Source organism: Ylistrum balloti, unplaced genomic scaffold (genome assembly GCF_031769215.1).
Source record: "Ylistrum balloti isolate Yb309-2 unplaced genomic scaffold, AGI_CSIRO_Ybal_v1 Utg369804, whole genome shotgun sequence".
In the NCBI taxonomy this organism is placed as follows: domain Eukaryota; kingdom Metazoa; phylum Mollusca; class Bivalvia; order Pectinida; family Pectinidae; genus Ylistrum; species Ylistrum balloti.
Genome location: NW_026781980.1, coordinates 51,902 through 123,990, shown reverse-complemented (window position 1 = coordinate 123,990; position 72,089 = coordinate 51,902). Strand labels below are relative to the sequence as shown.

At 37.5% G+C, this 72,089-nt stretch overlaps 2 protein-coding genes across 2 annotated transcripts in view; one reads left to right on the top strand and one right to left on the bottom strand.

Annotated features, from left to right (window-relative positions):
• LOC132544629 (cyclin-dependent kinase-like 5) overlaps positions 1-14,882 on the bottom strand; it is a 50,542-nt gene extending 35,660 nt beyond the window's left edge. Inside the window, exons 1-2 of the mRNA XM_060208247.1 lie at positions 14,846-14,882; positions 8,476-8,510 (exon numbers count right to left, since the gene is read on the bottom strand). Of these exons, the coding sequence (XP_060064230.1) occupies positions 8,476-8,510; positions 14,846-14,882 (72 nt within the window). The remainder of the gene's footprint in view (positions 1-8,475; positions 8,511-14,845) is intronic.
• Positions 14,883-23,732: 8,850 nt separating this feature from the next.
• On the top strand, positions 23,733-56,676 carry LOC132544625 (centriole and centriolar satellite protein OFD1-like). Its single transcript, XM_060208244.1, has 29 exons — positions 23,733-23,881; positions 25,125-25,331; positions 25,604-25,672; positions 25,988-26,018; positions 27,458-27,565; positions 29,462-29,604; positions 35,565-35,654; positions 36,855-36,938; positions 37,238-37,344; positions 37,655-37,774; positions 39,990-40,063; positions 41,408-41,499; positions 41,950-42,027; positions 42,512-42,579; positions 43,073-43,116; positions 43,323-43,474; positions 43,720-43,831; positions 44,133-44,181; positions 44,824-45,136; positions 45,553-45,667; positions 46,219-46,326; positions 46,453-46,540; positions 46,785-46,918; positions 48,691-48,870; positions 49,683-49,819; positions 50,401-50,535; positions 54,351-54,404; positions 54,621-54,670; positions 55,205-56,676. Exons 1-29 carry the CDS (start codon positions 23,786-23,788, stop codon positions 55,236-55,238), a joined length of 3,072 nt encoding a protein of 1,023 aa, XP_060064227.1. The 5' UTR covers positions 23,733-23,785; the 3' UTR covers positions 55,239-56,676.
• Positions 56,677-72,089: the final 15,413 nt, after the last annotated feature.

Sequence of the window (72,089 nt, the reverse complement as noted above, 5' to 3'; positions counted from 1 at the left end):
ACTTTCAGACCCAGTCTAAGTCTGGAAATCTCAGTGAATTATAAAACACTTTCAGACCCAGTCTAAGTCTGGAAATCTCAGTGAATTATAAAACACTTTCAGACCCAGTCTAAGTCTGGAAATCTCAGTGAATTATAAAACACTTTCAGACCCAGTCTAAGTCTGGAAATCTCAGTGAATTATAAAACACTTTCAGACCCAGTCTAAGTCTGGAAATCTCAGTGAATTATAAAACACTTTCAGACCTAGTCTAAGTCTGGAAATCTCAGTGAATTATAAAACACTTTCAGACCCAGTCTAAGTCTGGAAATCTCAGTGAATTATAAAACACTTTCAGACCCAGTCTAAGTCTGGAAATCTCAGTGAATTATAAAACACTTTCAGACCCAGTCTAAGTCTGGAAATCTCAGTGAATTATAAAACACTTTCAGACCCAGTCTGGAAATCTCAGTGAATTATAAAACACTTTCAGACCCAGTCTAAGTCTGGAAATCTCAGTGAATTATAAAACACTTTCAGACCCAGTCTAAGTCTGGAAATCTCAGTGAATTATAAAACACTTTCAGATCCAGTCTAAGTCTGGAAATCTCAGTGAATTATAAAACACTTTCAGACCTAGTCTAAATCTGGAAATCTCAGTGAATTATAAAACACTTTCAGACCCAGTCTAAGTCTGGAAATCTCAGTGAATTATAAAACACTTTCAGACCTAGTCTAAGTCTGGAAATCTCAGTGAATTATAAAACACTTTCAGACCCAGTCTAAGTCTGGAAATCTAAGTGAATTATAAAACACTTTCAGATCCAGTCTAAGTCTGGAAATCTCAGTGAATTATAAAACACTTTCAGACCTAGTCTAAGTCTGGAAATCTCAGTGAATTATAAAACACTTTCAGACCTAGTCTAAGTCTGGAAATCTCAATGAATTACTAAACACTTTCAGACCTAGTCTAAATCTGGAAATCTCAGTGAATTATAAAACACTTTCACATCTAGTCTTAAAGTCTGGAAATCTAAGTGAATTATAAAACACTTTCAGACCCAGTCTAAGTCTGGAAATCTCAGTGAATTATAAAACACTTTCAGACCCAGTCTAAGTCTGGAAATCTCAGTGAATTATAAAAGACTTTCAGACCAAGTCAAAGTTTGGAATTCTCAGTGAATTATAAAATGCTTTCAGATTCGTTCTAAGTCTGGAAATTGCAGTGAATTATAAAATACTTTCAGATCCAGTCTATGTCTGGAAATCTCAGTGAATTATGAAACACTTCCAGACTGAAAAACAATCCTGTAATAATTTGAAATCATCACTGGGTCTGCTGTACAATAAAAACTCATGGAGCAACAGAAAGTTATTACTAGCTTTGATCTAATATTGAATTTTCTATAAATTGTAAAACACAAACGATAAGACTGATGAAGCAAGCCACTGAGGTATATATGATAAAACTATTAAACAGATAAGGAAGTGAACATTACAATTAATGCTCCCAGCCACCAATGGTATTCCTGGAAATCTGTCACTGCTGACCTGATCTCACAGACAGAGAACGTTGGTGAGAAGTTTACTTTTATGACAATGATTATAAAACACACATTTTTAAGGTTATTTTTCCTGTTTTTTCCCCCAATGGCTTTCTCCATAAAAATGCTGCTAATAAAAATAGGTATCACTAGAATATTCATCTCCAACACTACAAATGTAGACATGTATACATCAGGTTGTATTACAGGTTCCTTAACAGTCCCCATGGAAACTACCACATCTGGCTGGTTATTTTCACCCAGAACTCAGTCTAAAGTAAAAGTTCACCACAATTCTTGGAAAAAGGAGTACATTTTATTCATTTGTCGAATGCATTTAGAATCAAAATATATTCCAGTTTGCCTGATTGCTACTGGAGGTACTGCCTGATTGCTACTGGAGGTACTGCCTGATTATGTCTTAAGGAACTGCCGGATTATGTCTGGAGGTACAGCCTGATTATGTCTTGAGGAACTGCCGGATTATGTCTTGAAGTACTGCCTGATTATGACAGGAGGTACTGCCTGATTGCTACTGGAGGTACAGCCTGATTATGACAGGAGGTACTGCCGGATTATGTCTGGAGGTACTGCCTGATTATGTCTTGAGGTACTGCCTGATTATGACAGGAGGTACTGCCTGATTGCTACTGGAGGTACAGCCTGATTATGACAGGAGGTACTGCCGGATTATGTCTGGAGGTACTGCCTGATTATGTCTTGAGGTACTGCCTGATTGCTACTGGAGGTACTGCCTGATTATGTCTGGAGGTACTGCCTGATTATGTCTTGAGGTACTGCTTGATTATGACAGGAGGTACTGCCTGATTATGACAGGAGGTACTGCCTGATTATGTCTTGAGGTACAGCCTGATTATGACAGGAGGTACTGCCTGATTGCTACTGGAGGTACTGCCTGATTATGTCTGGAGGTACTGCCTGATTGCTACTGAAGGTACTGCCTGAATATAAATATACCATTCTCAACACACTGGTATGTAACAAACAGATCCTTTGTAGTGCTAAGTCTATCAAAAGAAATTTTATAACAGCACCTGTTTGTTAACTTTAGCACGCATTAGGGTATCACAGATAGGCTTTCAAATGCCTATGCATTTATAAATACTTGTTTTTATAAAAACTATTCAAATGAATGGTCAACCCCAATATTAAACTTCACTAACTAGTGTCGGACTTAAGAATCCTGTCACACTGTGTACTCTGGCTGTTCTCCAGCTATCATGTACAGACCCGCGCACAGGGTATTAATCTTACAAGCTTTTCCTGTCATTAGAGCTAATCCAATTTCACCGACTTTTACAGCAGATTAGGCACGACCTCTATCAGAGCAGTCTCACCATTAAATCTGTATACAGGCATCCAATAATCTGATCTCATAAAAAATGTAAAATGATTTAAAATTTACAAATAACATTGTGAGTAAACGACAGATAGGAATCTAATATAGGCATCCCATCCAAAAGGGTGATTTCAGGCTGACAAATGATATAATATTTATTATCACGTACATGTTGGGGGTTTTCTGTGCATGATTTGCAACTGAATGTGTGTAAAAATTGGCCTCATTCACAATGGCAAAATGTATATATATTTTTAAAAAATACAAAAAATAAAAGAAATAATAAATAAAATTACCAAAAATAAGATATGAACTAGTTTAACAACTTGTGAATATTCTAACAGGTGCCATGTCATGTCTGATTTGTTGACAGTCAGTCCTGGGTTACAATGGTTGTGTATTTGCTTTATGTTCTACAGAGAAAGTTGACCTATGTAAGTATACATTATGATTAAATTTTGATATCTTATATTAATTACCTACATTTTCTATATAATAATATACAGTATTCACTGAGGGAATACCTATGCAGGGTGAACATGCATGCAAGTTTAGTGGGTTACACTATACTGGTAGTATGTGTTTCCTTCCTCACCGATACAACTTCATGGTATTATCTGTGTGTAGATAATCAGTGCCTATGATTGGTATTAAAATACAAAAAAGTTACCTTTCCAGTAAATACGATCAATCAGTTTAAAATCGTTTACAAGAAAAAAACACATGAATTAGCAGTGATATCATATGAACATAATTATAGACTGTGATTATAGTAGAAGGACAGGTAAACCTAATACACCTGTTGTACCTGTCGATTGACAAGTTACTTATCTACAACAATCAATACATTCATACTAACGGTAACCTAATTTGTGAACATAGAATTATGTACCTGTTTCTAGCAGCTTGTAGTAGTAATATACACAGTCTAGAATTGATACCTATCATAACACATTGGTTACAAAGCACTACGGAAATGACTTCATGGAAAATCTGTGTAAAAAAATTCAACCTTAACACAAAACAGTATTGAGGGCAAAAAATATATATTGAACCTTGCTGACCCCTATTTAGGTAAATGCAGACCTTATTCACTGGTTTGTGATGGAATATTTTTGCCTCATTTTGTAATGAAAGTTGGTGATTTTTTTAGAAGTTAATTCCAAATTTTGGCAATCTGTCTGAAATATGAAATAATTTCAATAGGGAATGGAAACCATTATCAGCCCCAAAAAGCCCTTAAGTGATCTAACTGAAGTAAGTGTTCCCGTCAGTATTCACAATCTTCCTACAATAAACAGCTTGTAACAAGACTGCTGACTCAGTCATAACCAGATGAATAGTTGTGTAAACTGTTATACATTGTCCACGGACGTGGATTTTATGATAACTTGAATAGAAAATCAGGGCCAGGGATTCTATGATAACTGTAACTAAAGGGAGAGTTGTATAAAAAGTTAGGGACTCCATGATAGACTGGGCAGTATATATCAGATACCAAGTTGAGGTGACTAATTTGACAAACCTATAACCATAATGTTAACTCAATGATATCATTCATAGCAAGTTAAAATTCTGATAAAACTACTTTACATACTAACAGTGGAACAACAGGCCTTTTAAAATGTCAACATACAGAAGGTGATAATGGGAAAACAGGGGTCGGTTTTAACTTGTCAGGCGATAGAGACCTATGTTTACATAATTCCTGGGTCCACATGTCCATGACTGGTTCAGACACATTGTTTTCATTCTTCTACTTAATACCTCTAACACTTCTTTTACAGCAAGACAGATTTCAAACATACAGCTGATTTTCAACCCTTTTCTAAATACAATTTCTAACACTGAACATGAGAAGGCAATTCAAGATAATCATATCATCATATTATAGTCAGCAATTACCAAACATATGACACAAAAACAATAATCCTATATTTCTCAGTGACACTGAGATCAGTCCTTCATGACTGTTAACAGATAGATATAAACAGTATCACAATCATAAAACATTTTTCTTTTCCATCTCATATTTACTTGTCCCACAATGATATAAACCTTTATCACAAGCATTTAATCTGTAACGAACAAAGGTGATGGGTGACCAAGATCTACTTTACGAGAGGATCTTGACATGTGGTACAAGTGCACAACAAATAGACAGGTTGCCCTGATCAAACAACGATATCAGTCAGTGATAAACTTGCACTTCTAATTGTCCTCGTATCTAAGTAAATAGAAGGTTTTGAAAAGACACTCAAAACAGGTGATAATTCTTACATGTCAATTGTTATAATAACACAATCAGGTGAAAGTAAACGAAAAACAGGAAACATTAGTTACATTATGATATCACCACTGTGTGATGGTACAGGATGGTTATAACTAGACAAGTTACACAGGAAACATTAGTTACATTATGATATCATCACTGTGTGATGGTACAGGATGGTTATAACTAGACAAGTTACACAGGAAACATTAGTTACATTATGATACTGTCTCTGTATGATGGTACAGGATGGTTATAACTAGACAAGTTACACAGGAAACATTAGTTACATTATGATACTGTCTCTGTATGATGGTACAGGATGGTTATAACTAGACAAGTTACACAGGAAACATTAGTTACATTATGATATCATCACTGTATGATGGTACAGGATGGTTATAACTAGACAAGTTACACAGGAAACATTAGTTACATTATGATATCACCACTGTGTGATGGTACAGGATGGTTATAACTAGACAAGTTACACAGGAAACATTAGTTACATTATGATATCATCACTGTGTGATGGTACAGGATGGTTATAACTAGACAAGTTACACAGGAAACATTAGTTACATTATGATATCATCACTGTATGATGGTACAGGATGGTTATAACTAGACAAGTTACACAGGAAACATTAGTTACATTATGATATCATCACTGTGTGATGGTACAGGATGGTTATAACTAGACAAGTTACACAGGAAACATTAGTTACATTATGATATCATCACTGTGTGATGGTACAGGATGGTTATAACTAGACAAGTTACACAGGAAACATTAGTTACATTATGATATCATCACTGTATGATGGTACAGGATGGTTATAACTAGACAAGTTACACAGGAAACATTAGTTACATTATGATATCATCACTGTATGATGGTACAGGATGGTTATAACTAGACAAGTTACACAGGAAACATTAGTTACATTATGATACTGTCTCTGTATGATGGTACAGGATGGTTATAACTAGACAAGTTACACAGGAAACATTAGTTACATTATGATACTGTCTCTGTATGATGGTACAGGATGGTTATAACTAGACAAGTTACACAGGAAACATTAGTTACATTATGATACTGTCTCTGTATGATGGTACAGGATGGTTATAACTAGACAAGTTACACAGGAAACATTAGTTACATTATGATACTGTCTCTGTATGATGGTACAGGATGGTTATAACTAGACAAGTTACACAGGAAACATTAGTTACATTATGATACTGTCTCCGTATGATGGTACAGGATGGTTATAACTAGACAAGTTACACAGGAAACATTAGTTACATTATGATACTGTCTCTGTATGATGGTACAGGATGGTTATAACTAGACAAGTTACACAGGAAACATTAGTTACATTATGATATCATCACTGTATGATGGTACAGGATGGTTATAACTAGACAAGTTACACAGGAAACATTAGTTACAATATGATATCATCACTGTGGACCTTAAGGCAATGTGACATGGATTTTATGGTCCGCTGGGAAATAGGTAGAAATAAAGTGTCTATTCACTTCCTGGTGTAAAGAATATCATATGATAACACAGCCCTCTTTCTGGGGGGCTCTATATGGCCAAAATATCCATTCCCAATTTCGTTCATTTTGAAATACATTATATAGCCTATTCCCAAAATATATAGTCTACTCCAGCTCCTTAACGTTTCCTTCTAACTGATTTCCTCCCAAATGAGATAAAAAGGCCCTTTCCCTAATTAGTGCATGATCAGGAAGAAAAACATTCCACACATCAGGTCTAATGATGACGTCATGTATTAGTCCCGTTACACTCCTACTACATGTTTAGTAATATATAATTAACAATTAGATTGGTGTCTGATATGCTCTCTGTACCGATGTATAATGTCAACACACGCTTCCTGTCCGACAAACAAACCTGTAAAAACCACGAGCTAACATGCACTATGGAATCTTAATTGTCTTGAATAATTAATAGCTGTATTCTAACATCTATCAATCTTAAGATGTAAGTGCATCCATTGCTAGCAAGTCTTGTAAAATCAATGTTGTGTATGATCAAAGCTTGCGTTAGCCATTTTCACTGACTTTACAAGGCTGAGAAGACAACATCTTACAAGGCTGAACTGATACAACATGTTAAGGCTGAGGAGACACATAATGTTTAAATGCTGAGGAAACATAACATGGTTCAATGCTGAGGAGACACAACAAGTAACTCGGCTGAGAAGACACAACATCGTACAAGGTTGAGGACACACAACATGGTACAAGAATGAGGAAACACATCATGGTACAAGGCTGTGGAGACACATCATGGTACAAGGCTTATATATTTATTGTCATTTTCTTATTTCCTAGTTACAACATTATGGTTTTGATTACAGAGATCACTGGGTTTTAAAACAAGTTATAAATAAAATTGTCAAATACAAAATCTTGGAAGAAACTTCATTGTTTGGAGTAATTTTGTTAAGGTTTAAATATTAGTCACTGATGTTAGTAAGAATAGCATAGAGAACCACAAAAGTCAGAAATAGAACCAGAAAGTTCACTTAGAGAACCACAAAAGTCAGAAATAGAACCAGAAAGTTCACTTAGAGAACCACAAAAGTCAGAAACAGAACCAGAAAGTTCACTTAGAGAACCACAAATGTCAGAAACAGAACCAGAAAGTTCACTTAGAGAACCACAAAAGTCAGAAACAGAACCAGAAAGTTCACTTAGAGAACCACAAAAGTCAGAAACAGAACCAGAAAGTTCACTTAGAGAACCACAAATGTCAGAAACAGAACCAGAAAGTTCACGTAGAGAACCATAAAAGTCAGAAACAGAACCAGAAAGTTCACGTAGAGAACCATAAAAGTCAGAAACAGAACCAGAAAGTTCACTTAGAGAACCACAAATGTCAGAAACAGAACCAGAAAGTTCACTTAGAGAACCATAAAAGTCAGAAACAGAACCAGAAAGTTCACTTAGAGAACCACAAATGTCAGAAACAGAACCAGAAAGTTCACTTAGAGAACCACAAATGTCAGAAACAGAACCAGAAAGTTCACTTAGAGAACCACAAATGTTAGCTATAGAACCACAAAGGTCGTGTGCAGAACCACAAAGGTCATGTGCAGTACCACAAATCTCATGTGCAGTACCACAAATCTCATGTACAGTACCACAAGGGTCACCTACAGAACCTCAATGGTCACCTATTGAACCACAAAGGTCACCTATAGAACCACAAAGGTCACCTACAGAACCATATAGGTCATGTGCAGAACCATATATACGTAGTCATAGGAATTACTTACTTTGTGCCGGCATTTTAGAACCACACCATAGGCCCCTACAAAATATAAATATACAAACTGATTAATATAGACTGTAGACCTCTGTAAAATACAAATACTTATATAGGTGTTATAGACCACAGGCCCCTACAAAATCCAAATACACAAACTGATTAATATAGACTGTAGACCTCTGTAAAATACAAATACTTATATAGGTGTTATAGACCACAGGCCCCTACAAAATCCAAATACACAAACTGATTAATATAGACTGTAGACCTCTGTAAAATACAAATACTTATATAGGTGTTATAGACCACAGGCCCCTACAAAATATAAATATACAAACTGATTAATATAGACTGTAGACCTCTGTAAAATACAAATACTTATATAGGTGTTATAGACCACAGGCCCCTACAAAATCCAAATACACAAACTGATTAATATACCAATAAACTTTCATTTACCTAAATTTACAAATTAAAAGTTTTCAAGTTGAACTCAAAGATTTATCAACAAAAGAAATCCTGATCTTGTTGGAAATAGTATTTATGTACTGTAACACACTATATTGATTTTCAGACGTGACAGTTACCACTTAACTTACATCATAACGTGTTATAACAAAGTTTCAGTGTATTTGTCATACAGGATTTTAAAAAAAAGTATTTAATTCAAGTCAATTTATCCATGAATATCTGAAAAAAAAATGCATAATTCATATAGTCTAAATAATAATAAATAAAAACACCATCCACACATTCTTAAAAAAATTACAATATGAAATGTTTTAGGCACATGTGTGTACAAGGTCGTTGTATGTTTCGTGACAGTTAATTTTCAGTTTTCTATTGTGTTCAAGTTCAAAGTTTTCCCCAAACAAATTAGTAGCTACGTATTTCAAATGACTGCATTTCAACAAATGATTTTTAAAGCCTATCAGGTTTTGATGTAAGCTTATTCTTATCAGGAAATTATTTGGAAAACTGATTACTCTTAGATGATTTAAATGCCTTGAAATGCACCTGCATTCTTACCTTAACCACTTGTTATGTTAAATTGTCTAGAAATCTCTCTACAAAGAATCAGAAATTAAACCAGAGGACTCTGATAACTTCCTACCAACTCAGTGAAACAGGAGTCCCTCCCTTGTTATTTAGAAAGAGCATCAGACTATCCAAATATCCAGGTTTAGTGTTGACTTCGGTCCCTAGCAGAACTAAATCACAATCAATTATATATTCATATGTATGACAATTACACCTGTATAATGAACTTGTCCCATATAACTGAAATGGACATCTCACCAGGCTGTGAAATTGACGTCCCTAGTGACAGTCACCAACAAGTCATGTTGATTTCTTGATTGTTCAATAACTGTCTGCTCTTCAATAGCTATTGTTTACACTAACAAACATAACTGATGGTACACCCAAAGGCTCTTGTATGTTGTGCATTGAACCTCAATTACATACACTGCAGTTCAATGACTTGAACACACAATACCAACTTGGTACAAAACAATGCAATTGAATGTACATTATTGGGACCAGATCCGAGGATCACATTATCATAAAAATGAAAATATTGTTTCATTAATTGTGCATAACTATAACTTAATGTACTATTAATTCTGTTTAAAGATTCTGTTTAAAAGGATTTCAAACATTATTGGTAAATCAGAATATCAAAGGATATTAACATCAAATTGATTTCAATATCACCAAACAAGTGACATGACTGTCAGAAAGGTATTTGGAACAAAGTGGTGACTTAGCAGGGGGGCCCACAACATTTACATGGTAATACCTTTGCACATGAAGAGGAATTCCATGGCCTGCTTGTGTGGGGACGAGTGCTGGGAGACAGACATATAACTAACAAATATAATCCTTTCTGTGAAATGACAGAAATATTCATCAGAAATGATATAATGTAGTGATAATACTTCCTGTTTGATCCTACCATGGTCATCACTCAACAGTCAATAGACATTGGACTGGAATTATATATATCTTCTTCTTATACAGACAAATCACTCTCCCTAACCAGCCAAATCACCTCACTCTATCCAGACAAACATCTCTCCCTAACCCAGACAAACCACCTCACTCTGTCCAGACAAACCACCTCTCCCTAACCCAGACAAACCACCTCACGCTATCCAGACAAACACCTCTCCCTAACCCAGACAAATCACCTCTCTCTATCCAGACAAACACCTCTCCCTAACCCAGACAAACCACCTCACTCTGTCCAGACAAACCACCTCACTCTGTCCAGACAAATCACCTCTCCCTAACCCAGACAAACCACCTCACTCTATCCAGACAAACACTTCTCCCTAACCCAGACAAACCACCTCACTCTATCCAGACAAACACCTCTCCCTAACCCAGACAAATCACCTCACTCTATCCAGACAAACACTTCTCCCTAACCCAGACAAACCACCTCACTCTGTCCAGACAAATCACCTCTCCCTAACCCAGACAAACCACCTCACTCTATCCAGACAAACACCTCTCCCTAACCCAGACAAACCACCTCACTCTGTCCAGACAAACCACCTCACTCTGTCCAGACAAATCACCTCACTCTATCCAGACAAACACTTCTCCCTAACCCAGACAAACCACCTCACTCTGTCCAGACAAACCACCTCACTCTATCCAGACAAACACTTCTCCCTAACCCAGACAAATCACCTCTCTCTAACCCAGACAAACACCTCTCCCTAACCCAGACAAACCACCTCACTCTATCCAGACAAATCACCTCTCCCTAACCCAGACAAACTACCTCACTCTGTCCAGACAAATCACCTCTCCCTAACCCAGACAAACCACCTCACTCTGTCCAGACAAACCACCTCTCCCTAACCCAGACAAACCACCTCACTCTGTCCAGACAAACCACCTCACTCTATCCAGACAAACCACCTCACTCTGTCCAGACAAATCACCTCACTCTATCCAGACAAACACTTCTCTCTAACCCAGACAAACACCTCTCCCTAACCCAGACAAACCACCTCACTCTGTCCAGACAAACCACCTCACTCTGTCCAGACAAACTACCTCATTCTGTCCAGACAAACTACCTCATTCTGTCCAGACAAATCACCTCTCCCTAACCCAGACAAACCACCTCACTCTGTCCAGACAAACCACCTCTCCCTAACCCAGACAAACCACCTCACTCTGTCCAGACAAACCACCTCACTCTATCCAGACAAATCACCTCTCCCTAACCCAGACAAACCACCTCTCCCTAACCCAGACAAACCACCTCTCCCTAACCCAGACAAACTACCTCTCCCTAACCCAGACAAACCACCTCTCCCTAACCCAGACAAACTACCTCTCCCTAACCCAGACAAACCACCTCTCCCTAACCCAGACAAACCACCTCACTCTGTCCAGACAAACCACCTCACTCTATCCAGACAAACCACTTCTCCCTAACCCAGACAAATCACCTCACTCTATCCAGACAAATCACCTCACTCTATCCAGACAAACCACCTCACTCTGTCCAGACAAACCACCTCTCCCTAACCCAGACAAACCACCTCACTCTATCCAGACAAATCACCTCACTCTATCCAGACAAACCACCTCTCCCTAACCCAGACAAACCACCTCACTCTGTCCAGACAAACCACCTCACTCTGTCCAGACAAACACTTCTCCCTAACCCAGACAAATCACCTCTCCCTAACCCAGACAAACACCTCTCCCTAACCCAGACAAACCACCTCACTCTGTCCAGACAAACACTTCTCTCTAACCCAGACAAACCACCTCACTCTATCCAGACAAACCACTTCTCCCTAACCCAGACAAACCACCTCACTCTAACCAGACAAACCACCTCACTCTAACCAGACAAACCACCTCACTCTGTCCAGACAAACCACCTCACTCTATCCAGACAAATCACCTCTCCCTAACCCAGACAAACCACCTCACTCTGTCCAGACAAACCACCTCACTCTATCCAGACAAACCACCTCACTCTATCCAGACAAACCACCTCACTCTATCCAGACAAATCACCTCTCCCTAACCCAGACAAACCACCTCACTCTGTCCAGACAAACCACTAACCCAGACAAATCACCTCTCCCTAACCCAGACAAACCACCTCACTCTATCCAGACAAATCACCTCTCCCTAACCCAGACAAACTACCTCATTCTGTCCAGACAAACTACCTCATTCTGTCCAGACAAATCACCTCTCCCTAACCCAGACAAACACTACTATGTGATGGGGAAGGACTGGTTTACTATGTGATGGGCAAGGACTGAATCACTATGTGATGGGCAAGGACTGGTTTACTATGTGATGGGCAAGGACTGAATCACTATGTGATGGGCAAGGACTGAATCACTATGTGATGGGGAAGGACTGAATCACTATGTGATGGGGAAGGACTGGTTTACTATGTGATGGGCAAGGACTGAATCACTATGTGATGGGCAAGGACTGAATCACTATGTGATGGGGAAGGACTGGTTTACAATGTGATGAGGAAGGACTGAATCACTATGTGATGGGGAAGGACTGGTTTACAATGTGATGAGGAAGGACTGGTTTACTTTGTGATGGGGAAGGACTGGTTTACTATGTGATGGGGAAGGACTGAATCACTATGTGATGGGGAAGGACTGGTTTACTATGTGATGAGGAAGGACTGGTTTACTATGTGATGGGGAAGGACTGAATCACTATGTGATGGGGAAGGACAGGTTTACTATGTGATGGGGAAGGACTGAATCAATATGTGATGGAGAAGGACTGGTTTACTATGTGAGGAGGATAGATTTAATTTACTAGTATTTCATGGAACAGGGGCCAACTCATCATCCTGCCAGGAGATTTAAGATAAAGTTTAAAATGTTACATCATATTTTGTGTGATAGAAATATATCTGACGTTCTCAGTTTTAACTGATTTTCATTTCCTTTTGGTAGTTACAGCAATAAGCCATGCGTGAATTGGATCTATACATGTTTATGTAAACATTGAATTTATGATTAAAGTTTGAAAAGTTGTGAGAGCATGTCTACTAGTTTTTTGAAGAGCACATCCCTCCTGTTACCAAGTAAATTCAGCTCAATGCAGACAGTTATTTATATCTTTATTTCACCAGGAATGAAACGCACATAACTTTAAACCTGAATGCTAGATCAGGTTTTGTTTACATAAAATTACTTATCTCTAATGCCGATGAGTGTGATACATAATAAATAATTACACTTTCAATCACTGAAGATCAATATCTCAAGTCTTCAGTATATATATATCTTAGAATTTCAGAATAGATATCTCAAGCATTTAATATTGATATCTTAGGTTATTATTGTGGATATCTCATACCTTTAATGTGGATATCTAAAACTTTTAGTGTGAATATTTCAAACCTTTAGTGCAGATATCTCAAGCCTTTCATGTAGATATTTCAAGTCTTTAGTATAGATATCTCAAGTCTCTAGTGTAGATATCTCAAGCATTTAATATAGTTATCACAAAAATTTAGTGTAGATATCACAAGACTTTAGTGTAGATATCGGAAGCATTTAGTTTAGATATCTGAAGCCATTGGTTGTCAATAATCTTGTTGTATTCACTCACACCAAATGCCTAATTGATTTTGACAGAACTTAATACAGCTGTTTGTAGGCAATTACTGGAAGTAGTGGTGAAATTCTTTATGTAAATGATAGACATTAATCAATGTAATAACACAGTATATCGGTCTAACTGGTTAAAGCTGTCTCTTGTTGATAAAGACTTCTTAATTCCTAACCAATCACCTTGTGACTGGGTATCAGTAGACACTTCGAAATCACAAATCAATACAGGTTTCTTGTTGTAGTATTATTTTACATCAGAACTTCAAACTACAAAGACCAGGAGGTCTACACAGAATAAAAATGTGACATTAGGTTACAATTGATCCACAATTTAATAATCGAAATATCTGTGTTACTATTGTGCAGTAATTTTTATTGACAGCCAGTAGTAGGCATCTGTATCAGAATGTAACATTGGGATTACAAACCATAGTCATGAAAAATCTGTTCTGTATCAGCTGTGCTGTAGATATCACCAGTAATTCAAACAGACTGTAATTTTCCCTCACTAACCAAAGCCTTTAAGTTCTGGCAAACAAGAGCCCATCTCCAGAATGACAACAAAAATGTAGCCAATTTAAAAATAAATAAACATAAACCGCCATTCTTCTACATTCTTGTAAGAGTCTCCAATTGTTCTAATTTTATATTGATGATGGTTGAAATGTATATATACATAGCAAACCTCAAGTTTGTCATTGCTGTACAGTAGAAATGTAACAAGAGATCTTCAGTACTTACCTTCACCAACTACTCCCAGAATTTCGTACTTGTTCATCACATAGCAATCTCTCTCCCTTCCAATCACACATCAAATGGCAGATAATCCAATTCATAAATCCTGAAATCAACACCAATTACAAAATTATAAATATATTACAGGTGTGATATCTAACAATAGTAAAACAGACAAGCAGTAACTTGTGAAACATTCATTTGTAACTAATTGTATCATATCAATTAAGGCAAAATACAAACCAGGCCATCATACACACCACGACATCACATCACACACACCAGGACATCACATCACACACACCAGGACATCACATCATACACACCAGGACATCACATCACACACACCAGGACATCACATCATACACAACAGGGCATCACATCATACACACCAGGACATCACATAATACACACCAGGGCATCACATCATACACAACAGGGCATCACATCATACACACCAGGACATCACATAATACACACCAGGGCATCACATCATACACAACAGGGCATCACATCAAACACAACAGGGCATCACATGGTACACAACAGGGCATCACATCGTACACAACAGGGCATCACATCGTACACAACAGGGCATCACATGATACACACCAGGACATCACATCATACACAACAGGGCATCACATCATACACACCAGGGCATCACATCATACACAACAGGGCATCACATCATACACAACAGGGCATCACATCATACACACCAGGACATCACATCATACACACCAGGACATCACATCATACACAACAGGGCATCACATCATAAACAACAGGGCATCACATCATACACACCAGGACATCACATCATACACACCAGGACATTACATCATACATACCAGGGCATCACATCATACACAACAGGGCATCACATCATACATACCAGGACATCACACATACCAGGGCATCACATCATACACACCAGGGCATTACATCATACACACCAGGGCATCATATCTTAAGACAGCATATGTGTATATCAGTGCATCACTGAATTAATGAATACTTGAATGGATATTGAATTTATATTGCAGTTTTTCATACAAATCAGGGTATCTAACATACCAGGGCTGGATTTATACAAACCACGGCATCATATATACTGGGGCAATTCATACAGACATGAGTATCATACAAACTGGGACATCAGACATACAGGAGTATCATACAAACTGGGACATCAGACATACAGGAGTATCATACAAACTGGGACATCAGACATACAGGAAATAATAAATACATGCAACTGTAAACAAAGAAAACAAAGAGAAAACATGTATCATACAGAGGTATATAAGATTATAGACAAGGGCACTTCATAACTTATATATGACTTGCTTAAAAAAATAATAACACATATATGTAAAACTTTGTTGTATAAAAAAACTCCTCATTTACTCAGATTTTTTATTATCTAACAGTAAATATTTGCATATTATTTTAATACTTCATTTAAAGGTAGATATTTCCTATTTTCTTATCATGATTTCTTATTTAAAAACTATAAGATGATAATAATAATGATATATAATAATAGCAGTAACAAAAAAGGAAAAGAAAATAATATGGGATAGACTGATGGATGGGTGAATGGACAGACAAAGCAGGGACTGAGAAGTGATTTGAAAAGCCCACTATCTGATGGTTATAGACTAAAACCAGGTTGATTTAAAAGCAAATGAAATTTCCACAAAAAGCAGACAAATTAAAAGTCAAGTATATTAAAAATAGTTAGGTGCATGCTGTACACCTTCAACTATATCATCAACAAGAAACAGTAGTTAATATAATATTTGAGTATAATTTTGATGCAAACAAGAGGCCCAAGGGCATGAAAAAAATGTTAACAGTTATATTAGTGGGTACACTAATGTATAGAAAACTAATCGGATTACCCTTGTTAATTATAGTATAGTATAAAACAAAACTGAAACATAAAGTTCAATAGTTTCAGTCCAAGTGTGTTTCATTTTAAAGAAAGAAGTACTTCCAGAAGAGTCCAATGAGGTTAAAGCATGTAAGAATTATGATTTTCTAACTTGTTCTATTCCATTCTGCATAAAATGCTATCAGTGAAATCCATTTCACTTAAACAGACTTCATTAAACCCGGAGGTGGAAATGTACGACTGATTTCTACCATTTAAGTGATAGCCTCAATAATGATAGTGTCAACATCTAACCCTAACAGGTCAATTAACCCTGGGAAAGTGTGGATATGTTTACATTAATGTAATGGTAGTCCTGTTTTCTTGACTGACCAAACTCAGTAGGCCAACAAACACACTGCAATCTGGTGGGGGTCAACAGCGAAATATTCAATTCAAACTTTTCATGTAATATTTAGCAAGCTGCAATTCATGTGTTAAGAATAGCTATAGCTGGCGATTATGCAACTCTATTGTTTATCTATCTTGCATGTAAAGTCAATATGTTTATTTTGTGTAATGCTGAATTATATGATACACAATACCAATCATGTAAAATTAAGCTTTGAATTTGTGGAAAAAAGTTTAAGTGCAATCTTTTGTGTAAAATAGACTAAAAGTTCTGGTTAAATCATCTAAAACTTTCTGTATAACTTTCTAACAGAGATATTTTTGTGTAAAACTTTTTAACAAATTCTGTATATAAGTTTCTAACAGATTTCTGTACATAACTTTCTAATATAGTGAGATGTGTCATCTATTTTGTGAGTCTCAACTTTGATAATTTTGTAACAAATTATATACTGAAAAAAGTTATGACTAAAGTACAACATTACCGATACAAATACCTATTTCAAATAAAAAATAAATCATTAGACCCATATAGATTTCTTGATGTTCAGTTGCTACATTTTAAGCAATTTGAAATCTACTAAACTTTCTGAATGCTTACGTTTAACACTTTTGATTAATCTGGCTTTGACCAGTTCTTAATTTGTCTGAAAGTTTCTATTTTTTATCTGAATTTGAATCATATGCAGAAGCTATTATCTGAAATACCATTTTACTTACTTTGAAGTTGACATCAATAACATTTGAATAAAAGTTCAAATAAATCAACCATTCAATATTCTTCCAAAGTTGTGTGTTGTGTTTGTAATAGCTCTAACATGTAAGATGTGCATTTCAACGACTTATGATATCTATGTAACAGAGGTCATTATTTATTTCAATGCCTCTGTTAGGATTTGAACCCAAGACCCCTGGCTTTCCAGTCTGATAGTCAACCAATTGATCTAAAAAAAATTCTCTCTAGCCAAGCAATATATTGTGACTTGTATTTACCAGGGTTTCATTATTTTGTTAAATTTAATTTTTTTTAATTCTTGCTTTCGTGCAAATAATTATTCAGTGAAGTTGACATGCCAGTAACTTAATCATTTTCATTTAAGTGCGAATTAAACTGCAATTGCAATCATAGTAAAATTTACCACTACATCAATCCTACATGCAGCTTGAACAAGGCAAAAAATCTTGCCACAGAATTGTAAAAGACGACGGTGAAATTTTACACAACTTATGTTAAATTTTCTTGAAACAGTGCCTATCTTTATGTTCGTTCCAATCGTGATAGCACGAAAAAAATCTGATCTGTGATTAATGAAGTAACATTTGAATATCATTAACGAAAATACGACATATTTGAGATCTATAAACAACTTTCTAGACTTGCCAAACTTTCTGCGTAATTTTACACAGTCCATCGGTTCATTTTGTACCGTTACTATCCCCTACAACTTACGGTCAAGGGAGAAATGAAAACAGGACAAATTGCCCACAAGTTTCGTAACAAAATGTTTTTAGAATGATGTAAATTTACCTTGAAGGATAGATTGACCTATGTCATCTGTGACACGAATCAGGACAAAGCATGGTTCAAAAGCGTCAGAGACATACTTGTCACGCTATTGTACAGAGCTCCAAAAGTAGCAACTTTACAAACGGTACAAAATTTCTTCAACAAACCTCCAGACTACATTATAATGCAATTTTAAGTTATCGAAACAGTCCGATTTATATCTCCGGTAGTATAGTTAACACCATTCCTTTTCAAATCAAACACTGAGTCGTATATATCCGAGTGAATGGCAACTCATGTAAACAACTCCCTCTCACGACTTCACTTGTCCGCCATGAATATTTTCCTTGCCAACATACCCAGGATGCATTGCAAGCATGGACCGCTGAAAAAGGTCATGATCTTTTACTGGGGCTCCCAATAGGGATTATTTTTCGGCGCAACAACGGGATTTAACTATGATCACTTTATAAGGGGAGAGGGTACTTTGAATTTATACAATTCTAATCGATGTAACTGATACGATTTTTTTAAAATCTCTTAGAAAATTCATAAAATGAGGAAATGTAAACACGTAGAAAATGAACGGGCTAATTAAACGGACGAAAAAAAAAATGACATCTCAGAATGCAGCTATACGGAAGGAAACCCGACAGAATAATGACAAACAAAAATCCAAGAAAAAATACGACGAATATATAATACGACCAGACAGCTGATGAGAATATGGATAGAATCAAATATGTGGACAAAATCAAAACATAATATGGACAAGGATATCTAATGCGGACGACTAAAGACAAAAAGTAACAGAGTACTCGTAAATAAGAACAGGACGAATGCAAATTATGCTGAAAGTGACGGAGAGGGGTGTTGCCAAAATACGACAATGATTCGGCCAGTGAATCCCGAACTCGGAGTGGAATTCATTGGTGATCAGTATCAGAATCTATACTCAAGAAGGGTCGGTAGTGATTCTCAGCAAGTCAAGGTCATGGCAAAAAATGAGAAACCAATTAACTTATTCCATCGTCAGGTGGTTTATACTCAAAGAAATGGACGATGAACCTAAATAGGGCGAGGGGCAAAGACATACAAGAATTTATCGAGAGCAGAATTTTCATTAAAATAACGCATGGTTGGATACTTTCACCAGACTGATTATCCTAGTGTTCCCATTGTGAAATACATATTTCTTGGCAGCAACATTCCTTCTTTTCGATCTGACCAATCTCATTAATTTTAGCGGCTGATTCTCAATATGACGATTTCCGTGGTAGATGACTGTCACTAGGCAGTGGTCACAGTTACTACATTATATGTTCATCATGTAGAGTCGCCGCCATGATCTCCTTACTGTATGATAGCCGTTACTGTGTGACAGCCGTTACTGTGTCCAGAACATGATGTATAGTCGGTCTTTTAACGAGAATTACAACACTGAGTGTAGCATCACTTATCCCCGGTACAACACCAACTAAAGTGTCAGCTAATCCTGGTACAACACTGACGTAAGTATCAGCTACTCCTGGTACAACACTGACTAAAGTATTAGACACTCCTGGTAAAACACTGACTACAGTATCAGCTAATCCTGGTACAACACTGACGTAAGTATCAGCTACTCCTGGTACAACAATGACTAAAATATCAGCTACTCCTGGTACAACACTGACGTAAGTATCAGCTACTCCTGGTAAAACACTGAATAACGTATCAGTTGCTCCTGGTACAACACTGACTAAAGTATCAGCTACTCCTGGTACAACACTGACGTAAGTATCAGCTACTCCTGATACAACACTGACGTAAGTATCAGCTACTCCTGGTAAAACACTGAATAACGTATCAGTTGCTCCTGGTACAACACTGACGTAAGTATCAGCTACTCCTGATACAACACTGACGTAAGTATCAGCTACTCCTGGTACAACACTGACGTAAGTATCAGCTACTCCTGATACAACACTGACGTAAGTATCAGCTACTCCTGGTACAATACTGACGTAAGTACCAGCTACTCCTGGTACAACACAGAGGTAAGTATCAGTACTCCTGGGCTCATCAATCACATACGGAGCCGTGTAAACTGAAACTAAGGCAATGACCTTCACCTGAATGTCAATGTTTAAAGGTGGGTTTTTCAATATTTTTGTCTACGCCATTACCATCAATCCATGATGTCTTATGATAACTTCCTGAAGAAAATATGATTAAAAACAATTGGAAAGTCACTTGACTGACAGCCATATTCAGATTATGAAAATAGCAAATATCTTCTTAAAGAACAGGCGGAATATTTTTTTAGCTCACAATAAAGTTGTCTGGTTCTTGTATTTTTTTCAGTGTGCATGGTATGTTCGTCGATTTTGGAGATATGGGTAGTGATTATGGGGAGTGAAAAGAGTGGGAGTGAGTAGAGTTGGGAGTGGGTGAGAGGCTGGAGGTGGATGATGGGGAGTGAGGAGAGTCAAGAAGTGAGGAGAGTCTTGAGAGTCAGGGAGTGAAGAGTGAGGAGAGTAGGTGAGTGAGGAATGAGGTTAGTAGGGCGAGTAGGGATAGGGGAGTGAGGAGAGTCGAGAAGTGAGGAGAGTCGGGCGAGTGATCAGTGGAGAGAGTCGGGGAGTGGGGAATGAGAATAGTCGGGCAAGTGGGGATAGGGGAGAGAGAAGAGTCGGGCAAGTGGGGATAGGCGATTGAGGAGAGTCGACGAATAGGGAGTGAGGAGAGTTATGAAGTGGGGATAGGGGAGAGTCGAGAAATGAGGAGATTCGGGGAGTGAGGAGAGTCGGGGAGTTGGGAGAGTCGGGGAGTGGGGATAGGGGAGAGAGTAGAGTCGGGCAAATGGGGATAGGGGAGAGAGGAGAGTCGGGCAAGTGGGGATAGACGATTGAGGAGAATCGACGAATAGGGAATGAGGAGAGTCGAGAAGTGAGGAGAGAGGAGGATTGGGGAGTGAGGAGAGTTGAGGAGTGGAGAGTGGGGAGAGTCGAGGAGTTAGGAGAGAAGGGGGAGTGTGGAGAGTAGGGGAGTGAGGAGAGTAGGGGAGTCGGGAGTGAAGAAAGGCAGGGAATAGAGAGTGAGAAGAGTAGAGAAGTGAGGAGAGTAGGGGAGTGAGGGGAGTAGGGGAGTGGGGAGAGTAGGGGAGTGAGGAAAGAAGGGGGAGTCGGTGAGTGAAGAGTGAGGAGAGTAGGGGAGTGAGTAGGGATTGGGTGAAGTGACGAGTGTGGGTGTGGGGGAAGAGGGTGACTTCGTTATAATCTAAAATTCACGTTAGAAGTAGACAGCACAGGATTGACGGAAACATTCATAAACGCTCAAATGGTAAATAAAACACTGTCTATCTCTCCACAGTCTCAATTTTCCAAAACATACAGCATAAATATAGATTTGGTTTGAAATTCGTATCAAGCCCCTGTGTACCGGACCAACTACGATATACTGCTATCGACGACACTCTGCGCGTTAGGACTAACTGTTGATAGTTCATAATTTCAATTGGCACTGAAATATTTTATAGAAAAATATTACAATTGAAAAGATACTCTTATGAATTATTCTCCATGATTTTGTCGAAAAGAGTTCACTTCAAGGAATATTTAGAATATTTTTTTAGGTCACACCTGATGTGGAAATGATTTAGTTTACTAAAAATTGGTTTAAAAACAAACAGAGTGTATAAGTTACTACTAGTATATCCATAAATAGTGTCTGAGTCAGAAACGTGCACATAATTACCCCTGGCTTTAGGGTTACAGACAAAAGTCTGATGAATATTTAATCATTTGATTCTACACAAGACGGGTACTGAACGTACCTGTATTGATTATCACCATCTGTCTTAACAGTATTTCTTAAGAGCTCTATATTATACTGCATGTTGGTGCACGTGCTATGTAACGTGTGAGTGTACCGTTCAGATACACGAGTGTTATGGAGCGTAATTTATGTTAGTAGATGTGTCCCCGACATGCCATTATTGTACATTACCTGGATAATCTCCTATTTTTTGTCATATTTGTTTGTTTCGGGACATATTTGTCATGTTGTCTGTCTCTTCGTCCGATACCACTTCGTCTGAATCCAGCGGCTACTACATTGACAAAAGGAGATTCTTGGAAAAGAAAACACATGCAATATTTAGGGACTATCTTTACGTTCCGAAGAAATCTAGATCGCGGGTAGGAAATATTATTTCTTATATATTTTGTGCGATAAGATATTACATACATAACGTGAGGTGAAATCAGATACCTAAATTCTGTCATTTATTTCACTGCAGAAACTGATCGAATATCACTGTTTCAAATAAATGTCCACAATTGAAAACGCTTTGTATTATTTTATTCATATTTATTCTTTCTACTTTTTATTATTTTTTAAAGTGTGTTTTTTCAACTTTTTTGTATTGTATTTTGTAATTACTTTTGTATCAGTTCTTTAATATTTAATATTATGTTTCTCTTTACATCCGCGACTTCCAAACTACCGTTTACTGCTGCTGCAAGACAATTATCTAAATCAATCCAAATATGAAAACAAAGAAAAAATGTCTAAAAACACATCCTTAGTGGATAAAAGCACTTGTGATACACGTAACTTGATCGACCGCTACAATTAATCATACTGATATCTCTTTTTAACTTTTCTTTTACTAAAAATAAAAGTTTAAACGTTTTTGTTTTTATTGACAACGATAATAAAACTACAACACGTACTTCTTAATAGGGAACGGAAACGAAAGTAATACCTTATATTTGTCACTTTATCTGTTACCTTTATTCTTCGACGACAGACGAATAACTAAAGAACCACAGGCTCTAAGACATATGAAACTTCAATAAAAATGAAACTACTATCATTATGAAAGTAAGTGCGTTTATCTCTATTTTGCGGGTAGGAAAACCCTGTGGGTAGCCTCTTTTGCTTTTAACCAATCGTTAAATTCAGAGCCATTTGGTCCGATGTAAACAAAGCGCAATTATTTGAAACATGGCTGACAGGTGAAGTTTCTGTTCTGTTCAGTAACTCAAAGAAGCATAAACAGTGATAAAAGAATGAAATAACGTTGTTTGTGCCGCCAAGGAACGAATTTCTTAATGAAGACTTTTCGGTAGATTGGGTTACTTAGGTTTAAAATCTAGAAATGGATAAGGAAGCACCAGAGTACCTGTCGGCCGAGGAGCTTCGAAATCGGCTGTACCACAGCCTCCGTGATCGTGGTCTGGTCGATAATATCAAGGTGATTAGTTAGTTCTTGGGGTTATTTGTTGCGTTATTTTACGGTCGTTATTCATCTTATAGATCAAATTTTATTTTACATCAGCAAAATCCTAACATTACCTGTTGACAATGTATACACACTTGGTGACCGCCATGCGTGAAGAACGTGTTTACACTTGTCACACGTCGAACGTAATTGTTAATCCGATATCGTAAATATTCGTCATTTGTTATGTCTTTGAATTTTGAATGCCCAGAAAAATTAGATGAAAACTTTATTTCATTTGGGATTTTGAAATCCGTATGCACTAATATAAGATAAAAATCAACATTTCAACAGACACGCAAATGTTTGTTGGCCATCATTAATAAGACTTAAACTTCCAGTCCAAAGAATGTACCCATCATGAAATACCTTGTGGTTTTACTCGAAAAGATATTAAGTTCTTTCTGGATCAATCTGTCAGTTATCACTTTTAATTCATATTATATGTAACTGCTACCCAGGTAAAACAAAATCAACTTAGTTGAAAACTGTTATATGTATAATGTCAAATATACTTCGGCAAATCCAGTTTCTTCAGGTAGATCTTTACACAGAATGAAAAAGAATTACTTTCACTTCATTACATCTTTTTTGATGATTGCAATATTGTCCTTTATTATTAGAGATTAGTTTAGTTTTCAATTTTACTATCAATAACTTGTAATCAATTTTTAAAACTGACTGATAATCAATTATAATAAATTATTTTGTTAAGGTAAACCTCTTTTTTAGAAAAAGATATTGATCCCTTTCTTGCTTTCATGTTGTTGATTGTTCACACTACATGCAAATGTGATACAGCATGGTCCACAGCAATAGAGTCAAAACACACTCAGCACAATACTGTTACACAAGTTACAAATTCAGTATACTATTTTTTTGTTTGTCTTCAAAACTTTGATAACAAAAACTTCAATTCTCAAATTATAAGAACAAAAGCAGAAACATATCTGTGTCAGTTATTAAAAGTTCATAATTCTTGCATAAGATCGCTACAGAATGGAAAAAGTCTACAGAAAAAAATGGATTTTTAATTAATACTTGAAAGTATTATTAATTTATATCAAAAGCATTGCTGTCTAATTATAAGCAACACTGGTTTCAATTAATCAGCACATCACTATTGATTATGAACATGTAATTATTAGATTTTGTCATCATTGTAAGGAGAGAATTTGAACCTCATGCAAAACTTGATTTTGTCTTTTGTTATTAGAGTCAGCTTCGCAATAGTATTGTCACAGAACTACAGCAAACAGCACGGGGACATGGTCAGTTGACCCTTCGAGACCTGCGAGTCCCAGAAGAAGGATCCTTACTTCACCGTGCCTCCAACAGTCTAATTGCAGATCACCTACGACGCTGTCATTATGAATACTCGCTCAGTGTCTTCCTTCCTGAGAGTGGCATCAGTAGGGATAAGGTTTGTATTTTAATTTCGTACAGATAGGATTAGTAAAAGAATTTCATTAAAATAAGCACAGCATTAAAATTTTATAGAGTTGAAGTTTGTAGCCGAATATAGGTTTTTCTAACCCATTCTCAGGAGATTATAACTTTTGTATATTGGAGAATTGACTGCATTGTTATGTTTTTTGCCTTGAAAAGAAATGTTATAGGATCAGTGAAACACCATGTGAGTTTATTGAGTTGAATTCTGAAAATGATTTGTTTTTTCATTTGTTTCAATTTTAGGTGTTTGGAACACATGATCTTCTACAGCTTCTTGGGATTAGTTCTCAGTCACGACTTTATAGAAAGATGGTGAGTTTTCAGCTTCTAATACATGTACACATATGTAGTTCTTAGCTAATGCTTAGTAACCACCTGTTACAAACAGAGTCTTCTCTGTCATTTTTACATTTTAAAAATAGCTCAATGGCTGATGTAATGGTAAGTCACTTGGTCTATGACTTGTGATTTCCAACTAATTATATTTGGTTATTGAGTTTTATTTCTGACTATTTAATGAGTTTGTAATCCTGTAAAATTTTCAACACATTTATATAGCTGATACAATACCTGGGAAAATGGTACATAAAACATTTTGACGAGTTTGTAATTTTTTTCATTTCACAGGCCTCACCTGAAGGGGAACATCACAAGAAAGGTATTGTTCTAGGTTCTCTACAAATATATACATACTTAGTGCAATATTTCAGTTAATAAATGTGTGAATTTAACATCCACATGTATAAGATATTCTTTTAAAATCATCCATTCATGAAATCTATTTTTTGTGGGGGCTAGTGCACCAGCTCCCCATTATTTTGTATACATGTGTCTAATTCTAGATACTGTATTTTCCGAATTAAAAGACACACATTTTTTCCTCGTGAGTCTGGTGTGCAGCTTATATACTGCATGAAAAAAAAATCCCAGAACAGGAAGCGTACTAGTACAGCAGTACAAGACGGTACTGAGTTTTTTTATGAGTACCTGCTCGTCATCTTTGTTACTGAAACAGATTGTCTAGAACTGTCATTTGCAACCACATACAGGATGATTTGAAGATTAAAATAAAAACAACATTCTCATGAATTTAATTTATCATACCCTTTAATATGAATCACAATTATATTTTTTGGACTTTCATGGTTACTTCGAAGCTGTAGTGGAAGTTTACAATGACCTGTTGCATCCTGGATTCAATAGGTCATCAGGTTATAGGCAAAATTCTAGAATGACTGCCATTCTTGTTTTACGATATCAATAGCATCATGTAACTTGCAAGACAAACCAGTTTGATATGTGTCATTTTACGTTTTTTTGAAATACATCAATAAAATAAAGGATTGTCTGTGTATGATTCATTTGCAAACTTTATCAAATGATTCACTGATGATCTAGATAAATTGCCCTCTGTAGTCTGTTATATCAACAAACTTTTGGTGAATGTAACAGTTACCACTTTGTAAGAAAGGGTGTAGCTTATATTCCGGTCTGGCTTATGTGTGGATCAAATTGAAAAAAAATTAAATAAAAAATGGCTCTGCAGCTTACATACCAGTTTGACTTATTATTGAAAGACCTGGGCTATTCATTTGTGTGTCGTATACTCTGTCTTTCGCTGCTACAAACTTCACAGTTTTGGTATCACAGCTAAAGGATAATCTTTGTATGACTGAATTGATTCACAATGATTAACTTTCACAAATTTGTGAGAATCATGAAAACTAGCAAAAGTATATCTCACACGAAAGAAAGTTGGTTTAAAGTATGGATATAAATACATATACAATGTTGTGAACCAAACAAAAACCTTTCATTAACACCTGGATTCAGTTTAGTACCAACAGATGTTCTTGACAAACAGGTCTTTTTTAGATTGTTGTCTTTATTTATGTTATTGGCTGGTTGTTATCAGCTCAGCTGCACCATTCTGCAATATGGTATCCTAATTGATGGTTTGTGTACCTGGTTATGTAATGTTGTCTAGTATCCTATGTGCACTATTTTACTTTTGAGTGTTGTTGTTTTAATGTATCTTTTATTCTTGAATATTTTGTCTTTAATTGTTATTAAATAATGCTTACATTCTGTTTACAGGATTTCTATGGCAGCTTCTTAGTGAAGTCGCAAGTCTCCACGCCAATGCTGTACAAGACTTTGGAACCCAGACTGACCTCATCAAGGTTGGACCAATCACCTCATTAGGTAAGGTACCAAGACTGACCACATCTAAGTCAGAACCATCACTTAATTAGAATAGGTTATCAGACTGACCACATTAAGGTAAGGCCCATCACTTAACTTGAGAAAGTACCCAGACTGACCGCATCAATATCAGGCCCATCACTGAACTAGAATAGGTACCCAAACTGACCATAGCATCACTCCTTTTTTTACAACAGTGATAATTGGTTCAGGTTAAAGGTCGAAAGTCTTATCTGACCATTTTTGAAATAATAAGCTTGTATACAAGGTACCATGTCCCCCAACTGATTTGGATAAATTTAAAGGTCAGGAAGCAAGGGGATATTATTATGTGAACCCCTGCTGATTTTGTTTTTAACTCTTTTTATAGTTTGTTGGGTAGGTTTCTGAGTCAACATTTTCACATCCCGCAGCCCTCCTTTTCAGGAAATACAGAGGCCTAAGATTGATGTTATGGGTTCTGCTTCCATTTCTTGAGAAGTCCTCGATGAATCTTTCTCAAATTGCATATGTAGGTTCCCATTGATCCCTAGTTGTGCCAGTTTGATTTTGGGACCGACCAAAATACAAAATGGCCGACAGGCAACCATCTTGGAGTTTTTCAATGAAGTTTGTCATCACAATTCCTTGAAAATTAAGGGATTGATCTCTCTCAAATTTCATATGTAGGTTTCCCCTAGCCCCTAATTGTGCCCATGTAATTTTTGAACTGATAAGAAAAACAAAATGGCCAAAAGGTGGTCATCTTGAATTTTGACTTTGAAAGCTATCACTTTTTCTTGTGTAGGTGCCCCTTTGTCCTTAGTTGTGCCCATTTATTTTTGGGTGTGATCAGCAAAAAAAAAATGACTGAAAGGTGGCCATCTTGGATTTTGACTATGAAAGTTTGTTATTGCTAATTCTTGAGAAGTACTTAATGGATCTTTAATAGATTTCATATGTAGGTTCCATTTGGTCCCTAGTTGTGCCAGTCTGATTTTGGGACTGGTCAGAGAAACAAAATGGCCGACAGACATCAAAGATTTTGACTTCAAAAGTTTGTTATCACTGTTTCTTGAGAATTACTGTATAGAGCTTTCTCAAATTCCATGTATAGGGTTCTTTAGGTCCCTAGTTGTGCCTATTTGATTTTTGGCCTGTTCAGGAAATCAAAATTATGGACAGTCAGCCGTCTTGGATTTTGCCTAGTAAAGATTGTTGATATCTCTCAAATTTCATATGTATGTTGCCTTTGATCTCTCCTTTTGCTCGTTTGCTTTTGAGACTAATCAGAAGAAACAAAATGGCTTCCAGGTGGCCATTTTGGATTTGGAAGGTAAAGATTATCATTTATTTCTGCAAAAGAATGTTTAAATGTCTTATCGTTAAGAGCAAAAACAGAAAAGAAAAGAGAAAAGATGAGAAGAGATCCATCTTTCAAAGAGCATGTAAAGATCAAATAATGGGGAGCTCCAAGATCCCTATGAGATCTCTTGGGTTTTTTTTGTTTGTTTTGTTGTAAGTTCTCAATGATCTCTAGTTGTGAATTGTCCATAATAGAACTGATCATGAAAGCAAAATGGCCGAGAGTCGGCCATCGTTGATTTCAGTGGTTATAATAAATAACAATTTTTGAGATGTTGTGATTGGATAATATTTCATATGTACATGTAGGTTTCTGTTGCTCACTAGTTATGCACACCTGAATTTGGGATTGAAAAGAAAGACGAAATGGCCGAGAGATTTTCCTTGTTTTTTTATGTTTTCACATGATTGTACAGTATAAACAAGAAGAAAGAAGGAAAAAGATACAACTTACATAGACCTTGTCTACAGCCAAACTCACTAAACAATTTTTGGAAAGTTTTTGATGTCCCAGCCCTTACATGTTTGGTACCACTTGCTATTTATTTCCAGATGAGAAGCTTATTGGTGTTGATGACCTCTACTCATCTAAAAGAGATGACCATCACAAGATTGGAGTAACCGCAGTAGAGGACAGATTGCTGTCCTTTCAGCGTCAGTTAGAAGAACGCTACAGATCTGATTTACAACTTGAGGTGAGGATTAAGAAGGATCGTTATGGATCTGATGTACAACTGGAGGTGTAGGTTATGAAGGGTCAGGACCATGATAGATATTGTCTGTAGGTGACTTAACGGGTTAGGAGGGGTCAGGACCATGATAGATATTGTCTGTAGGTGACTTTACGGGTTAGGAGGGGTCAGGACCATGATAGATATTATCTGTAGGTGACTTTATGGGTTAGGAGGGGTCAGGACCATGATAGATATTGTCTGTAGGTGACTTTATGGGTTAGGAGGGGTCAGGACCATGATAGATATTGTCTGTAGGTGACTTTACGGGTTAGGAGGGGTCAGGACCATGATAGATATTGTCTGTAGGTGACTTAACGGGTTAGGAGGGGTCAGGACCATGATAGATATTGTCTGTAGGTGACTTTATGGGTTAGGAGGGGTCAGGACCATGATAGATATTGTCTGTAGGTGACTATGGGTTAGGAGGGGTCAGGACCATGATAGATATTGTCTGTAGGTGACTATGGGTTAGGAGGGGTCAGGACCATGATAGATATTGTCTGTAGGTGACTTTACGGGTTAGGAGGGGTCAGGACCATGATAGGTATTGTCTGTAGGTGACTTAACGGGTTAGGTGGGGTCAGGACCATGATAGATATTGTCTGTAGGTGACTTAACGGGTTAGGAGGGGTCAGGACCATGATAGGTATTGTCTGTAGGTGACTTTACGGGTTAGGAGGGGTCAGGACCATGATAGGTATTGTCTGTAGGTGACTTTACGGGTTAGGAGGGGTCAGGACCATGATAGATATTGTCTGTAGGTGACTTTACGGGTTAGGAGGGGTCAGGACCATGATAGATATTGTCTGTAGGTGACTTTACGGGTTAGAAGGGGTCAGGACCATGATAGATATTGTCTGTAGGTGACTATGGGTTAGGAGGGGTCAGGACCATGATAGATATTGTCTGTAGGTGACTTAACGGGTTAGGAGGGGTCAGGACCATGATAGATATTGTCTGTAGGTGACTTTACGGGTTAGGAGGGGTCAGGACCATGATAGATATTGTCTGTAGGTGACTTTACGGGTTAGGAGGGGTCAGGACCATGATAGATATTGTCTTTAGGTGACTATGGGTTAGGAGGGGTCAGGACCATGATAGATATTGTCTGTAGGTGACTATGGGTTGATATGGGTTACTTTACGGAGGGGGGTCAGGACCATGATAGATATTGTCTGTAGGTGACTTTACGGGTTAGGAGGGGTCAGGACCATGATAGATATTATCTGTTAGGAGGGGGAGGGGTCAGGACCATGATAGATATTGTCTGTAGGTGACTTTATGGGTTAGGAGGGGTCAGGACCATGATAGATATTGTCTGTAGGTGACTTTACGGGTTAGGAGGGGTCAGGACCATGATAGATATTGTCTTTAGGTGACTATGGGTTAGGAGGGGTCAGGACCATGATAGATATTGTCTGTAGGTGACTATGGGTTAGGAGGGGTCAGGACCATGATAGATATTGTCTGTAGGTGACTTTATGTGTTAGGAGGGGTCAGGACCATGATAGATATTGTCTGTAGGTGACTTTACGGGTTAGGAGGGGTCAGGACCATGATAGATATTGTCTGTAGGTGACTTTACGGGTTAGGAGGGGTCAGGACCATGATAGATATTGTCTGTAGGTGACTTTATGTGTTAGGAGGGGTCAGGACCATGATAGATATTGTCTGTAGGTGACTATGGGTTAGGAGGGGTCAGGACCATGATAGATATTGTCTGTAGGTGACTATGGGTTAGGAGGGGTCAGGACCATGATAGATATTGTCTGTAGGTGACTTTACGGGTTAGGAGGGGTCAGGACCATGATAGATATTGTCTGTAGGTGACTTTACGGGTTAGGGGTCAGGACCATGATAGATATTGTCTGTAGGTGACTATGGGTTAGGAGGGGTCAGGACCATGATAGATATTGTCTGTAGGTGACTATGGGTTAGGAGGGGTCAGGACCATGATAGATATTGTCTGTAGGTGACTTTACGGGTTAGGAGGGGTCAGGACCATGATAGATATTGTCTGTAGGTGACTATGGGTTAGGAGGGGTCAGGACCATGATAGATATTGTCTGTAGGTGACTATGGGTTAGGAGGGGTCAGGACCATGATAGATATTGTCTGTAGGTGACTTTATGGGTTAGGAGGGGTCAGGACCATGATAGATATTGTCTGTAGGTGACTTTATGGGTTAGGAGGGGTCAGGACCATGATAGATATTGTCTGTAGGTGACTTTACGGGTTAGGAGGGGTCAGGACCATGATAGATATTGTCTGTAGGTGACTTTAAGGGTTAGGAGGGGTCAGGACCATGATAGATATTGTCTGTAGGTGACTTTATGGGTTAGGAGGGGTCAGGACCATGATAGATATTGTCTGTAGGTGACTTGTTAGGAGGGGTCTGTAGGTGACTTTACGGGTTATGGGGTTGATAGATATTGTCTGTAGGTGACTTAGATATTGTCTGTAGGTGACTTTAGGGGTTAGGAGGGGTCAGGACCATGATAGATATTGTCTGTAGGTGACTATGGGTTAGGAGGGGTCAGGACCATGATAGATATTGTCTTTAGGTGACTATGGGTTAGGAGGGGTCAGGACCATGATAGATATTGTCTGTAGGTGACTATGGGTTAGGAGGGGTCAGGACCATGATAGATATTGTCTGTTGGTGACTCTGGGTTAGGAGGGGTCAGGACCATGATAGATATTGTCTGTAGGTGACTTTATGGGTTAGGAGGGGTCAGGACCATGATAGATATTGTCTGTAGGTGACTTTACGGGTTAGGAGGGGTCAGGACCATGATAGATATTGTCTGTAGGTGACTTTACTTTACGGGTTAGGAGGGGTCAGGACCATGATAGATATTGTCTGTAGGTGACTTTATGGGTTAGGAGGGGTCAGGACCATGATAGATATTGTCTGTAGGTGACTTTATGGGTTAGGAGGGGTCAGGACCATGATAGATATTGTCTGTAGGTGACTTTATGTGTTAGGAGGGGTCAGGACCATGATAGATATTGTCTGTAGGTGACTATGGGTTAGGAGGGGTCAGGACCATGATAGATATTGTCTGTAGGTGACTTAACGGGTTAGGAGGGGTCAGGACCATGATAGATATTGTCTGTAGGTGACTTTATAGGTTAGGAGGGGTCAGGACCATGATAGATATTGTCTGTAGGTGACTTTACGGGTTAGGAGGGGTCAGGACCATGATAGATATTGTCTGTAGGTGACTATGGGTTAGGAGGGGTCAGGACCATGATAGATATTGTCTGTAGGTGACTTTATGGGTTAGGAGGGGTCAGGACCATGATAGATATTGTCTGTAGGTGACTTTACGGGTTAGGAGGGGTCAGGACCATGATGGAGGGGTCAGGACCATGATAGATATTACTTTACGGGTTAGGGGGGTCAGGACCATGATAGATATTGTCTGTAGGTGACTTTATGGGTTAGGAGGGGTCAGGACCATGATAGATATTGTCTGTAGGTGACTTTACGGGTTAGGAGGGGTCAGGACCATGATAGATATTGTCTGTAGGTGACTATGGGTTAGGAGGGGTCAGGACCATGATAGATATTGTCTGTAGGTGACTTGGGTTATGGGTTAGGAGGGGTCAGGACCATGATAGATATTGTCTGTAGGTGACTTTACGGGTTAGGAGGGGTCAGGACCATGATAGATATTGTCTGTAGGTGACTTTATGGGTTAGGAGGGGTCAGGACCATGATAGATATTGTCTGTAGGTGACTTTATGGGTTAGGAGGGGTCAGGACCATGATAGATACTGTAGGTGACTTTATGGGTTAGGAGGGGTCAGGACCATGATAGATATTGTCTGTAGGTGACTATGGGTTAGGAGGGGTCAGGACCATGATAGATATTGTCTGTAGGTGACTTTATGGGTTAGGAGGGGTCAGGACCATGATAGATATTGTCTGTAGGTGACTTTATGGGTTAGGAGGGGTCAGGACCATGATAGATATTGTCTGTAGGTGACTTTATGGGTTAGGAGGGGTCAGGACCATGATAGATATTGTCTGTAGGTGACTTTACGGGTTAGGAGGGGTCAGGACCATGATAGATATTGTCTGTAGGTGACTTTATGGGTTAGGAGGGGTCAGGACCATGATAGATATTGTCTGTAGGTGACTATGGGTTAGGAGGGGTCAGGACCATGATAGATATTGTCTGTAGGTGACTTTATGGGTTAGGAGGGGTCAGGACCATGATAGATATTGTCTGTAGGTGACTTTAAGGGTTAGGAGGGGTCAGGACCATGATAGATATTGTCTGTAGGTGACTTTACGGGTTAGGAGGGGTCAGGACCATGATAGATATTGTCTGTAGGTGACTTTATGGGTTAGGAGGGGTCAGGACCATGATAGATATTGTCTGTAGGTGACTTTATGGGTTAGGAGGGGTCAGGACCATGATAGATATTGTCTGTAGGTGACTTTATGGGTTAGGAGGGGTCAGGACCATGATAGATATTGTCTGTAGGTGACTTTAGGGGTTAGGAGGGGTCAGGACCATGATAGATATTGTCTGTAGGTGACTGGGTTAGGAGGGGTGACCATGATAGATATTGTCTGTAGTTGTCTTTATGGGTTAGGAGGGGTCAGGACCATGATAGATATTGTCTGTAGGTGACTTTACGGGTTAGGAGGGGTCAGGACCATGATAGATATTGTCTGTAGGTGACTATGGGTTAGGAGTGGTCAGGACCATGATAGATATTGTCTGTAGGTGACTATGGGTTAGGAGGGGTCAGGACCATGATAGATATTGTCTGTAGGTGACTTTATGGGTTAGGAGGGGTCAGGACCATGATAGATATTGTCTGTAGGTGACTTTATGGGTTAGGAGGGGTCAGGACCATGATAGATATTGTCTGTAGGTGACTTTACGGGTTAGGAGGGGTCAGGACCATGATAGATATTGTCTGTAGGTGACTATGGGTTAGGAGGGGTCAGGACCATGATAGATATTGTCTGTAGGTGACTTTATGGGTTAGGAGGGGTCAGGACCATGATAGATATTGTCTGTAGGTGACTATGGGTTAGGAGGGGTCAGGACCATGATAGATATTGTCTGTAGGTGACTTTATGGGTTAGGAGGGGTCAGGACCATGATAGATATTGTCTGTAGGTGACTATGGGTTAGGAGGGGTCAGGACCATGATAGATATTGTCTGTAGGTGACTTTATGTGTTAGGAGGTGTCAGGACCATGATAGATATTGTCTGTAGGTGACTTTACGGGTTAGGAGGGGTCAGGACCATGATAGATATTGTCTGTAGGTGACTATGGGTTAGGAGGGGTCAGGACCATGATAGATATTGTCTGTAGGTGACTTTATGTGTTAGGAGGGGTCAGGACCATGATAGATATTGTCTTTAGGTGACTATGGGTTAGGAGGGGTCAGGACCATGATAGATATTGTCTGTAGGTGACTTTACGGGTTAGGAGGGGTCAGGACCATGATAGATATTGTCTGTAGGTGACTTTACGGGTTAGGAGGGGTCAGGACCATGATAGATATTGTCTGTAGGTGACTATGGGTTAGGAGGGGTCAGGACCATGATAGATATTGTCTGTAGGTGACTTTACGGGTTAGGAGGGGTCAGGACCATGATAGATATTGTCTGTAGGTGACTTTATGGGTTAGGAGGGGTCAGGACCATGATAGATATTGTCTGTAGGTGACTTTACGGGTTAGGAGGGGTCAGGACCATGATAGATATTGTCTTTAGGTGAGTATGGGTTAGGAGGGTTCAGTAAAATACCAGATCTGATATACAAATGGAGATGGGGTTAAGAGGTAAATTAGTTGTGTTATGTTTAAAAATTGAAATGATACTAAATAAAATGTGGCTAATCATTGTCTGACACTGGTGTTTACAAGGGATGTTTATTTTGTTAGCTTGCACGGATGAAGGAGAATGAGATTGCTCGGATACGTGTTGAAGAGAAGGAGAATGGTCGTCGTGAGTTGGATCAACTACGACGTGAGGTAAAGCCAGCAGGTTTCCTGTTTTCATATGAAAAATTTGTCAGATTTTTGAAGTTCATCACATAAATAATTTCATGGTAACATTAGTAGGCATACATGTTCTCGACTTATTAAAAGGAGCTAAACATATTGTGTTGGGATCTCCTTTTAATATTTTGTATAGGTTTATCTTTCTCTATATATGGAGTTTCAGGTCACAAGTCAAAGGTTAAGGTCACTGTTACAATGAATAGAATATTAGTTTCTGTGAAATATCATCAGTTCTGTTTAGATAATTATAACCAGACTTTCTCCATTACTTTTTCACAGAAAATGCTAGCTCTCACATTCTTTTTATGATCAGAGGACAAAGCTCAAGGCTGACAACACTATAAATAGAAATTGAAATATTCAGTAAATGATATATCTGATTGTTACTGCTAAGTATTTACTTATGACATGATGAAGCAGATTTAACTGAAATGAGAAGTCACTTGTCCATAGGTCAAGGTCATAAGGTCAAATTTGAAATATTTTACTTGCAGATATTTTGTTCTGACATATTGAAGCATAATAAGTTAAAATCGACTGAGAAGTCACCTAACTGTAGGTCAAGGTCAACATGTCAAAGATGGAGTTCAGATTTAAAATATCTATTTGTAATCAAATTTTGGTGTCTGTACAAAGCAATAAACAAAAGTCTATCAACACTCAGGTTTAGAATGCAACACAATGAGCCCTTCCTGACATGTGTCTGTACTTTTAAGGACCATCACTGGGTCAATACTATCTAGACATAAGGACCATACCTGGGCCAGTAATATCTAGACATAAGGACCATACCTGGGCCAGTACTATCTAGACATAAGGACCATACCTGGGCCAGTAATATCTAGACATAAGGACCATCGCTGGGCCAGTACTATCTAGACATAAGGACCATACCTGGGCCAGTACTATCTAGACATAAGGACCATCACTGGGCCAGTACTATCTAGACTTAAGGACCATACCTAGGCCAGTACTATCTAGACATAAGGACCATCGCTGGGCCAGTACTATCTAGACATAAGGACCATACCTGGGCCAGTACTATCTAGACATAAGGACCATTACTATCTAGACTGTATTTTACTAAGAATGTAAAATTATGCTGTGTCACTATTACTACATTACCCAGATATTCAGTCACTCCTAAATATATTTTGTATATAACTGCAGCTGGAGAGAACATACCAGAATAAAATTGACTCGATGACGACACGAGAACGTAACTCTATAGAAAGGATGCAGAGAGAACAAGAGGTAAAGAAACTGACCAAAAAAAATTATCAGTAAACATAAAATGTAAAACTTGACAACATAGAGTCTTCATTTTATCCTGTCCTTAACAGCATATACTTTATATGATTAGATATCTTCAGTTTGCGGTTATGTGTGAATGTAATGACAGTGATAAGATATTTCCTCTAGCCTAAATTTGGTTTTTTGAAAAGTTTCCATTGGTTAATAGTTTGTCAGGACATTGATATTGTATTGGTCTGATTCCAAAAACTAGGCATTTTCATATATGTGGATATATATATAAAAACAATATTTGATAGATGCATGAGAAGGAGATATATACTCAACGTCAGACCATACTGGAGGAAATAGAACAGCTACGAAGACGAGAGGCTGACGTCAAACGCCAGGCTGACATCAACGACAGGTACAACAAATTGTAACATAAAGACAATGTAATAGGTTAAATACAGTGTTGTGTACTTTGACATCACAGTTTACCCCAAATAACGTGTGATAGGCCTCTAGCATGTTAACCAATAAGGTAGCCCCCAGCTACTTCAAAGATATCCTCACTCTTTTGTCTTTACACTTAATTTTATTTGATTAATTTCTGATTTTAACAGACTGAGATTTTAAGTTTTGTGCTTTGTTTCCATTCTCTATTTTGTTTATAAAACTTAATATTGAAGGCAGTCACTGTGATAATTGTATCATGAATATTTTGATATTTGCAGGGAGAAACAGCTAATGGAAGATCGACTACGAGACAAAGATTCTAATTTGAAACACAGAGAACATCTAGTCAATCGACAAGAGACAGAATATGAACAGAAACTAGCCAATGAAATGACAAAGTGAGTAGGGAGGTGATGGAGTGAATACAAAATTTGATAAAATTGGTAGTTAGTGGAAATATGAAGTAATCCCCCGATTAACAATACAAACACAGACAATAAAATGATAAAGTATGGACAGAAACTAGACTCAGGAACAAGGAAGTGAGTATGGACAGAAACTAGACTCAGGAACAAGGAAGTGAGTATGGACAGAAACTAGACTCAGGAACAAGGAAGTGAGTATGGACAGAAATTAGACTCGGGAACAAGGAAGTGAGTATGGACAGAAACTAGACTCAGGAACAAGGAAGTGAGTATGGACAGAAACTAGACTCGGGAACAAGGAAGTGAGTATGGACAGAAACTAGACTCAGGAACAAGGAAGTGAGTATGGACAGAAACTAGACTCAGGAACAAGGAAGTGAGTATGGACAGAAACTAGACTCAGGAACAAGGAAATGAGTATGGACAGAAATTAGACTCAGGAACAAGGAAATGAGTATGGACAGAAACTAGACAGACTGACAAGAAAGTGAGTATGGACAGAAACTAGACTCAGGAACAAGGAAGTGAGTATGGACAGAAATTAGACTCAGGAACAAGGAAATGAGTATGGACAGAAACTAGACAGACTGACAAGAAAGTGAGTATGGACAGAAACTAGACTCAGGAACAAGGAAGTGAGTATGGACAGAAACTAGACAGACTAACAAGAAAGTGAGTATGGACAGAAACTAGACAGACTATCAAGAAAGTGAGTATGGACAGAAACTAGACAGACTAACAAGAAAGTGAGTATGGACAGAAACTAGACTCCGGAACAAGGAAGTGAGTAATGGAAGAAACTGTACAGACTAATAAGAAAGTTAGTATGGACAGAAACTATATAGAGAAACAAGATAGTGAGTATGGACAGAAACTAGACAAACAAGATAGTGAGTATAGACAGAAACTAGACAGACAAACAAGAAAGTTAGTATGGACAGAAACTATACAGACAAACAAGATAGTGAGTATGGACAGAAACTATATAGAGAAACAAGAAAGGGAGTATGGACAGAAACTAGACAGACAAACAAGATAGTGAGTATGGACAGAAACTACACAAACAAGATAGTGTGTATAGACAGAAACTAGACAGACAAACAAGATAGTGAGTATGGACAGAAACTACACAAACAAGATAGTGTGTATAGACAGAAACTAGACAGACAAACAAGATAGTGAGTATGGACAGAAACTAGACAGACAAACAAGATAGTGAGTATAGACAGAAACTATATAGAGAAACAAGAAAGGGAGTATGGACAGAAACTAGACAGACAAATAGATGAATATGAACCAAAATTTACCAACTTTTTGAAAATATAACATTAGGTTGTCAACTAAAAGATAATTGAAGTTATCAAATTTTTATTAGGGAAATCAGGGTTGTGTTTCACATTTTCATGTTACTTTTTCCCCAGGAAACATAACTATACAGATATGAACATATTGTAGGTTGATATCTCACAACAGACATTTCTATAAACTTGAACTTGTCAAGTATTCTTACACTGGTTTGATTTCCAGGTCAGTTAGTAATATCAGGTAACTATGCTCAAGCATGTTTAAAACAGACCTGATTAAGACTGCACACTTATCAAAGGTCTCCGTATGGTTAGCTGTCATTTACACTACACACTGGCATGTTTTTCTTTTGATAATTTATATGTTTTAAAATTCTTACAGCATCACATTCACTACTGTGGACATAGAGACAATAATCCAGTTCTATGATGATATAGTGTTGTAAACTATATATTGATGTGAAAACAGATTGTAAACCTTGTATAACAGTAGTGTTGACACAAATACAAAATGTTTTTGATATTAAGATAAGTTCGGTTTTAGATTTGAGGTGTGTTTACCTGTTCATCACAATGCTAAGATTAGAACATTGTACAATATCATTGATCATGTGATAATTTTAGGGATATACTGTATAAGAATTTTGTTTTTACTTGTCTCTAATTTTCACTGTTTTCATCATAAGATTGCATGGAAATTATTTAACTGAATGATGTAAATTCAGGCAGACTTCTTCCATGCGTTCCTACTCTGCAACAGGGAAAATAGAACATGGCTAAAATTATACATTCTACTTTTGACACTAAAATTAAGAATTATATATCATATTATGGCAGACTTAAGGTGAAAAAACCCATTTTTATTTTATGGTGTTTCTGTTCAGATTCAAGGTGGAGGAACAGGCCAAGTTTATGGCAAGAACACAGAACCTTGAGATCAGGGAGGCTAAGCTGAGAGGTGAGTTCAGTGAATAAAAGAATGATTCTTGTAACTGAGCTGGGCTTTTTATCCATCGTGTATCATATGATGCTTAGAAGAGAGTCATATTGTTCAGTTTTAATCATTTTAAGTATGAAATAATTATAGTTGATTAATTAAAATCTATATAAACTTTAGGTTGAAGATAAATTATTTCTGCACAGCTAAACGATAAATTTAATGTATCTAACAACCATTGTTAAACAAGTTTTTCCAACTCAAATTGAGTTATCTTGTTTATCCTGTGTATGGGAGGGGTCTAACTGTGGGAGGAGTTATCTTGTTTATCCTGATTGAAAAGTGTGTGGGAGGGATCTAACTGTGGGATGAGTTATCTTGTTTATCCTGATTGAAAAATTTGTGGGAGGGGTGTACCTGTGGGATGAGTTATCTTGTTTATCCTGATTGAAAAATTTGTGGGAGGGGTGTACCTGTGGGATGAGTTATCTTGTTTATCCTGATTGAAAAGTGTGTGAGAGGGGTCTAACTGTGGGAGGAGTTATCTTGTTTATCCAGATTGAAAAGTGTGTGAGAGGGGTCTAACTGTGGGAGGAGTTATCTTGTTTATCCAGATGGAGAAGTGTGTGGGAGGGATCTAACTGTGGGATGAGTTATCTTGTTTATCCTGATTGAAAAATTTGTGGGAGGGGTCTAACTGTGGGAGGAGTTATCTTGTTTATCCTGATTGAAAAGTGTGTGGGAGGGGTCTAACTGTGGGAGGAGTTATCTTGTTTATCCTGATTGAAAAGTGTGTGGGAGGGATCTAACTGTGGGAGGAGTTATCTTGTTTATCCTGTGTATGGGAGGGATCTAACTGTGGGAGGAGTTATCTTGTTTATCCTGATGGAAAAGTGTATGGGAGGGGTCTTACTGTGGGAGGAGTTATCTTGTTTATCCTGATTGAAAAGTGTGTGGGAGGGGTCTAACTGTGGGAGGAGTTATCTTGTTTATCCTGTGTATGGGAGGGGTCTACCTGTTGGAGGAGTTATCTTGTTTATCCTGATGGAAAAGTGTGTGGGAGGGGTCTAACTGTGGGAGGAGTTATCTTGTTTATCCTGTGTGTGGGAGGGGTCTAACTGTGGGAGGAGGCCAGTATCAAGTGGAAACCAACATTGATGGGCAGGTGACTGTATACCTTTTCATGTTCAGTCTAGGAATAGAACCATTGTTGTCGTTACCACTTAAGTGATTCTTGAGGATTGTTTTTTATGTCTCTAGTAACAGAAGTCAAGGTTCCTGTTTTATGTTCCTAATAAGAGGAGTTGGGGGTTGACAGGGGATGGATTTATTTGTTTTCCTCATTGTTGATCTGTCATCTTACAGAGGATGAGAGGCGTGTGGGAGAAGACAAGGATCATCTTCAGGGACTCAAGGATACACTGAAGGACAGGGAGGTTCGCATCAATGAACTTGAGGTATGTGACTATATTTTATTTGTCACCTGTCTTAAGGTGTTCTGTTTGTAAGATGGAGGTGATATCAAGCTGTATATAATGGTGGTGTAAGAATATCAAACATTGATACGCACCTCAATGTCATGACAGTAATTCTAAAGTGTTACTGGTGGTGTAAATTGTATTAGTGTTACTGATAATGTAATTTGTATTAGTGTTACTGGTTGTGTAAATTGTATTAGTGTTACTGGTAATGTAATTTGTATTAGTGTTACTGGTGGTGTAATTTGTATTAGTGTTACTGGTTGTGTAAATTGTATTAGTGTTACTGGTGATGTAAATTGTATTAGTGTTACTGGTGGTGTAAATTGTATTAGTGTTACTGGTGGTGTAAATGTTTTGGGTGTTCCATCTGGCATTGGTAATCTGTGAGCTACATGCCCGTTCATTGAATTTGTTTTTGACTTGTAGACAAAGATTCAGGAGGAAAAACATAAAGAAGTTGCAGCATCAAGACAAAATGAACTTCTACATGGCAAGCTACGAGATGTAAGTGATTATATAATACTGTTCTAAGGTAAGAGACAAATAAATGATACAATTATTTATAAGCTACGAGATGTAAGTGATTATATAATACTGTTCTAAGGTAAGAGACAAATAAATGATACAATTATTTATAAGCTACGAGATGTAAGTGATTATATAATACTGTTTTTAAGAGACAAATAAATGATACAATTATTTATAAGCTACGAGAGGTAAGTGATTATATAATACTGTTATAAGGTAAGAGACAAATAGATGATACAATTATTTATAAGCTACGAGAGGTAAGTGATTATATAATACTGTTCTAAGGTAAGAGACAAATAAATGATACAATTATTTATAAGCTACGAGAGGTAAGAAATTAAAAGATGCAATTACTTTAAACCTTTGAGATGTAAGCACTACTCTGTAGATTGTTGACTTATGTTGATAAATGAAATAGTGCTGGGATTCAGATAAAATAAGTAACTTTGTTTTGTAGATGGGTGACTACAAGGTGTTACAAGAGAGTAATGCTGTGATGAAGAATGAGCTGGAGACTTTGAGAACGTAAGTTGTTGAGTTGTAAGCAGGGATACTATGAGAATGAAGTCTCTTCTGTAGTTGATGGTATGGTTGGACAGGTGACTCCATACCAAGTAGGATTTTCCTGTGTATCCCATTTTCCTCCTACGGCAAAACCCTTTAGGTGCTTCACTCAGGGCTAACAAGTGATTAATAATAGTTTAATAACATATCTCTCAATATAAGTTATACTGTATAAGTTATGTAACATAGTTATTTTAATATGATGCTTTGATTGGGGGAATCATGTGATTTCTTTTTTACCCACAAGTATGTCTCTAGTGAATTCTTAGAAATAAAAAGAAATTTTTCACAATTTCAAACCGGACAGATACTATTGTTTATTAAACATTCATCATTGTGTTTTATCACCAATATTTCCTACTGCTTCGAGATGTTGAAAAGACAGGCTGACAGATTCATTTTCTTGTATTTACATATTTTAATTTGATTTTTACCATTTTCTCCAAATATTTAGGAGGCTTGCAGAGTTGATGCAAATGAACGAACGTGAAAGAGGAAGTGAGTAGTATATTTATATAACACAAATATAGGGTTTTTATTAGGCTAAATATATGTGAGATATTTCAAGTTAAATCACTATTGAGAATCTGCACATTTTGTTCAGGTTGTTTGTAATGTTTTCAGTATACATAAAAATTGTGATTTATAAGCTCTGGTTTTTACTTAAATACCATAAGTAATACAATTATGTAATGTGTTTACAGGACAGGAGGAGATGATGAGAGAATTGAGAAGACCCTCTCCAGAGACGCTCATGTTACAACGTGACCTGGAGAAAGCCAAGGAGGCACTACGCCAAGAAACAACACTGTCCAGTGCCCAAACATCACAGCTGGAGAAACGTCTCCAAGAGGAGGTTTGTCATGCTTCTGTGTGATGATTTAGTGTTACAATGGAGACCTATGGATTTATTAATAAGTAAAATGTAGTTTTGACATTAAATAGAAAAAAACCTGGTTTGTTTTCTTCTTTATAGATAATAAAGTTGTAACAAAAATAGTGTTGTTTCCAGATATAACTAATATAAGAGATAAACATTTAGTATATTGTAGCTTAAATTTAATCTCCTAATCATGTCAGGTTTTCAAATTGTATGTGTAGATGGACCGAAACCGTGATCTGCTTCGGAGGTATGAGGAACAGACGTCACTGATGAAGGAAATGAATCGGGAAGTGGTTGACCTCAGGTCACAGCTGTCCATCACTCACCAAGGTGGGCAGAGTCTGTACTGATGTACCTTACTGTACACATGAAAACATTTGTTCAGGGTTAATTTTTGCACTTAAGGCAAAATGTCTTTAGGACTTTTTACAAATCTGAAATTTCTATTATAGCAGATTTGTTTAGTTATTCTGAGAATCATATTATTTTAAAACCGCTTTATAAAATGTGTAGATTTTATATTAGTAGAAATAAGTGTGCAGTAATTTGAAGTTTATACACTACTAAGATAAAGAACTTGAGAGTACCTTGAGATGATGACATACTGAACTAGTTGTTTCTATTCCCATAGCCCTCACCAATGAAGTATACAGGAAGCCGGTACGTCCTGGCAGTGACAGGTACGTGGTTTGGTAAAGGTCACTCAAAAGGCAAATAACTTCTGTTCTGATCTATATAAGAGTCACCATATAGCATGGAATGTTTGGGCATTTTATTTTGTAGCTAAAACTAAAGTTTTCATTTCAATGATAAAATATTTATGTGGATAGTGTCTTTATTGTTGTACTTTTTGTAAGTGGTTTGTTATTACCATGAAAACGAAAGTTTCTACACATTTCATGTTATACAATAAAGTCAAACTTGCATTAAAAACCATCTGTTTATCTGATATCTGAACAAAACAGCCACTTGTCTAACATCATGATTTAGTATGATTCATAGTCATTGGACTTCTATATAAAAGGACACCTGCCTTTAACACTCACTCACCTGTCATTTTATGGAGGGGTGGGGTGGAGATGGGATGGTAGAGTTTGCCAATTAAAAATCAATGTCATACACTGTTGAAAACCTCTCAATAGGTCTGATTCATATTTACCAATTATGAAGTATTATAACATCAGATTCTGCACCTACATCCTATTAAGGTGGTCATAAGTGAAGGTTACAGGGCCATAACATAAACATCTGTCTTGTGTTCCTGCATCAGTGTTTGTTAATTTATTTGTTTTTTTGATAAGAATTTGTTAATCCCTACATAGTCGTGGTGGATCTCTCTACACATCCAGACAACTACCAGACAATGAGGAGAATGATGATAATCTTCAGAAACCTGCAACAGAACTTGCCTCCAGACTTAATGTTTCCAGTCCACGTCGAACGTCACGCCGACCCAGGTTTGAGGACAATGATGTGTACAACGATATCGATGTAGACTTTGGTTTACTGCCCTCTAATGGTGGAAAGATGTATACAGATCTGTCAGAAGATGACCAGGATAACGGGTCCTTAGGATCAGCTGATATTGTGGCTGAGGCTAAATACAGACTCCGCAGTCTTGAGAAAGAGGCTTCGGTACGTTTGAAAGTCCCCTGGCTATGTTTTAGATAAAGTTTCATGTGACCTCGACTACAATAATATCCATGTAAACTTTGCAGAGATTCTATGTTTATGATTGCTTGTTATTCCGTTTGCATCACTTTAAGTAGTCCCTCAATTCACGGGTCACTAGGTATTGTTTGGGCTGTTATCCATGAATTTGTTTACAGTAATAGAAATATGTATGATGATTGACTAAATTACATGATCGCCCTGTTATCCAATTAATTTTGTTATTCTGTGATAAATATACGATCTTAAATGAGTTTTCATTTCATATGAGATTTTTTATTTTGCTTGCCAAGGCTCACAAGAATAAATAATTTCATATTTGTTTCATGAAATCTCATATGAAATGAGAACCAGTGTATACCTGTGAGCTGCTTTTTCAGAACCTTGAGAAGGTGTACAGAGATTTCCAGTATCAGATGATCAACCCAGTGACTGATAATGAACCTAGTAGAACCCCTAGGGGGAGCCAGCAGTCAGCCCCGCAGGACAGGCCAAGTAGGTGTATTTTGTGTCTTGCTGTGATTGGGATTATGTATATAAGTAAAAGATCAAAAATTGATCTTATGCTAATGAAAATGGCTATGTATACATAACTCAGGGTGTAATAAAAAGGTTGGCTTATTTCAGTTACAGATATTTGTTATTGTATCTGAAATTGTAGGTGTCACTTGTGTTTTTTTATTTTATTAAAAGTAGAAGAAAGTCATTCTCTTTGACATTTTTATCATTTAAAAACATTTTCATGTTATTCTGTGTAGAAAAACATCAATTTCTTTGATAGATTTTGAGATTATTCTAAACAATTTTGCGACCTTCTTACAGAACAAAATCTTTCTCTATGATTTCAAGATTATTCCATTTACATTTTTATGATATTATTTACACATAAACTTCAAGGTCATTCTCTTAGCTCCATTTTCCTCAGATAAGCAAGTGGGATGTAATATTGAAAACAATTGAAACAAAAGATAAATTAATGTCATATTCAAGTATTGAACCCCTTCCACTTTACAAAATAAAAACTAAATTTACATTTTAATTGACAGGCCAAAAGAAGGTAGAGATTGTGGCATCCCCTGGAGAAAGTCCAATCCATCGCCCTATGTCATCCACTCCATACCAACAGACAGCTCGGGGCTCCTCTCAGCTGGCAGGTGAGAAAAACTGAAACTTCCATAAATATTGAAACTTCCAAGATATTGCTCTGTATTTTCCTAAATGCTTTTTTTAAAGTATATCAATTTAATCTACTTCTGGTATTTAAACTTGACATGTTACAGACAGTCTACATGAGCTGACAGGTTCCCGCGATAGAGAGCACCCTCCCCCAAGGTTTGACATTTCCAACATGTCTGATGAGGGTGAACAGTAAGTATCCTACTTCATGTTTCATAACTCAACAGTTGCCAATGTCGATCAAGGTGCGAAGTCTTACATATCACCTGTAGGTATTGGTTTCAGAGTAACAGAAATTGAAAATACTACAAAAACGACAGAATTTCTATTCTTCGTTGAACAAAACAAGAGAATTTCTATTCTTTGCCAAACATATTTCTGAGATATTCGAGAACATAAACTACTGACCTTTTTGTAACACAACCTTCTTGTCTAGCCATCAAGATGAAAGGATAGAGAAGCCGCGACCAATCACAATGTCTGACCTCGAGGCCAGGCCAGGGTCACCAAGTATTATGGTGGTGCCAGCATCTGGAGCATCAAGCGAGGACAACACACCCGCAGTCAGGGGTAGGTAACTCTGTCATGTACAGATGAAGTAATAAAGACTTATTGAATATTCAAATGTAATCAAACCACAAAGTGAACATTTCCTTTTTGAATTTCTGTATGTTGTACTGTCTCAGATATTTCATGTGTCGGGCTTGGAGAACTTCCATTTTTACCAGGTCACCTGAGATGGAAGTCTCAAGCGAACGATTGCCTTTTGTCCAGTGTCCTTCATCTGTCGTCTGCATTGTAACAATTTACAATATTGAGTTCTTCTCAATAACAAAATGACCCAGAGTCATCATATGAGGCCAGAAGCATGGTAGGATGGAAGGCTTCCAAGTTGGTCCAAATTAATGACCTTGACCTATTTTCAAAGTCAATTGTGTTAAAATCTTTAAATGACTCCTCAATAACCAGATGACCCAGGGTCATGATATTGGACCAACATCACAGGGGTCAAATATGCTAAACTACAACAACAAACAGTGTTATCAGTTCTGTTTTATTGAAATTAAACCTTCAGGAAGAATAAAAACTATGTAAGTATGCATATATTAGTTCTGTTCTGTCTGCCCTGATGCTGGGACTGATAGACAGACTCTAAAACTGTCCAGAGTCGTGACGGGTAGGATCCATGGGCCTCTTTTAGCCATCGTGCTTAGTCTGTCTTAGTGCACCACCTTCCGTGCATTGTGCTTAAACTTTTTCTTTTTAATGCTTGAATGAATTTTTACCAAATTTGGTCTGAAACATCATTAGGAGTGGATCATCATTTCTGAACTTCAAAAAGTTGATTCTACCACTAGGGACTTGGGTTGGGGCCCCAAAAGGGCAAATTAGACAATATTTTGCTTCAAAATGCTACTCCTTTTTAATATTTGAATGGATTTCAACCAAATTTGGTCTGAAAAAATCATTGAGAGTGGAGAATCATTTCTTAAATTCTAAAAGTTCATTTGACCATAGGGACTTTGGGACGGGGCCCCAAAAGGAGAAGTTAGACAAGATTCCACTTCAAAATGCTACTCTTTCTAAATGCTTGAATGGATTTCAACCAAATTTAGTTTAAAACATCATGGAGAGTGGGGAATCATTTCTGAATATCAGGAAGTTGAATCAACCCCTAGTAAATAGAAATGACCTTGATCTGCTTGAAAAGTCACAGTGATCAAATGTGTTCAAGTCTTCAAATGACTTCTTCTTAATGACCAAAAGCCAAGGATAATGATATTAGGCCTATAGCATGCTAGGATTAAGGGCTACTTTTGTTAATATGAATGACATTAACCCACTTTCAAGGTCACTGGTATCCAATGTGTTTAAATGACTTCTACTCAATAACCAAAAGACCCAGGGAGCTGATATTTAATCAAGTTTGAAAGTCACAGGGGTCAAATGTGTTGAAATGCTTATGCAACTTATTCTTAGTAACGAAAAGGTCAAGGGTCTTGATAGTTGGCCTGTAGCTTGCTTTTTCAACAAGCAATACATCCTGAGTAATGGCAACCGTGTAGTGCATGTATAAAGAATGTGATGTCAAGTTTGCAGAAAATGTCTTGATGAACCAACAATGTCTTCTATGTAAGCTGTATATTAGTTGAGCAATTCATTTTAAGCCTATTTTGCCTCTTTCATGTATAGGTCTTCATTGTCGGATGACCATCAGTGTTCATGGGCCCCATGTTTGGAAATGCTATATATCAAGTTTGTCTTTGAGGTATCTGTATGAATAAGTGAAATGTCTTAAACACTTTTGGACTGTATACTGACAATACTGATGTTCTCTGCAGATACTGACCAGGGAAAGGCAAGTCCACTACCACCGTTGGGTGGCCCCAAACTCGCCCCAATCAGTCAGGATCCCCCAGCCACACCTAGTAGACCCCCACCACGGGGAAAACTCGCTCCAATTTCACTGGATGATGCCTGGAAGACTCCTTCCTTGGAGGATGCATGGAAATCACAAACAGGTTTGTATATCTTGATGTTATGAATTTATTTTTCTATCACTTTTATGGTATGTTAATGATATGAAAATTTCATACTGTTATATTACTTATATATGTTGGATATAAACCTTGTGCTCAAAACCAGTTTGTGGGTGATATTTATTTGGGCTCCATGCATCCCTCCATGCATCTGTCTGTCCCCCGCAAAACCGGTTTGTTGGTGATATTTATTTGGGCTCCATGCATCCCTTCATGCATCTGTCTGTCCCCCGCGAAACCAGTTTGTGGGTGATATTTATTTGGGCTCCATGCATCCCTCCACGCATCTGTCTGTCCCCCGCGAAACCAGTTTGTGGGGGATATTTATTTGGGCTCCATGCATCCCTCCATGCATCTGTCTGTCCCCCGCGAAACCGGTTTGTGGGTGATATTTATTTGGGCTCCATGCATCCCTCCACGCATCTGTCTGTCCCCAGCGAAACCAGTTTGTGGGGGATATTTATTTGGGCTCCATGCATCCCTCCATGGAAACAGACCAAATCGCAAAGTTCAGATTTTTCAGACCAGTTCTCTTAATCTGTTCAGTGAAATAACCTGTTACTCAAAACTTTGTACAGGCATCAAGCTAGTATGTAAGTAGAACTTCTCCATTTCGATACATTGTATGGAACAACTAAAAATAACAAGGAGAAGTTAAACTTGTGTAATATTAACATATATATATGGTTGTATGTCTTTCTTTTAAACAGTAGGTGCAGGGATAATATCACACTTTGCATTATCTTGATTGTTTTTTAAACATTGTTGTTATGTTTACTTTGTATTTCATTTAGCCGTGAAAGAAGTAGAAAACTCAGCAGATGAAGACAAGTGGGAGGAGGAGAGAAAGAAAAAGGAAGCCGAGAGAAAAAAGAAAGAAGAAGAAGCATGGGAAAGAGAGCAAAGAGAACTAGAAAGACTGCAAGGAAAGGTAGGCATACATACCTGTATACCGGTAACAATTAATAACGAGGTTGGGAAAAGGACAGGGAAAGGTAGGCATACATACCTGTATACAGGTAACAATTAATAACGAGGTTGGGAAAAGGACAGGGAAAGGTAGGCATACATACCTGTATACAGGTAACAATTAATAACGAGGATGATTAAGGACAGGGAAAGGTAGGCATACATACCTGTATACAGGTAACAGTTAATAACGAGGATGGATTAAGGACAGGGAAAGGTAGGCATACATACCTGTATACAGGTAACAGTTAATGACGAGGATGGGAAAAGGACAGGGAAAGGTAGGCATACCTACCTGTATACAGGTAACAGATAATAACGAGGATAGAAAAAGAACAGGGAAAGGTAGGCATACATACCTGTATACTGGTAGCAGTTAATAACGAAGATGGGAAAAGGACAGGGCAAGGTACACTACTACCTGTAGACATGCATGTGATGTTAATATGCAGAAAAAGTAATGTAGAGAACAAAGAAGATGTTGATGCTAGCTAATATGTGACAAGGCTGATATACCCTACTTACTAGTTTATATCTTTGTAGGGAGGGTCAGCAGACTTTGAAGATGATCAAGAGCCAGAACCAGCCAAAAAACAAGAAAAAGATGATGATGGAATTGATCCGACAATGAAACAATACATGGCTATGGTGGCTCAGCAAAAGGAAAGAGAGAAAGAGGTGAGGTAGAGTTAGTGTTGTCCTTCAATTTCCCTGGTGTAGGGTTGTCAATAAACCAAGAGGAGTTCTGTTGGTCAGTAATCCAAGGTCAGAGTTGTCAGTCAATATCCCTGGAATAGGTTTAATAGAGGTGAGCATTTTGAGTTATTACCAAGTAACCCAGATCTTTGTGTGATAAAGGTGAGAAAGGGACAGGGTTATTGGTCAGTAGCCCAGGTCTAGGTGTGATAGAGATGACACAGGGACAGGGTTATTGGTCAGTAGCACAAGTCTAGGTGTGATAGAGATGAGACAAGAACAGGGTTATCAGTCAGTAGCCCAAGTCTAGGCGTGATAGAGATGAGACAGGGACAGGGTAATCAGTCAGTAGTCCAAATCTAGGTGTGATAGAGATGAGACATGGACAGGGTTATTGGACAGTAGCCCAAGTCTAGGTGTGATAGAGATGAGACATGGACAGGGTAATCAGTCAGTAGTCCAAATCTAGGTGTGATGGAGATGAAACAAGGACAGGGTTATTGGTCAGTAGCCCAGGTCTAGGTGTGATAGAGGTGAGACATGGACAGGGTTATTGGTCAGTAGCCAAAGTCTAGGTGTGATAGAGATGAGACAAGGACAGGGTTATTGGTCAGTAGCCCAGGTCTAGGTGTGATAGAGGTGAGAAAGGGACAGGGTTATTGGTCAGTAGCCCAGGTCTAGGTGTGATAGAGGTGAGAAAGGGACAGGGTTATTGGTCAGTAGTCCAGGTCTTTGTGTGATAGAGATGAGATAAGGACAGGGTTATCAGTCAGTAGCCCAAGTCTACGTGTGAGAGAGATGAGACAAGGACAATGTTCCAGGTCAGAAGTCCAGGTCGAGGTGTGATGTAGAGGAGACAGGGACAGGGTTATTGGTCAGTAGCCCAAGTCTAGGTTTGATGGAGGTGAGACAGGGACAGGGATGTTTTGATGTGTCGATGTTTTGACAAAAATTAATTTCAAGAAACAAATTACTTTTTGCTTGCTTTACAATTGAAGGGACTAAAAAATTGCTTCGACTCAACAGAAATTTTGACTCAATGAAATTTGAGTCATGCGAACTAAAATTACAAACATATAGAAGTGAAAAAAATTGGGACTTGAAAATTATTTCGACTCAAACAAAATTTCGACTCAAGCGATTTCGAGATGAGTTTCAACGGTAAATGAAAATTTCTTTTCAAGTCTACAAGACATTAGTCTTTCAAAGTTGTTTTATTTTGTAAGAATGTACAAAAAAAATATTTCCAGTGGCTGGGTCTGTTAAACTCTTGTCTTTTATGTCAAACTTTGTTAAAATGTATATAAACAGAAACCGACACTTGGTTCCGTGTGGTCATATGAAGTGATGTTGGTAAGATAAGAGAGTACAAGTAAATTGTGTTTTGTTTTTGTATTGTACAGCCAAGAAAGGTAAAAACATGTCTCCATTATATATACTCAGTGTGCTTCATGCTTTCACCACTTCCATCATTGAACAGTTACACACTTCTGATATTTTAGGCACTTTTATCGTGAGAGGGCACAGGTCATTTCTCTGTAAGTCAAGGGTTAAAGGTCATCTGAATTTTAGGCCACAGTTAATGTTGTTTCTAAGTGATACATACTAGGTTTTATGTGATATAATACCTTGATGACAGACTCGGTGAAGCACTTACCTCAACATTAAACAATCCAACAATAACAGGTCACTTGATTGTTGTGATGTTATAATGTAAAGCAGGTGAGGGAGTCTAGTTCTCAATATTGATTGGCTAAAACTAATTATTGGAATTCTTTCACTAAAATATTGTTGTACAAGGAAGAATATAAAGACAGGAAGATACATGATATTGCAGATTGTAATGGTCGCTGAATATGGATATGAATATTGAAAATTTTATAATTTCTTTTCACAGGCTGATTTTGACTTTAACTGTACATACTTTTAAAATCACTTTGCACAAGGTACATTTTATTTCATCAGGCCTGAATTGGATCCACATATATCAGATCATTTAATGTGTATGTTTTAATTTGAAGTCCACTTGCATGGTTAAGTTCATTGAATTTATTTTCACTACTGTCTACTGTAATACCACATAAACAACTCTGACACAGGATTTAGATAATCACTGGTTAATTCATCCAAAACATGTCACAGAAGAATATAGTTGTCACTTTTTGATATTATCAGAACTTGAGCAAGGCTTGTCACAGTTCAATATGTCCAGATATTTAGCCTGTCAGATGGTGGGCTGTCCAAATAGCCCTTTATATGTGGTTTATCTTTTGTACTTACAAACTTCTTGTTATCACTATTTCTGAAGAAGTACTGGGTGAATCATAATATTATATACTAGGTGCCTCTTGGACCTAGTAAAGTGTTTTGGAGACAGATCAGAAAATTAAAAAGCCTGACAGACGGGCATCTTTCATTTTGCCATGTATAGTTTCTTATCATTATTTTTGGAGAAGCACTGGACGAATAATTCTGAAAATTTCATGATTAGGTTGCCCTTGATATCTATTTATGCATTTTGTATATTGGGATTGATTGGAATGATATTATGTACGAAAGACAACCATATTGGATTTTTTTACTCAAGATTTTGTTATCACAGACTCTCTGAGGTAGTGCTGGATGGATCTTTGTCAGATTTCATTTATAGTTAGGGCCCCGCATCGCGATGTGGGTGCCCTATAGTAATCACCTTGTCCGTCTGTCCGTCTGTCCGTCCGTTTCCCTGTCCGTCGATCCATATATCTGTCCATCTGTCCATTTTCATTGGATTTTGATGAAAGTTGCTTTCAATACTTGACACCTGTCCATATATTTCTTAATATTAAGAAACTCAATCATAAGGGGTAGGTATTATGCGGGGCCCTTCCTCGACATTGGTCTAGTTTCCCATTGTTCTGGGACTGATTGACAGTTAAAGTTTGTTCTTGTGTCTCTAAGAACCAGTGAGGTCTATGTTTGTAGGCTTTCTTTTGTGTCTTATGCCCAATATTCAGTGTTCTGAGCAAATAAGATGATAGAAGGGAAAAGAATGGAAAAGATTTAATCAGACCTGATAAATTAATGAAGTGAGTCCTGGGATATCTTGTTTATTCATATAAGAAAAAATGATAGTCACCATCTATTTAAAGAAAACTTTACTAGTATCAACACAGTTCTAGTTAGATAAATTGTAAAGTCAGGCTTTGGTAAATTAGTAATTCAATCCAGCTCATAAATGTTTGTACCAAATGAGGACTGTTCAGTTCAGTCTGTTGTTCTTGTGTCATAGCTCAACACATTATGTACCACTGAAGAAAACATACAAAATAAAGTAGGCTAGAATGTCTAATTTGTATCTTAGATAACTATATATTATATAGGCTATGCCAGTTGTTTGATTTTTTTTACCAGGAATAAAATGTTTTGGAATGAAATATACTATTCTACTTTACTTCATCCTTGAATTTGTCACATTTCAAACAATAGACAATGATCCTTTATTCATAAAGTTGTGGTATTTCAATGATAACTATTTTATACAATAGATTTAGTGTTTGTTTTGTAAGAGGCAGATATCAGAATACATAATGAGGAAGTACATCAACAATAGGTAAAAACACTGGTCTCCTTCCAAAAATAAGGAAGTTCAGCAAGTATGGTACACATCCTAGTCCTAGGAGCAAGTTCTTTTCATATATTGCTGGAATTACTAGAGTACAGTAATTAAACCTCTAAGCACAGTCTCTGTAGGTAGTTTACACCTTTGTTTGTGTTCTAGATTCTTCTGTCAACATCATTTTCTCTTGTGGTTTTAGCTTGCCAAAAAAGCGACTGACACCTGGTCTAAGGGGAGACAACTTTCACAAGCAGTAAGTTTCAAAGTTGGATTATGTTAAATGTGAAACATAACATGATAAAACTGTTTATTTCTTATTCTATTACAATAACCTAAAAGAGATCAAATCTATTTAAAAGATAAAGAGTATGTCATTGAGTAAATAGTGGGTGATAGATAAGTATATCATTTGATTTGAGAATGATTGTCTACTTTGAATTGATATTGATTGTCTCCCTTGATATGACAGGACACTGTGTCCCAGTCAGAACAGGAAATGTCTGGAGCTGACGTTCACAGGTAAGAGTTATCAGCAATGGATGTGTCTTGGATAATTGTTGCCAATGTTTGTCTGATAGTACATAATTCAAAAACTTTTCAAAATTTATTTGTAAAATATTCCAAGGTTCCAAGGTCAAAGCAACCAATATTGTTTATAGATAAGCATAAACTGTATTAAATTACAATCATATTTGCTATAGCAACTCCATTTACTGAGGGAGTTAATGTCAGTCTTAGTATTTATAAAAACTTGGCAGACAATGAAAATCATGTTAACATTTTACTTTCTCTTTCATATCTTCCAGACTTTTTTCTAAATCAGTGTACTACATGTATACAGCATTACAGATACCTCTTTATGTTTAGGAAAAATTATATATAAACATAATTTGTAGCTTTAAAATCTCAAATCAAAAACTTTTAGACAAAAAAAATAAATAAATGATGTTAAGTATTTATATTTTAGAGTGGTTTAAAGAAAACACAGTAGAAAAATAAATTCTTCAGTCCATGATGACCAACTTCTGCTTAACATGATTTTTATATTTCCAGTAATGATGGATCGGAGGCTGATTTCCAGTGGTAGCTGATGTAGGTTGGTGATGGTGTGATCGGTAATGAGATACAGGATCATTACCTCTTACAGGGATATACTATCACGCTGTATCAAGTTCTACGGTGATACAGCTAGATACAGGATCACTACCTCTTATAGGGATACACTATCACACTGTATCAAGTTCTACAGTGATACAGGATCATTACCTCTTACAGGGATATACTATCACGCTGTATCAAGTTCTACAGTGATACAGCTAGATACAGGATCACTACCTCTTATAGGGATACACTATCACGCTGTATCAAGTTCTACAGTGATACAGCTAGATACAGGATCACTAAAACAGTATTTATAAGACGGAGAGGTGATAGTGGAGATTGTCTCACAGGGATACAGTGGAAGACAATATAACGCAAATATAAAAGGAAACATACTATGATTATAGTGAGTGTAATAGACAGTTAAATTCATTACATAAATTAAATGATGATGGTAAGACTTTGTGTTGATTTCTTCAACAGAGGCCTGCTGATTAGTTCAAAGGAAAACCTTTACCACAAAATTATGAAAGTTATTTTTACCTGTAGATATAAACTAAACAAGCTATCTGTAGCTTTGGACCATACAGTCATTTGTAGGTGTGTCAGTGTGTGAAACTTCAGAAGGACTTTACAGTTACTTGAAGGGGGTGTCAGTGTGTGAAACCTGAGGAGAAGAATGAGTGCAAGGGAGGATATGAATGTTGTCTGGTGCAAACAAAAAAACATATATATGCGTGATAAGTAACATGATGAGGAACATTGTGATAATTAAAGTGTTTCTTTGAGGATGGAAGAGAGTTTTGTTTGGATCTGGAATGTTTTTTTTTTTGCTTATTTACCATGAATTATGGTTTAGATTTTTTAAACACCATTATCTATGTTTCTTTCAAACAGACAACAGTACATGTTATTTTTCTTTTGCTTTTGGATAGAGTTCTTTGGTTGTTGTCGAAGTTTTCTGTGTACCATGACCAAGTCGCATGATTTTTATACGCCCGTCAAAAGACGGACGTATTATGGTATGGCACTGTCCGTCCATCCGGCATCTGTCCTAAACTTTAATTGTCCGGAGAACTCCTCCTATATTTTTCAGCCGATCTTTATGAAACTTGGTAGGCTTAATCACCATGATATGCAGTTGTGTTTTCCTGAATGGGGTTTTGATTTGGTGATTTCAACAAGAGTTATGCCCCTTTGTTTATTTCACTATAGAAATCTTGTCAGGAGATCTCCTCCAACATTTTTCAGCCGATCTTTATGAAACTTGGTAGGCTTAATCACCATGATATGAAATTATGTTTTCCTGAACGGGTTTTTGATTAGACGATTTGAGTAAGAGTTATGCCCCTTTGCCGTTTCGGATATTCACGGGCGTATTTTGTTCCGCTTTGCGGTACTCTTGTTCTGACTTAGAATATAGTTTGTAGGGAAATATTTAAAAGAAATTTTTTTTTTTTGCCAAAAGTTAAAATCAACTCAAAACACATCAAAACATATATTTCAGCTTTTACTTCAAACTACATGTTTATCCCCTTTTATTTATTGCCTGTTGATAAAATGATGAAGCAGTGAACTGTAGAAAAATTTCTGGTATATAGGATTTGTATGTTTGTCTGCTACTGTTTAAAGACAGAATGATTGTAGTTTATATTTTTGTTTATATGAATGAAGTATTCTGTACAGAATTATTTTAGAAACTTGTTTAATTTATATTTAACAAATATGTTTTAGTGTATTATTGAGTATGATTATATTTATTTCATGACATTAAATCTGAATCCATGTTTGTATTTGCATTGTCTTTCTTAACTACCTCCTGTCAGTACCACACTCAGTATGATGACATGTTTCTACCTCCCGTCAGTACCAAACTCGGTATGATGACTTATTTCTACCTCCTGTCAGTACCAAACTCAGTATGATGACATGTTTCTACCTCCCGTCAGTACCAAACTCAGTATGATGACATGTTTCTACCTCCTGTCATTACCAAACTCAGTATGATGACATGTTTCTACCTCCTGTCAGTACCAAACTCAGTATGATGACATGTTTCTACCTCCCGTCAGTACCAAACTCAGTATGATGACATGTTTCTACCTCCCGTCAGTACCAAACTCAGTATGATGACATGTTTCTACCTCCCGTCAGTACCAAACTCAGTATGATGACATGTTTCTACCTCCCGTCAGTACCAAACTCAGTATGATGACATGTTTCTACCTCCCGTCAGTACCAAACTCAGTATGACATGTTTCTACATCAGTACCAAAACTCAGTATGATGACATGTTTCTACCTCCTGTCAGTACCAAACTCTGTATGTTGACCAAACTCAGTATGACATGTTTCTACCTCCCGTCAGTACCAAACTCAGTATGATGACATGTTTCTACCTCCTGTCAATACCAAACTCAGTATGTTGACTTATTTCTACCTCCCGTCAGTACCAAACTCAGTATGATGACATGTTTCATGTTTCTACCTCCCGTGTTACCAAACTCAGTATGATGACTATATGTTTCTACCTCCCCCTTGTCAGTTGTGCATTGTACCTTTTTTGGACTGAACTCAGTACCAAACTCAGTATGATGACATTGTTTCTACCTCCTGTCAGTACCAAACTCAGTATGATGACAGTGTTTCTACCTCCTGTCAGTACCAAACTCATGTATGATGACATGTTTCTACCTCCTGTCAGTACCAAACTCAGTATGATGACATGTTTCCTCCCGTCAGTACCAAACTCAGTATGATGACCCAAACTCAGTATCAGTATGACATGTTTCTACCTCCCGTCAGTACCAAACTCAGTATGATGACATGTTTCTACCTCCTGTCAGAACCAAACTCAGTATGATGACATGTTAATACAAACTGTCAGTACCAAACTCAGTATGATGACATGTTTACCAAACTCAGTATGATGACTACCTCCTGTCAACCAAACTCCTTTTTCTACAGTACCAAACTCAGTATGATGACTTGTTTCTACCTCCTGTCAGTACCAAACTCAGTATGATGACATGTTTCTACCTCCTGTCAGTACCAAACTCGGTATGTCAGTACCAAACTCAGTATGATGACATGTTTCTACCTCCTGTCAGTACCAAACTCAGTATGATTACATGTTTTTACCTCCTGTCAGTACCAAACTCAGTATGTCAGTACAAAACTCAGTATGATTACATGTTTCTACCTCCCGTCATTACCAAACTCAGTATGACATGTTTCTACCTCCCGTCAGTACCAAACTCAGTATGATGACATGTTTCTACCTCCTGTCAGTACCAAACTCAGTATGATGACATGTTTCTACCTCCTTTCAGTACCAAACTCAGTATGATGACATGTTTCTACCTCCCGTCAGTACCAAACTCAGTATGATGACATGTTTCTACCTCCTGTCAGTACCAAACTCAGTATGATGACATGTTTCTACCTCCTGTCGGTACCAAACTCAGTATGATGACTTATTTCTACCTCCCGTCAGTACCAAACTCAGTATGATGACATGTTTCTACCTCCCGTCATTACCAAACTCAGTATGATGACATGTTTCTACCTCCCGTCAGTACCAAACTCAGTATGATGACATGTTTCTACCTCCTGTCAGTACCAAACTCAGTATGATGACATGTTTCTACCTCCTGTCAGTACCAAACTCAGTATGATGACATGTTTCTACCTCCTGTCAGTACCAAACTCAGTATGATGACATGTTTCTACCTCCTGTCAGTACCAAACTCAGTATGATGACATGTTTCTACCTCCTGTCAGTACCAAACTCAGTATGATGACTTATTTCTACCTCCCGTCAGTACCAAACTCAGTATGATGACATGTTTCTACCTCCTGTCAGTTCCACGTCACCACAATGAAGAAAGTAACTACATGTCAAGAGATATTTAAACCAGGGCAAAATATGAACAAAAGAAATATCTACACAGAGACTTATGAAAGATTACCAGGCGAATAAGATCAAGTGTTCAGGAAGATAAAGCATCTACTGTTTCATCCACGACACCTGTCATGTAAACCTTGGTCAATCCAAGTAAGTAATGTCACGTTATCAGATGAGAACAGTGTAAATGAAAACGGATCCAACAAGTTAAATACGTGGAAGAGCATTCCAGTAGGCCAACCATTGATTTCTATTTCTGCTTACACTTATGGAAGTGTTAGATCTAACACTGATAATTACAAATGTATGGTATCGGGGTATTATTGTCTCACACACATTTTCTAATTCCTACAAATGTTCAAAAGAATTAGCATTTTCCTTATATTTATCAAACGGTCGACCCAACAGAAAACAATGTATTTGTGTTAAAAAACACACTACACCAAAACAAAATGGGGAAAATGGTATTGATTTAAAATGCGGAAGAGTTAAAACAAATTTCATCTGAAACCTTAATCAGGGAATAGTGATCTATCTTGTATAAACGAATTTGTTAGGCATCCAGGGATGGGCGGAGCTAGAACATTAAAAAGAAATAGTGGATTTATTTTTTAATCACTACTCCTCCAAAACCATTCGGCAAATCTTTACTAAATTTTAAACTTCTTAGAAGAAGACATTCGTATACATTTTGTGCATGTATCGCTTAAACGCATTTAGTTGTGTTACATGAAATGAATTTCCAAAAGGAAATTTAGAGTTTTACAGCCCGAAATAGCAAACAACTCCAAATGGTTAACATCCTTGAGAAGGGACAATCAAATGAAAATGGGAGATTTTTGGACTGGAGGGGCATCGCAAGGAGATAATGCTTTTACGCAAATTTTAATTAAATTTGGCGACAGTAATTATGTTGGGGAGGAGAAATAAACCCAATTAAGTGGATTAAGAAAAAAGATATTCCTCAACATTTAAAATGTCATCTTTAGTTTCATGTCAACAGAATGAATTGGTAGTGGGTGGTGGTTTTTAGCAAAATGGTATATTCCATTCCTGCTGAACATGTTCAGAATCTCTCGGACATAACCAATGTATATAAAACACTTGGAGCTAGTTTATCTTTTCTTCATAGCACATTTGCATATAAACTAATTACGGCTCTCCCGTAAACCTCAGAGATCTTTTTATTGACTTACAATGGATATTAGAGGCGACGTATTTAGCTATAGAATCAAATTAAGACAGTCGTGTTTGTATAGATGGAACATAACGTTGAATCATACTGACAGACGTTACATTACCTCACCAGATTAGCTCGGCCATCTGTTCTGTAGTTTGAGTAGATACTTAATCTGTATTGACAAACTGCGCTCAGTAGACAGGATGTTGTAAGGATTACCTCCCTTTGAACCAAGAATAAATTAAACAGTTTCGGAACGGCAGGCGTGACATAGGCAGGCTAGGACAGTATTTTTTTTTTTTTTTAAATATTCGTTTTCGTCTGAACCCCAATTATATTGTTTCCTGGATTATCTAAAACAGGGGACGGCAAAATGTTACAAAGCTTACAGTCAGTTTAAAACCGAGTGCACAAACTGAGCTGGGGAAAACCAAAAAAGTCGTAAGGCCATGCTGGTGCAGGTAGCATCATTACAAATCATGTACTTTTGTTTGAAAACAAACATGATATGCGAACATTGTCACTATATATATTTATTTATACAAGAATGCAGCGGTGCTCTTTGTATTACAGAAAATACTCTAAAATACAGGTTTTATTTGAAATTATTTGCATATACAATGTACCTGATACTTTTAGAAGAACGTCAAGTACATGTTTATGAATTAAAACATGGCATGCAGGTAATGGCAAATTTCAGGACTAAAAGTCCACCAGCAGTGTCTAACTTTTGCGCTTTCGAAGACTGAAAAAAGACACAAAAGTGGATATCACCTTTATGTGCAAATTTGAGCATGATACAGTAGAGATACACAATGAATTAAAATGTATCCAACAAATGTCCTTGTAGGACTCGACAGTGATACTAAGTCATTATTTCGTAAGTCATGACAGCACATTTATAAAAATCGATCAAGGCATGTGCTTAACGATATCAAAACAGGAACAAAACCATTAAACAGACGTATCCCGACAATGGTAGTACAACAGTAGTTATAGAATAGATATTAAACAGACGTATCCCGACAATGGTAGTACAACAGTAGTTATAGAATAGATATTAAACAGACGTATCCCGACTACAGTAGTTATAGAATAGATATTAAACAGACGTATCCCGACAATGGTAGTACTACAGTAGTTGTAGAATAGATATTAAACAGACGTATCCCGACTACAGTAGTTGTAGAATAGATATTAAACAGACGTATCCCGACTACAGTAGTTGTAGAATAGATATTAAATAGACGTATCCCGACTACAGTAGTTGTAGAATAGATATTAAACAGACATATCCCGACAATGGTAGTACTACAGTAGTTATAGAATAGATATTAAACAGACATGTCCCGACAATGGTAGTACAACAGTAGTTATAGAATAGATATTAAACAGACGTATCCCGACAATGGTGGTACTACAGTAGTTGTAGAATAGATATTAAACAGACGTATCCTGAAAATGGTAGTACTACAGTAGTTGTAGAATAGATATTAAACAGACGTATCCTGACTACAATAGTTGTAGAATAGATATTAAACAGACGTATCCTGACTACAATAGTTGTAGAATAGATATTAAACAGACGTATCCTGACTACAATAGTTGTAGAATAGATATTAAACAGACGTATCCCGACTACAGTAGTTGTAGAATAGATATTAAATAGACGTATCCCGACTACAGTAGTTGTAGAATAGATATTAAACAGACGTATCCCAACAGTGGTAGTACTACAGTAGTTATAGAATAGATATTAAACAGACGTATCCTGACTACAGTAGTTATAGAATAGATATTAAACAGACGTATCCCGACTACAGTAGTTGTAGAATAGATATTAAACAGACGTATCCCGACTACAGTAGTTGTAGAATAGATATTAAACAGACGTATCCCGACTACAGTAGTTGTAGAATAGATATTAAATAGACGTATCCCGACTACAGTAGTTGTAGAATAGATATTAAACAGACATATCCCGACAATGGTAGTACTACAGTAGTTATAGAATAGATATTAAACAGACGTATCCCGACAGTGGTAGTACTACAGTAGTTATAGAATAGATATTAAACAGACGTATCCCGACAATGGTGGTACTACAGTAGTTGTAGAATAGATATTAAACAGACGTATCCTGAAAATGGTAGTACTACAGTAGTTGTAGAATAGATATTAAACAGACGTATCCTGACTACAATAGTTGTAGAATAGATATTAAACAGACGTATCCTGACTACAATAGTTGTAGAATAGATATTAAACAGACGTATCCTGACTACAATAGTTGTAGAATAGATATTAAACAGACGTATCCCGACTACAGTAGTTGTAGAATAGATATTAAATAGACGTATCCCGACTACAGTAGTTATAGAATAGATATTAAACAGACGTATCCCAACAGTGGTAGTACTACAGTAGTTATAGAATAGATATTAAACAGACGTATCCTGACTACAGTAGTTATAGAATAGATATTAAACAGACGTATCCCGACTACAGTAGTTGTAGAATAGATATTAAACAGACGTATCCCGACTACAGTAGTTGTAGAATAGATATTAAACAGACATATCCCGACAATGGTAGTACTACAGTAGTTGTAGAATAGATATTAAACAGACGTATCCCGACAATGGTAGTACTACAGTAGTTGTAGAATAGATATTAAACAGACATATCCCGACAATGGTAGCACTAAAGTAGTTATAGAATAGATATTAAACAGACGTATCCCGACTACAGTAGTTATAGAATAGATATTAAACAGACGACAGTGGTAGTACAGAACAGTATCAAACAGACGTATCCCGACAGTGGTAGTACAACAGTAGTTGTAGAATAGATATTAAACAGACGTATCCCGACAATGGTAGTACAACAGTAGTTATAGAATAGATATTAAACAGACATATCCCGACAGTGGTAGTACAACAGTAGTTATAGAATAGATATTAAACAGACGTATCCCGACAATGGTGGTACTACAGTAGTTGTAGAATAGATATTAAACAGACGTATCCTGACAACGGTAGTACAACAGTAGTTATAGAATAGATATTAAACAGACGTATCCTGACAACGGTAGTACTACAGTAGTTGTAGAATAGATATTAAACAGACGTATCCTGACTACAGTAGTTGTAGAATAGATATTAAACAGACGTATCCCGACAATGGTGGTACTACAGTAGTTGTAGAATAGATATTAAACAGACATATCCCGACAATGGTAGTACTACAGTAGTTGTAGAATAGATATTAAACAGACGTATCCTGACAACGGTAGGTAGTACAGACGTATCCTGAGTAGTTATAGAATATTAAACAGATATCCTGAACAGTAGTTATAGAATAGATATTAAACAGACGTATCCCGAACAGTAGTTGTAGTACAGACGTACAGTAGTTGTAGAATAGATATTAAACAGACGTATCCCGACAATGGTAGTACAACAGTAGTTATAGAATAGATATTAAACAGATATATCCCGACAGTGGTAGTACAACAGTAGTTATAGAATAGATATTAAACAGACGTATCCTGACTACAGTAGTTGTAGAATAGATATTAAACAGACGTATCCTGACTACAGTAGTTATAGAATAGATATTAAACAGACGTGTCCTGACTACAGTAGTTATAGAATAGATATTAAACAGACGTATCCCGACTACAGTAGTTGTAGAATAGATATTAAACAGACGTATCCCGACAGTGGTAGTACTACAGTAGTTATAGAATAGATATTAAACAGACGTATCCCGACAGTGGTAGTACAACAGTAGTTGTAGAATAGATATTAAACAGACGTATCCCGACAATGGTAGTACAACAGTAGTTATAGAATAGATATTAAACAGACATATCCCGACAATGGTAGCACTAAAGTAGTTATAGAATAGATATCAAACAGACGTATCCTGACTACAGTAGTTATAGAATAGATATTAAACAGACGTATCCCGACAATGGTGGTACTACAGTATTGTTGAATAGATATTAAACAGACGTATCCTGACAACGGTAGTACAACAGTAGTTATAGAATAGATATTAAACAGACGTATCCTGACAACGGTAGTACTACAGTAGTTGTAGAATAGATATTAAACAGACGTATCACGACTACAGTAGTTGTAGAATAGATGTTTAACAGACATATCCCGACAGTGATAGTACAACAGTAGTTATAGAATAGATATTAAACAGACATATCCCGACAGTGGTAGAAGTACAGTAGTTGTAGAATAGATATTAACCGAACTGTTCAAGTCCCTATCTAACCTATTCAACATAAAAACCAAACTGTTCATCTTCTTAACCAAACAGTTAAACATACAAACAAAACTGTTCATCTTCTGAACCAAACATTCCAGCATTCTAACCAAACTGTTCAAGTCCTTATCCAACCTGTTCACCATAAACACCAAACAGTTCATCTTCTTAACCAAAAAGTTCCACATACAAACCTAACTGTTCAACTTCTAAACCAGACAGTTCAACATACTAACCTGTTTATTTTCTAAACCAAACAGTTGAACATACAAACCTAACTGTTCAAGTCTTTACCCAACCTGTTCAACATACAAACCGAACTGTTATTTTCTTAACCAAACAGTTAAACATGCAAAAATAACTGTTCAACTTCTAAACCAAACATTTCAGCATCCAAACCAAACTGTTCATCTTCTAAAGCAAACAGTTGAACATACAAACCTAACTGTTCAAGTCTTTACCCAACCTGTTCAACATACAAACTGAACTGTTATTTTCTTAACCAAACAGCTAAACATACAAAAATAAGTGTTCAACTTCTAAACCAAACAGATCAGGATTATAACCGAACCTTGATATCAAAGGTCTTGTTACTCACGTGTAAAATGTCAAAACACAAAAAATGTGCTTTATATAAAATATGTTTAGATTCTTAACGTCGACAGCAAGTCGTAATACATTAACGCAGATATGTAAGGGAAGATGAAGAATAATCAGCTTAAAAAATGAATTTGCTGTTTGGATGGAACAGCTGAGCCCTGACATACTGCTGAAGTCGGCATACCTTTGTCACGGCTGAAGCCACGTGAAAACCAAGGAACGAAAGAAAGGATTTAAATTTGAAATGCCAAAGCATCAAACACTCTTGAAGTTTTTGTTTAAAAATACGACAATTCTATTCAACGTTGGAGTTTTGTGTCATTTCAATGCTAATACAAATTGCTTCGTGAACACGTGTCTGGGTATAGGTGTGACTGTGAAGGCCTTCATTTCTCCGCAATTATTAGCCAGGAATGATGAGCTGTGTTTTTCTCGCTGCAGTAAACTTTGCTGCATCTGATGTCAACCACGTGAATGTTAGTGGATGTGCCACTGACAGATCACGCCACTTCTGACTATCCCTGGTATACCCTCTAATACAACACGATACGTGAGTTCACGAGAGAAGATTGATACACTTTCCACTTGTGGAACTAATGAATCATAAACGTATATTTCTGTCCTATAGTCATCTAGAATGAGGATTTTAAAATTTTCATTTCTGTCTACGTGTTGATCGTTAATTTACGATATTCCGTTTCCATGTCTGTTAAAATTTCTTTGATATCTAACAAATATATGTACCTTTGTCTTATGTTTTCACAGTGAAATTGATACCTTCTATTTATCAGTGTTTTGTGATCTAGATATCTATCCAAGACTGTTTTGAAAGAAAAATGCTTTTAAGAATACCCCGTTATCTTGAAATCCTATAACCCGAAGACCCCGTTTAATTGGAAGTATTTCATTGGTACCCGCCACAATAAACACGAAACGTCCGAACTCGCTTAAATCGAATACTGAGATAACTCGGAATTACGCCATGGTCCCGTCTTCAAGATAATAAGGTCAGACTGTTATAATTAACCAAAACAGACTTTTCCCCAGAGCGTCGTAACCCGACAGTAACAAACTAATTACCAGATAGTCCTGACCCAACACTAACAAATTAATTACCAGATAGTCCTGACCCGACAGTAACAAATTAATTACCAGAGCGTCGTAACCCGACAGTAACAAACTAATTACCAGATAGTCCTGACCCAACAGTAACAAACTAATTACCAGAAAGACCTGACCCAACAGTAACAAACTAATTACCAGAGCGTCGTAACCCGACAGTAACAAACTAATTACCAGAAAGACCTGACCCAACAGTAACAAACTAATTACCAGATAGTCCTGACCCAACAGTAACAAACTAATTACCAGATAGTCCTGACCCGACAGTAACAAACTAATTACCAGATAGTCCTGACCCAACAGTAACAAACTAATTACCAGATAGTCCTGACCCGACAGTAACAAACTAATTACCAGATAGTCCTGACCCGACAGTAACAAACTAATTACCAGAAAGACCTGACCCAACAGTAACAAACTAATTACCAGATAGTCCTGACCCGACAGTAACAAACTAATTACCAGATAGTCCTGACCCGACAGTAACAAACTAATTACCAGATAGTCCTGACCCAACAGTAACAAACTAATTACCAGAGCGTCGTAACCCGACAGTAACAAACTAATTACCAGAGCGTCGTAACCCGACAGTAACAAACTAATTACCAGATAGTCCTGACCCGACAGTAACAAACTAATTACCAGATAGTCCTGACCCGACAGTAACAAACTAATTACCAGATAGTCCTGACCCAACAGTAACAAACTAATTACCAGATAGTCCTGACCCAACAGTAACAAACTAATTACCAGATAGTCCTGACCCAACAGTAACAAACTAATTACCAGAAAGACCTGACCCAACAGTAACAAACTATTTACCAGAAAGACCTGACCCAACAGTAACAAACTAATTACCAGATAGTCGTAACCCGACAGTAACAAACTAATTACCAGAAAGACCTGACCCAACAGTAACAAACTAATTACCAGATAGTCCTGACCCAACAGTAACAAACTAATTACCAGATAGTCCTGACCCGACAGTAACAAACTAATTACCAGATAGTCCTGACCCAACAGTAACAAACTAATTACCAGATAGTCCTGACCCGACAGTAACAAACTAATTACCAGATAGTCCTGACCCGACAGTAACAAACTAATTACCAGATAGTCCTGACCCGACAGTAACAAACTAATTACCAGATAGTCCTGACCCAACAGTAACAAACTAATTACCAGAGCGTCGTAACCCGACAGTAACAAACTAATTACCAGAGCGTCGTAACCCGACAGTAACAAACTAATTACCAGATAGTCCTGACCCGACAGTAACAAACTAATTACCAGATAGTCCTGACCCGACAGTAACAAACTAATTACCAGATAGTCCTGACCCAACAGTAACAAACTAATTACCAGATAGTCCTGACCCAACAGTAACAAACTAATTACCAGATAGTCCTGACCCAACAGTAACAAACTAATTACCAGAAAGACCTGACCCAACAGTAACAAACTATTTACCAGAAAGACCTGACCCAACAGTAACAAACTAATTACCAGAGCGTCGTAACCCGACAGTAACAAACTAATTACCAGATAGTCCTGACCCAACAGTAACAAACTAATTACCAGAAAGACCTGACCCAACAGTAACAAATTAATTACCAGAGCGTCGTAACCCGACAGTAACAAACTAATTACCAGAGCGTCGTAACCCGACAGTAACAAACTAATTACCAGAGCGTCGTAACCCGACAGTAACAAACTAATTACCAGAAAGACCTGACCCAACAGTAACAAACTAATTACCAGATAGTCCTGACCCAACAGTAACAAACTAATTACCAGATAGTCCTGACCCAACAGTAACAAACTAATTACCAGAGCGTCGTAACCCGACAGTAACAAACTAATTACCAGATAGTCCTGACCCAACAGTAACAAACTAATTACCAGAGCGTCGTAACCCGACAGTAACAAACTAATTACCAGATAGTCCTGACCCAACAGTAACAAACTAATTACCAGATAGTCCTGACCCAACAGTAACAAACTAATTACCAGAGCGTCGTAACCCGACAGTAACAAACTAATTACCAGATAGTCCTGACCCAACAGTAACAAACTAATTACCAGATAGTCCTGACCCGACAGTAACAAACTAATTACCAGATAGTCCTGACCCAACAGTAACAAACTAATTACCAGATAGTCCTGACCCAACAGTAACAAACTAATTACCAGAGCGTCGTAACCCGACAGTAACAAACTAATTACCAGATAGTCCTGACCCAACAGTAACAAACTAATTACCAGATAGTCCTGACCCAACAGTAACAAACTAATTACCAGAGCGTCGTAACCCGACAGTAACAAACTAATTACCAGATAGTCCTGACCCAACAGTAACAAACTAATTACCAGAGCGTCGTAACCCGACAGTAACAAACTATTTACCAGAGCGTCGTAACCCGACAGTAACAAACTAATTACCAGAAAGACCTGACCCAACAGTAACAAACTAATTACCAGATAGTCCTGACCCAACAGTAACAAACTAATTACCAGATAGTCCTGACCCAACAGTAACAAACTAATTACCAGATAGACCTGACCCAACAGTAACAAACTATTTACCAGAGCGTCGTAATCCGACAGTAACAAACTAATTACCAGATAGTCCTGACCCAACAGTAACAAACTAATTACCAGATAGTCCTGACCCAACAGTAACAAACTAATTACCAGATAGTCCTGACCCAATAGTAACAAACTATTTACCAGAGCGACGTAACCCGACAGTAATAAACTAATTACCAGATAGTCCTGACCCAATAGTAACAAACTATTTACCAGAGCGTCCTGACCCAACAGTAACAAACTAATTACCAGATAGTCCTGACCCAATAGTAACAAACTAATTACCAGAGCGTCGTAACCCGACAGTAACAAACTAATTACCAGATAGTCCTGACCCAACAGTAACAAACTAATTACCAGATAGTCCTGACCCGACAGTAACAAACTAATTACCAGATAGTCCTGACCCAACAGTAACAAACTAATTACCAGAGCGTCGTAACCCGACAGTAACAAACTAATTACCAGATAGTCCTGACCCGACGGTAACAAACCAATTACCAGATAGTCCTGACCCAACAGTAACAAACTAATTACCAGATAGTCCTGACCCAGCAGTAACAAATTAATTACCAGGTAGTCCTGACCCAACACTAACAAACTAATTACCAGATAGTCCTGACCCAACAGTAACAAATTAATTCTCCAGATAGTCACGACCTGACAGTAACAAATTTATTCTCCAGATAGTCACGACCCGACAGTAACCAATTAATTCTCCAGATAGTCACGACCCGACAGTAACAAATTAAGTACCTAGAGAGTCGTGACCCGACAGTAACAAACTAATTACCAGAAAGTCCTGACAGTAACAAAATTATTCACCAGACGTCTGGTTCCAATCCATATACCTGTCTACAGACGTCTGGTGTCTCATTTTATACCCCCGTTCTGTACACATCTGGTTTCTTTCCGTATACCTGTCTGCACACGTCTGGTTTCTCTCTATATATCTCCGTCTGCAGACGTCTGGTTTCTCTCTGTATATTTCCGTCTGTACACGTCTGATTTTTCTCTTTATATCTCCGTCTGTACACGTCTGATTTCTCTCTTTATATCACCGTCTGCAGATGTCTGGTTCCTCTATAGCTAGCTCTGTCTATAAATGTCTGATGTAAATCAGGTCAATCGTGTCCATAGCAACGATAAAACTAAAAAAATCTTTGGATATCAAGATGAGGCCAACTGTTACTAAGTTTACACCAAGTATAGACAAAGAACTGTGAGGTTTTAAAGTTACACGATAATTATCTGTCTCCATAACAACAGAACTCTATATATCATAACAGATTGGGACTTTGTTTCTTGCTAATTGCTCTGGATGACGTCACTCGGAAAATCGGTGCGAAAGGCGAAGTGGGTTGTCAATGCTTGGCTTGGTCGAGGTAGGCATTTTACTGGACTCGGAAATACCACGAATCTTTCCGGCTTGGTCGAGATTTCTATGTCGGATGGTAGAGCGGTTCGGCGGGGTTTCGCGTTTTAAATTACGTGAAAAGCCGACGTTCAGTGGGTTTTACGCGTTGGTCATAACAACGTAAAAAGGCAAATGACGAAAACGCGACGAAAGTTGCGCGAAAAGGCGAGATTTCCACAAGTATAAAATGGCGCCTTTTCGTGTTCATTTTATCGCCTTTTCGTGTAGAAAATGGAAGGCGAAAACTCCTCCGTTCGCGTTAGAAAAAACGCGAAAAGGCAGAAAGGTATATATCAGCGACCAGTTAGCAGTACAACGTGGTTTGGTTTGTTTAACGTCCTGTTGGCGACTATGGTACAAAGAAGCGTCCATAATTGGTATTTTGTTAATCCTCATAATTATTAAATGATAGGTAGAAAGTCCTTGCTGATTTGGGCATAAATCCGCTCCGCTTTCGCAAGTAAACACGACGAGAAAGCTGCACAGTGTATGGGCCTCTGTAACCCATCCTCCATAATGTGGGGGTGTACTGCTCCTAGTCCGTAAGGGAATGAATCGTTGCCAGCAACAGCTTTCATTATGGTCGAAATACATTAAATCTTGCTCTGATACAGTGGCTGTTTTTGCCTTTTTAAAGTCTGCTACACGCATCCTCGACACTAAACGATTTGTACTTAGGACGACAAACAACCAATACATTTGGCATGCTATTTTATGCATATTTCAAATCGACCTTTGTGAAATGTTTTCCCCCAACCAACTTGATGAATATGTCAGTAATTTTTGGTAGAAGATAGGGTGAACAGAGAATTTTAAATCGCCACATATACGAATGCTGTCATTGCGTTTAGAAATAGGTACAAGAGTTCCCCATTTTTTGTGAGGATACCTGTTGGCCTCCCTCTTCACTGAGTAGAGAATAGTCCGGACTTTACAAAACTAAGGATTGAAACCATTCGCATTTATCCAAGTTTATGGTTAGATCTTTCAGCAGACTGATGACATACCTATGGGGACCAACTTTGCCCCACTGTTGGCTGACTTGTTTGTGTTTTCATACGAAGCTGAAGATATCGAAGGACTTGTCAGAACAGGTCACCAAGACCTTGTCAAGTTGTTAGTTTTTACGTTTGTATATATTGATTGTCTTTAAATAAGAAGAAATTTATTATCATTAGTACATGTATATACTAAGTACCCATCAAAATTGGAAATCAAAGGACACAACAGGTTGCACCAAGATGTGTAATAAGAATGATGAGTTCAATTTCCTTATTGTATTTTTTTTTTCATTTATGGATAGCAACATCCTTGTGTCCCCAACTTTTGGTGTGTTTTTTTGTCGCATTTGGTTCCATATTCTACAGTTTTTTTCCCATTATTACGATATCATATCAGGATTTTCGTGCAAGAAGTCGCCAACTGATGAACAAGCTCGTAACACAGTGTTTCAAAAGATACAGGTTGATGAAAATTACGAGGAAGTTTTACTGTCGTCAGAGTGACCTCATTGAGAAATATTCTATTTCTTTGTGCGATATAAAGCTGGACGTGTCTTATGCTCTTCATTTTGCCTGTGGTTCCATTAATGTATACCTTATTCTATTTTCAGAACGTGACATTACTTACTTGAAGTGATAGAGATTTACATGCGGTTGGCGAAGATGAATCAGAAGACGCTTATTCTTCCGGAATACTTGGTCTTGCCCTCTGTATTTTTTAAGTCTCCGTGTAAATCT

Bases quoted from the DNA above. Each gene is read 5' to 3' on its own strand.
- LOC132544625 (XM_060208244.1), top strand. From the start codon at position 23,786: ATGGATAAGGAAGCACCAGAGTACCTGTCGGCCGAGGAGCTTCGAAAT. The intron at 42,580-43,072 runs GTAAGTTGTTGA...CCAAATATTTAG, and splicing joins GAGCTGGAGACTTTGAGAAC to GAGGCTTGCAGAGTTGATGC. The intron at 46,919-48,690 runs GTAGGTAACTCT...TGTTCTCTGCAG, and splicing joins CAACACACCCGCAGTCAGGG to ATACTGACCAGGGAAAGGCA.